Consider the following 72,089-nt stretch of genomic DNA (forward strand, 5'->3'; position numbering starts at 1 on the left):
GTGGTTGGGGCTGTTGGCCTATAGTAGCTGCCTGAGTTTGAAGAGTTTCTTCTTGAGCTGCATCAGCAGTAGCCCTTTAGCTAGTAGTTGTAATCCTCTTGTTGTACTTTTTTTTCGGAGCCAATTCTGAAATACGTAATTCCCACGAGTTAGGAGAATTCCTAAAAGTATTGCTCTAACTGCACTATGTAGAGTATGAAAGAAATGAGACAATCTTGAATGTCTTGGTGGTCAACTATTTATATATGTGGGGCCCTCACACATATAAAAGTGTCCTCACTGGACACGTTTCATAGACTCCCTAAGACACTTAAACTTAGGCTCTGATACCAAGCTTTGTCACGCCCCGAACCATGGCCTAGGCGTAACATGACACTCGGTGCCTGACTGTATGTGACCGAGCGAACACATGGCTTGTTGAATCAACATGGGGCATAAACATGAGCGGAATATAACATGAAACATGATGAGCCTTAACAAAACATGACAAGCCATAATAAATTTAATAAAATACTTGTATAAAAAGTGAATGCAGAAATATCATGAACTAAACCAAAGATGGCTACACAACTCTGAGTATTGACCTAACTGACTGACTAGTCTATGAAACCTCTATCATGAATCTGAACTGTAAAATATACTTGCTGGGACAAGGCCCCCAACATACCTTAACTTGCTAAACATGACATGAAAATAAATAAGGATAACACCTCGAATAAGATGGGGCTCACCAACAAGTTGATAAGATGTGGCGTCCTGTAAATCCGTACCTGCATCGTGAAACGCAGACCCCTGAGCAATAAAAAGTGACGTCACAAGACATTGAATGTACTGGTATACAAAGCAACTGAATGAAATAAGCATGGTACATGAAATAACATGATAAGAGCTGAAACTGAAACATAAACCTGGTCATGAGTATGAACATGAATACATATGTGAATAACATGAGTAAAAATATCTGTGGGAGAGCATTAGTATAACCGACAAGTAACCACTATGTAAACACATGACGTCTGATCTCTGCCCGATTAGCTAAGCCATCTTGTACCTTATTGGGGCACAAGACATGAACATGACATGAATGGATCTATATCCGTCAATTGGGAATATAGGAAGGAATTGTCCTACTGGGCGGAGAAATCCTTATCCTACGTTGGCATACGTATTTTCAGGTATAAAACCTTCTCGGTAATCTGTGCAACGACCAAAAACATGAACATGATATAGTTGGCTGAGAAGTCCATGAATTTCGTAAAAAACATGACTTGTAGTATAACATGTATATCTTGTTTCATAATCATGGATAAAGATTATATAATTTATTTGCATGAAAACGTGTAGACATCTAGGATTTTCATGAAAGTAAGCATAATATTTAATGTCTTGCATGTAGGAACCCATGGAATACAATATATGGATTTTCATGGATTACGGACGGATTCCCAATAGCCATGGAAGATTAGGAATACAACAACGGATATATATATTTCAAACATGGTAAATCATAGTGCATGGACTTAGGTTATCATGAACTTGGCTAAAAACCCTAGTTTAGTGAACTCTTGCATAATCATGGAACAATGTGGCGAGGGGAAGAACAAAGATGTTCCCACACGTAGATAGAAACCTTACATATCTGGTAATGCTCCAAAACTTGTATCAATAATCTGAACTTGAAAAAGAATCCCTTAAGCTTTAGAGGTCGTTTGGCTTAGCTTATAAGTTGCTGAAAACAGCTTATAAGTTGTTTTCAGCTTTTTTGAGTGTTTGACTGGCCAGCTTATAAGCCATTTTGTGCTTAAAATAAGCCCAAAAAAATAAGTTGACCCGTTTGGCTTAGATTTAAAAAAGCAGCTTATAAGCCAAAAACAATAAGTTGGGCTACCCAAACTTTTTTTTTTTTGGCTTATAAGCTACTTTTTTAAGCCCATCCAAACAGGCTCTTAGTGTTTAATCCTTTAAATGAGTTTTCTTGAAAACCCTAGGTTAGGAATGATGAAACCTCATTAGATCACATGAATACATGTTAGAATTGACTTGGAATGATTGGAATAGGCTTACCTTGGTATTTTGGATTGATTGGAGAAGAAAACCTTTGTTTTGGATTGATTGGAGAAGAAAACCTTTGTTCTAGGGCTTGGAGAATGTGAAAAGTGGGAAAAGAACTGAACATGATGTATTTGTACTTAACTGAGTCGGGAAATTATACGGTCAACTTATACGGTCAGTATAAAGTTATACGATCTGAATAAAATGATCTTATTTAACAATGATTTAAAATTCTAGAAACTGAAACTTCCTAAATGGGTTTCACGGACTGAAAATATGGTCCGTATAACATTATATGGTCCATATATCATTATACGGTCCGTATCGAAGCATTTCAAAAACTTGGCAGAAACTGGGATTTTTGTACTCGCCTTATACGAACTAAAAGTACGGGCTGTTTATTATTATACAGTCCGTATATCTGGTCGTGGAAATGGGATTTTTCTGAACCGCAGCAAATTAAATTCCAACACTTCCCGTCTGATATTCTAAGTCTCAAATCATGAATCATAGCCTAGTTTAAAGGTATGAGGTGTTACAGATTTCCTCTTTAGACTCTACCTCTATCCCCGAAATAGGGAAGGAGGCTTTAAGTCATCCAGGTTGGTATGATGCAGTGCTTAAGGAGATATGTGTTTTAGATGAAAACTACCCTTGGTATTTGGTGAATTTACCCGAAGAAAAGAAAGTACTGGATCGCAAGTGGGTTATTGCATTCAAATTTAATCTAGATGGCTCTGTGGAAAAATTTAAGAACAAACTTGTTACTAAAGCATATGCTCTGACTTATGCGGTGGATTATTCATAATATTTTTCCATGGTGGCCAAACTCGTTTATGTCCGCTTGTTTGTTTCCTTAGTTGCTTGAACATTGGCCTTTACATCAGTTGGATTGGTATATTCTTTGTGGTGGTTTTTAGGAGGAAGTGTATATGAAGCAATCGCCTTATTTTCTTGCTCAGGCGCGGGGGGGGGGGGGGGGGGGGGTGGGGTTTAGAGGAGTTGGGAATGTTTATCATTTGATGAATAAGACCTTATGAGACTTGAAGAAGGAAGAGTCCCACACATTTGTTTGACAATTATTTAGTGAGGTAATTCTTAAATATGTGTTGAAAAAGAAAAACTGTGACCAGTCAGTTTCTACTAGAAATCAGTCGGTGGCACTATCATCTTTGTTGCATATATCGATGATAAATGTCATTATAAGAAGTAATTATGAATGATATCTTCTCTAAAATCTTTTTTTTGCATACTAGGTTTGACAAGAAAGACGAGGTGCGGCTAAAATATTTCTTGGGAGTAGAAATTTCTAGAAGCAAGAAAGTAATTTTTGTTAGAAAAAATATATTGTTGGCCTATTGGCCAAAACTGGAAAGTTGGTTTCCTAGTTGGTATTTCAATGGTTCCTAATATGCACCTTACGAAGGATGCCTAGCGATGCAAAAAAAGAAAGAAAAAAAAAGCCCGTTTTAGTTAAATATGTGGCAATTTTCTGGATTTAGGATTAGATATAAAGAGTCTAATTTCTTTATCATAGAAATCAGAAGCGATGGTGTTGCAGTGTGTATAGTTCATATCGGCTCCTTATTTAGCAAAGTGTGAGTTTTCTCACAACTTTCTTTTGTAAAATGTTAGAGTTGTAATTTTGAATATTCTAGAATTACTAGATGTATGTTTGGTGTTAGCCATCACTTTCAGTTACTAATGATGATAACATGATGCTCACAGATGTTCCTAGGGCTTCTTCTATCAGAAATCTTGGGAGATCATTGGACCAGATATTGTGATGATGGTCAAGGCGGTTTTAAATGGCCAACATCTTCCTAATTTTTTTTTACTAATAGTTGTTTAGTTCTTATTCCAAAAATTGATAACCCTCAAATTTTTATGATTCCAGGCCTATCAGTTTGAGCAATGTATCTCAGAAGATTATCTCTAAAGAGCTGAATGAAAGGATCCCTAAAATCATATCACAAAATCAAAGTGCTTCTGTTAGAAATAGATACATAGGAGAGAATGTCTTGCTGGCTCCAAAAATGATCCATAACATCAGAAGACCAAAAAAGAGGGGAATGACATTATAAATTTAGACATGAACAAAGCATATGATAGATTATCACGGAACTTTATGCATTGTTACGAGAAGAATGGGCTTCTCTGAGAAATGAATTACTATGATATGAAACCTCCTGTCCAATATGTGGTATTCAGTGGTCATAAATGGAAGAAGTCATGGTTTCTTCAAGTCCCGTAGGGGTGTAAAACAGGGGGATCTAATCTCTCCCTCTCTCTCTCTCTTTCTCTCTCTCTCTTTATAATAGCCGCTGAAGTTTTAACTAGAGTGCTTAATAACCTATACGAAGATCCAAGGTTCGTTGGCTTTAACATGCCACCAAATGGACCTAGGATTAATCATTTATCTTATGCTAATGACATCATTATTTTATGTGCATGCAAAACATACACTAATTAGTTGGTCATGGACAAAAGATATGAAGCAAACTCTGGACAACTTATCAACTAGAACAAAAGTTATTTCTTGATGGTTGAAGATATTCCAGAGAAGAGGAGAAATATTTTGTCTAAGCTACTAAAATTTTAGAGAAAAGAATTTTCAATCACATATCTCGGATGCCCTTTATTCTCGGGAAGGAATAGAATTCACTTTTTCACTGATATGGTTACAAGAATTGTGCAAAGGATTGGTGCTTGGAAAAAATAGGCTGCTTTCTTCTGGAGAAAGAATGATTCTAATCAGACATGTATTATGTGCTATGCCAATGCATCTTCTTTCCATCTGCCAGCCCCGTAAGATAAATTTTCAACAGATTGAAAGAGCATTTGCTAATTTCTTCTGGGGATCTGTAGAGGGAAAGGACAAATATCATTGGTATTCTTGGGAAAAACTTTGTTTCCCTACTATTGAAGGAGGAATTGGAGTGAGATCTATGAAAGATATATCTGACACTTTTGCAGAAAAATTATGGTGGTACTTTAGAACTAAATCATCCTTGTGGACAGAGTTTATAAAGGGTACCAAAGAGTCCATCCAATTGCTAGAAAATGGAGTTACTCTCAATCTCACGTTTGGAGAAGGATGATGAAGATTAGAAGCAGAGTGGATCGCCTGATTTTGGAAAATTCATTCTGGCTCTTCTAGTTTTAGTGGGACAATTGGGTAGGTTGCGGTAAATTAGCTAACTTTGGTATTGTCTCAACGTCTTCAAGATTCAGGTTTCTAGCTATTTGGAATATGGACCACTTCAAAGCTTGAACAAGTACTTCCTCCTGATAAAGTACAAACCCTTGGAGTTAAATTGACTCTTCTCATCCAGAAGACTTTCCTGTGTGAACTACTTCAACGAATGAAAAATTCAATTGTAACTCTGCCTGGAGCAATTTATGAACAAGCCACAACATCTGCTTGGTTAATAGAATGACTTGACACAAGAATTGTCCTTTCAAATTTCTTTCTTTCTCTGGAAACTCTTGAAGCACAATGTGGTCGTGGTGTTAACCTCAAGAGATTTGGCTGTAATACTACTTCAAAGTGTGATTGTTGTTATAAGTGGCCAGCTTGTGAGAAGAGGAACATCACTTCTGTCCGGTTATTATCAGTAAGAAAGTATGAACTTACTTCAGTCAGCTCATGGGGATCAAAATAGGCTAAGAAAATCTGAGACAAGTAATTCTCAATGGTGGCTGTTGAAGCCTTCTAATCATGTCCAACAATTGGTTCTGCAAATTATACCTGACATAATTATTTGACAAATATGGAAAGCCATGTCTAAAAGAACATATAAGAATTCTAACATATCCCCATATATCATTATTTTGAAGATTAACTAGCAGCACATTCTGATTTTCCATAAAAAGTGTCCTCCAATTCCTCCTTTCATGACTAGTTTGCATTTATATAATATTATTGGAAAGGCCCAACCTGCAGTTACTACTTTCACAGTGAAGTGTTCTCTCCTTCAACAAATTGGGTGGAATTGAATTCGGATGAAAGCTCATAGGGTAACCCTGAACTCAGTGGTGGAGGAGACATTATTAGAAATGCACAAGGAGATTGCTCATTGCCTGTGCTTATAAGTTGGGGCATATGTCTAACATTTTAGCTGAGACAATGGCTCTACAAACTGGATTACAGTGATACAAATACAATGGAATCAAAAACTTGAAAATTGAAAGTGATTCTCTTATGTTGGTTAACTGGATCAACAATCCTAACAAGGTCCAACGGAACCTCAGTTCAGTGGTGGGTGATATTAGAAGATTAATGGAGTCCTTTGAAGAGGTTAACCTTCATCATTATTTGGGGAAGCCAACAAGCTTGCTGATGCTCTTGCTAATTATGGTCTGGAATGCATTGGTACAAAATTGTGTTCTACATTCTCTCAACTGCCTAAGTGTGCTAAAGATGTCTAAAAAGTGAATAAGCTCGGCTTTCCCTCCTTTCGAGCAAAGATTTCTCAAAAATCTTTTAGTCTTGATAGAAAACTACAAAGAATCTAACTTTTTGATGTTCCGTAATGTGTATTTTTGAGTTGACGGGGACTACATGTATAGGCTAACATCTCCCCCTTTTTAGAACATATTTTTGTAATCTTACATCTTTGTAGCCTACTTCCATAGCATGGTTGGAGCCAATTCCACCTGCTGTAGGGTAAGGAATACTGGGAAACTTGGACTCCTCCTTTTGTACCATTGATTCGATAAATATATTCAGGTCCATGCTCATTGAGTAGAGATGGACAAGCTTTTAAGAAAAAATCTAAGTTCATTATCTTTTGTATTAGCTAGATCTATTATTAAGTTTTTAAGAAGGTCAAGTTCATATATAGTGAGAGTGTGAAAAACATTTAGTAGTATGAGTCTATAATTATCTATTGGGACCTATATAAAACCCCTTTTTTGATTCTGTAATATAAAAGTGGAGTTTTCGATATAATATAAAGTGAGTTTAATGTCTATATCCTTCTTCTATCATCTTTGTGCCCTATGACATAGTCCACCTAACTTTCCAACATAATTCTCCGATGAGTTCCATGGTGGTTTTTTAAACGAAGAAAATCCAATTCTTCTGCATGATAAATCCTGTCCCTTAGGTTATTCGATTGGAGTTTATCGATCTGAATGATGCTTGCTTCAAACGTATGGATTTGTAGTCTGCAAAGAGGTAATTAAGGTAAGGGTGTCAAGTGGCGGGGGCAAAGTGCCATTTAAACGTGTGCGCGGGCGGCCGAGCCGTAAGTTGGGGCCGGCTTGGAGAGGGAAAGGGTGTCGCCCGACCTACCGGATAGGGGCTACACCTCAGGCTAACTTGGCCGGGCCGGGTTATAGTTAGTAGGCCGGGCTTTTTTTTTTTTTTTTTTTACACAAATAGACATTTACATTTACTAATAATAATAAAATTAAACATTTACATCTAATGATAAAATTGCTAAATTAAAAAAAAGTTTAGTCGTCGTCAAATTCAAAAAGCTAGCCGTTGTAAAATTAAAAAACTAGTCGTTGCTAATTTTATTTGAACTCCTAAATTTATGAATAACTTCACTTTGGTCATATTTTCAAACTATAAATACCCCTCCATTCTTCTTCATTTTCACACAATTCTCTCTTTATCTAAATTTGTTATTCAACTAGTATACATTACTTCAGCTCCACCTTCTCCTCGAGTTCGAAAGATCAACTTCAAGTGCGGTGTGGATGCGTTTGAGCGAGTAAATGAGGAACATGTTAAATGTCAATATTGTGATGACATATATCTCCACAAGTCGGAGCGTCGGTATTAGCCTATTAGGGGGGTGGGGGTGGAGGGGAATACGTGTGTTGCATAGACACTTGTGAAAAGGTGAAAATCAATGATTTATTAAAGGTATATTTGTTGAGATAAGTACTATCACAATCTAATATATATATATACCGAAAATGTATCAAAGGTATATTTGTTAGAAAACAAGATTGTCTAGCTTTAAAATACAATTTTAAAGAAAACTAAAATCAAAGTTAAAAGATTCCAATTTATTGGGATCTGATGTTTTTAAAATCTTTATTATTAGTAATAAATGTAGTATTTATCTTTTTTTTTTTATTTGAGAGTGGTAGGCACAGCCGATAATGTGCGTGGGCAATCGCAAGAATCGGTGGCGGGGGTATGGGTGGCCATCGCTCCACTGTCCTTACCCCCCTAATAAAACCCACCTTTTCTTAATTCCTTAGTGCTGGTTGGGCCGGGGTCGGGCTGGCCCGGCCCGCTTGACACCCTTAAATTAAGGTCCTGCCCCCTCTCTTTTGTGGTAGTTATAAAATACACCCAGTTCCTATTGGTGAGATTAAGTTACAAAAAAAAAAAAAGAATTTCGTCCAACATCTTGTTAATAACACTAGATAATGGCATAGGAACATTGTCTAGATTTTTCCTGTTGGTTAACCGGTCTATATAATCTTACCCTTCTTTATAGCAAAATCAAAATCCTTAACATTTTCATATAAATATTATTTTTCGAATAATTTGTATCTTACCTACTAAAGTAATAAAGTAATTATACGTTAAACATGCACTATTATCCGGATTCGTTCGTTTATGAAAAAACAAAAAAAACAACAGAAGCTTCAAATGTAAATTAACTGCAAATAATAGCAAGGGGTGTAGGAGTAGAAAGGGTAAATCCACTTTCTATTCCAGAATGCTCTTTCTTTTATGGAAAAGGATGTAAATAAAACGACCTTTCGACTTTTTATTTTATTTTTTATTTTCATATTGAAAAAGAGACAAAAATTAGAGCTGTAACCTATAATGAAGGGCATGATCTTGCTTAGGAAAGTAATGAGACTATTTGCTAGGCTCACAATCCGCTGTTTTCAGATCCAGCTCCCCTCCAATAGGGGATCCGTCCGGTTGCTGCAGTGCTACCCTAAATAAGTTACACGTGTCCTTTTAATTGTTCAATGGACCAGATTCATTTCGCTAACCCAGATATTAACTATGGTTACATATATCTCTAACTTCCATCTTTCCTTCTCACCGCAAGTAAAACCTTTTCCTTAGCTATGCAATCTCTTTGAAAAGTAAAATAACAAGACGATGCAGACTGGTCACACAGTATCACTCCTTTTCTTAATCACTATTTTCACGGAAAAAGACAATACAGTTCATCCCAAATCTCTCTATAAGAGGAGAACAAATCTAAAAGATGCACTTGGGTTTAAAACATTTTTAAAATCTTAGTAAGGAGCAGTGTTTTAAAAGGCGGGCGTAAGACGGGCGTTTTACGTACGCGCTCAGGTGAAAGGCGTATAAGCACGGGCGTAAGCGTGGGGTTTAATTTTTAGTATTTTATAAAATGATATAATTATAATAAATACTTTTAAATAGGTGAAATAGCGTAAAAAAAAAAAATTGAAAAACTATAAATAAGTGATATATATATATATATATATATATATATATATATATATATATATATATATATATATATATATATATATATATATATATATATATATATATACACGCTACAAATAGACAAATAATCGCTGGCTAGATTCTTTTTTTTGAGATAGTAGAAATAGAAGATAAATAATTGGAAAAGAACATATATTGTGCATTCTAGTAGTAAAAAAAGGTCTTGACTTTTAAATTTAATGTTTCAATTCCTTTTTAAAACATTTTGAGTAATTACGTATGTTGACTTTTGAGAATTTGGGCATTATACTAAGGACTTATTTAATAAATTTCGTTTTGGTTTAAAGAAGTTTTACGAGAACTTCACGCCCAACAAAAAAAACTCGCCCAAACGCCCGGCGTACGCCCCGAATTGTTGGGCGTACGTCTTTTGACCCCCACCCTTCCTTTGGCCGCTTGCTTTCAAGGGTATTTTTGACGCCCCGCCGCTGTGGCTCGCCCCGAAAACGTTTTTTAAAACACTGGTAAGGAGAGTGTATTCAACTACTCTAAAGCTTAGTTTTGGCAGAAATGGAGATCCGACAGAGCTTTGTTGTCTTCTTCGGTACAAAAAATTCAACTTGGAGTTTCTTAGAACTATAAAAGCCAAATAGTGGACCCAGAGAAGGCATGAAAATTGAAAAGAAGAAAAAAATGGTTGATGCACTTAGATGCAGAATTTGGGGTTCTCATGAAATACGTAATTTTTTTCTTGGGTTTTCTTTTTCTCTTATTGTATTCATAATTATATTCTTCAATTGAGACTACTCACTCCGATTCAACATTTTTCCTCTAAGATTCTCCCTATTTGTTCCAATTATTTGATTTACACAAGTAAATATTGCATCTACCTGCTCTGTTTTCTGGATAAATATGGGAGCTTGGGATGTGTATCTTGGTAGCAGCTCAAGGTAAACGAAGAGAGGAGAGAGAATTATTGGTAACTATAGCTAATACTCTGTATTAGTTATTGAGTTAGCAAAATGAATCTGGTCCATTAAACAATTATAAGGACACGGGTAACTTATTTAGGGTAGCACTGCAGCAACTGGACGGATCCCCTACTGGAGGGGAACCGGATCCTCTGTTTTCGATTAAATTATAAATCACTTAACGAAAGTCTATTAGTTTTCCAATCCTTTCCAAAATTCCATAATCTCTTCTGAAACTAAACATGAATCTTTCGATTCATTTGGCGGGTCCATCACAAGCAAAATGAAAACAACTTTTTCTTTATCGGCCAGTAACAAATACAAACTAAGAGCAAATAAAATAGGTAAACCTAGATCCAAACGTCGGAGGAATCGGGAACGAAAACGGAAGCCATTCTCTAGCGGCCTCTTGGCTAAGAAAAAGTGCCCAAATATATTTCAAACACACTCACATACACAGTTACACAGAGACATCTAAAGTGACCATATTGATAATGTCACCACTGCTGCTATAATAACCATGTAATAGCAGCATTATTTAATTATGTATTACATAAGACAGATAGTGCCATGTGAAATGGCGATATATGGATTCTCATCCATTCTTTTCAACAATGGTAGTAGCAGTAGCAGTCTCCATGGGAGCAACTGCCATAATCAGCATCCTCTTTTTTCATGCACCAATGGTTACATTTCTTGTGGAAACACTTGCCATTCCAGCTCTTGCTATGCTTCCCACAGTGCTTTGCTTCTGTTATTTGCATCTCTACATGAAAAATTCTCAGGCAATCAAAATAAAGCATGCTATTAGGTAAGTTTTTCTAAGAAATTTTGGCCGTCAATATACATTTCCGAATTACGCCAGGGTATAAATGATTGAAAGGATTTAAATTATACATGCTGGCAGTGTAAAGAATTTTTATACTATCACTATATTTTTAAAATGCTATAGCAAGTCGTTATTGCTCTTTTTTCATACAATGTCGGCGCACAACTTAGGGTTTGCTTGGCATGAAGGAAAATGTTTTCCACGGAAAATATTTTTATGAAAAATAGTGATTTCTTCTTATTTTCTTGTATTTGATAAGGAATTAGAAAAATATTATCCCAAAAGCATTTGTATGTAATATACGCAAACAATATGGGGATGAGGTGGGGTGGGGTGGGGTGTAGGTGGTGTGGGTGTGATGGGCATGAGGGCCATGGAGGGTGGGGTGGGATGGGTTGGAGGTTGGGGAGGAGTCAATCAAGGTGGATTGTCATTTAGGAAACTTGTTTTGGAAGTTATTTTTTTCATTTCTAAGGAACTTGTTTTCCTAGAAAATATATTTTCCATAGATTGTAACAAATTCCATACCAAACACACCTAATTAAAATCATTAAAAAATCCAAGCTTAGAGATCATGTGAACGTAAAAATGCAACTTAATCTAACATATATATAGGTTTTGAATTTACGATACTTTACCCTATTGAACAACTCAACAACCCTTAATAACGAGAAAACAAAACAAATATTTAAGAATTTCTCACCAGAAGCAAACATGAGAAGAAAGCAAAAGAGTACAGCAGAGATAGCTATTATGTTAACTTTAGGTTGAGCCATTTCTTTAGATCTTTTTGAGATGCTTTGTGAAATCAAGTTTAAGATCTTTTTGAGATGCTTTGTGAAATCAAGTTTATCAGAGGGTCTATTTATAGTGATACAAAACAATTTTTTTTTACAGACACTTGTGTTTAAACTAACATTAAGCACACAAAGTAAAGAAAATGTCAGATAAACGTTTTGAACTGATCAAAGGTCCTTCTTCCACCACCACGAAAATAACAAGAACTTATAACTACTGAATAAAGAAAGTAACAAAATGTCCCTGGCACAACTTGTATTAATGTATTGTAACATGTTGAAAGACTTACAGGAAGAGTGATGATAGTCTTTTGTTTTCGCTTTTTCCCCTTCTCTCTCTAATTGAAATATTATACCCCCATCCCAATTTAAGTATCTTAGTTTGATTAGGCACAGAATTTAAGAAATAAAGATAGACTTTTGAATCTTGTGGTCCTAAATTAATGATGTGTATAATGTATTAAAATGTTCTTTGAATCTTGTGGTTCTATATTAAAGATGTGTATAATGTGCTAAAATTTATTTTGAATCTTGTGGTTATAAACTTGTCATATAGATGTTTGCATTTTCGACTTACTAAATATAGAAAGAGATACTCACTTTGAGATATGTTAAAGAGGAAAGTAAGACACTTAAATTGAGACGGATGGAGTAGCAGTTATTCTGCTTTTTTTTTTTTTTTTTTTTTTTTTTGCGGGAATGTAAGTTACTCCTACTGTTCAATGTTATGTGTGGCACTATCTTCTTTAAAATATGTTCAAAATAGAATTGCACATTGATTTCTACATTTAAAAATACTTTTTGGCCCTTACGTTTGAAAACACTTTAACTTTAAACTTTCATTTTACCTTTAATAACATGTTTTATAATCACATAAATGTAATGTATAAAAGTTTGTCTTTATCTCTTAAAACCTACTTACAGAGTTAACACTCTCATATAAAATGAAATGGACGGAGTATGTTTGCCAAAGAAGAGCATGTCAAGTTGAAATAAATTATTTAGGTTTTGTTACACTCAAGGGTGTATTGGTATGAAAGGAAAATATTTTTCATCAAAAATGATTTCTCCAAAAAATAAGTAGCTCTTACTTATTTTCTTGTATTTGGTAATTAGTAAGCTGATCTAAAAACATTATACCAAGAGCAATTATATACTATAGTTTAGGCAAATACTATGGGGTGCAATGTTTAGGATGGGGGTAGGGGTGTTGGCGGTGAAGGGGTGGGCATAGGGGTGAGGGTGTTGGCGGTGAAGGGGTGGACACGGGGGTAGGGTGGGGGAGTGGGTGGGCATGGGTCGAGGGTCGAGGCAGGGTGAATGGGTACTGGTGGGTGTGAGGGTGGGTATTGCGAGGTGAGGATGAGACAATCAGCATGGAATGTCATTTATGAAAATTATTTTCCCTCCTCTAGCTACCAAGAAAAATCATTTTTCTGAGTTAAAGAAAACATTTCCTAGAGAAAATATGACCAATCAAACATTAAAAAATTAAATCCATACCAAACACACCCTACGAGTAATGGTAATTGACCATTCGTGGCAATATATTGCTAGTTTATACTTTGTCAAAGAAAATCATGTCAAGTTGAGACGACTTATTTAGGTTTTGTTACGTCCTACACCTAATGGTAATTGATTATTTGTGGAAACCTACAACAAGTTTTTACACCTAGTCATCAATGACAACCATGCCATTTAACTAATCTTTTACACTATCCAATGTCTAGCAGTTGAATGCTATATCAACTCAACATGTAAAGCTGTAAGAGTGCATCACCTTCTTATTAGATAAAATTAAAAAGAAAAAAAAATGAAGCATAAATAGTAATGTGACATAAGACTACCAGTCGACATAACTGGTTGAAAAAGGAACTTGTATTGGAAAAATAAGAAAGCTCAAGTTGCTTCAAGACTGAATTTTTCAAAACTACAGTTAGGTGTTGGATGCAATCGAGGTTGGATACACTGGTGGAGGGAGGGGGAAAATTGTTATCAATACTTGAGAAAATGGATAAAAAAGGATGGTGAAAATGACATTCTCATGTTAAATTACTTAATATCTACTCTAAAGAAGCATGTAGCAATAGGAGTTCTATTAGAGTCGTATTTTTCTTAATTCTGACCAAGTTAAATCAGATCGATCATTTTTGTTTGAGACCTATTTCGAACCTTTTAATTAAGCTCGTTTAATTTTTTGGTTAAACAACGTTGCTTACAAGTTTGGAGTATCATGCATAAAAAGGTAAACAGATGTCACACGAAGAAACCAAAGAAAGAGAACCATTTGAAATTGTTTTTTCCAATTTTAGGGACTAAAATTAAGAGATATATCTTATTTTTTGGGAGAATCAATTTTTCAATTTTGGGGGCTAAAAGTAAGGGATAGTCTTTTTCTTTTAAATGGTTATAAATTGTAAAATACTAATATATGTTTGGTATTTAGTTAAAAATATCTATTAGTGGTATTTTTATGTATGTGAATGTAAATTTTCTTGTTTTTTAATGGGATACTTAACCATATATCTTTGCCCAAGCAAACAGTTTACAATAAGCATAGCCCAATAAATTTTTACATCTAGAATAGCCAACATATGTTTAAAAATCTATATACACTATTATTGCACATTCGTATACACTATATTACATTACATACACATTATATATACATGCTATAAACAATGTATATATTATGTATAACCATGTATAAATAACGTATCTGTCACATCCCGACGAGGAGCATGACGGGCCCCGACCTATAGGCCGGATACCACATGGAGTAACAGTTATCACGATTATCATATAACTGTTATTCGATATAATATGACTCTACCATGACTGAAAGGACAGCTACACGCAAAAAGGGCCCAAATATAGAAATATGCAGTGATCCAGCATTTATATGTGTGTGTGTGTGTGTGTGTATATATATATATATATACACACACACACATAAGCGAGCTCACAAGGCCGCAACAATATTATAAGTGTCATAAAGCCGTCAAGGCTATCAGGAGAATATCAAAACCAAATCAAGGACGACAAGTCCAGACATAATATCTACATACCCGACTATGTCTATGAGCCTCTAAGAGTGTGCATGCAAACACGTAAAGGTCGGGACAGGGCCCCAACGTACCCATAGCATATAAACATATATCATAATAACATAAGTATACCAAAAAATAGCAAGCCCGGAGTAATGGTACTTGCTGACGCCGCTGAAACTGGAAGTCTTACTATGGTGGAGCTCCTCCGCTACGCCTGTCAGGACCTACAGCACGAAATGTAGCTAGTGTCCCGTGCAATGGGACATCAGTACGGATAAAAGTACTGAGTATGTAAGGCAGGAATCAATAACGTAAGTTAGACTGAAATATAAAGAGGGTAGAAGTAACCTGCACCATCTGAGAACGTACAATATGCAATGCATGAGTTTAAAAATCTTATGCAAGTATATACATCTAGTAGTATCATCATCGTGGCATCATCATATCATCATCATCCTGCGTCCGGGGTATCATCATAACATGCCCAATCCGGTGGTGTGCACATCTACGTGCCTTCCCGACGGACTATAGCGCGGGCGCGGTATAGTAAAATAGTGCAATACATATATATATAATGCATGAGGAGTAAATGAACAGTCATCGGTCCTTTCGGAGTGACGTAAGGTCGGTAAGCTCTGAATGAATTATGGGGTTCGTATCAAATCCAAAGAAGTAACTTAAGGATGATAAACATGATATTATTTCAGGAATCATTGAAGAAGTACATCAAACTAATTGGGAAACAAGTAAGTAATCCAATAAAGAACATCTATAAGAAGTGATATATGATTGGAATGAATTGTTATGGAATGCTCTTGTTCATGTTCTAGTTGGATTCGTGCCAAAGAAAAAGGGAAACGAACACCTTACATACCTTAAATCACCGATCCGCTACTTGAAGGAATTCCTTATTCCATCACCCTTACTAATGGCAATATATGACCTTAGTTAAGCCTTAATTGATCATGTATACCAACGCATATATATAATGTATCTTTGAGACTACTTGGGCTTAAAGGAATTCAGGCAGTATTTTCTTTACATCTTCCACTTCCACAAATCTTCCAAACAACTCCCAACCGCCAATAATAATGTCAACAATAACATAATCAAGAGATTACATTCAAACTAGACTCAATTCTACCCAAACTTCCTTTCGAATTCCATCCATAGCCAACAACTATCACACCATACTTTATGATCTTTCTTTCATAACTATTTTCACATTTGGGACTTGCTAAGCCTCTTTATCAACTCAACAAAAGAAATAAAGTGAAAACCATACCCTATATCTTGAAGAACTTCACTTCACACAATTCACTCTAAAACTTATCCACCACAACTTCAACTAGAAGTAAGAACAAGCCCCTTCCATAGACTTGTTAAAGATTTCTAAGCTTGATCTTTACTTGAAATAGTTTAAGATGTTTATTGGGAATTTTGGAGGGTTGAGAGAACTTGAAAGGTCTAGAAAAATCTGATTTTGGAGGAAAAATATGACTCAAGTCGTGGCCCATTCTATTTATAATAATTAAATAATTTTGCACCACCTCACATCTACAGGAAGCTCGACGGTACTGTCATTGTTTGACGGTCCGTAGACTTGCAACCGTCGAGTGACGGCAGCCTCTGATTCTCAGAAGGCAGCTCGATGGTGAAGAACAACGGTATGTCGATTAATCCACTGTTCGTCGACCATCTTGTCTAGTTGCATTGCCCAGTGCCTTCTTCTGTCGTCGATTCACTTAGCCTCTAGTCCTTTTAATACTTTTCATATGTTACCCAAGAACTTAGACCTTTGTATACATGAAATAACATCTCTAACAATAGTTTTAATCCCTTGACAAGAGTTCGTCATGGGTTGTACCTCCCGTAAACTGAAAAAAAAAAACACCGTTATTTTACGAGTATATAATACAAAGTACGAGACATGCTAGCTTTTCGGAAGGTGAGATGCAACATTCCCCCCCTAAGAACATTCGTCCTCGAATGTTTTTAGAGAACGTGAGTTATCCTTGTTTATGCACATTTTTATGGAAATTTCGGCATAGTTTCCTCTATAAATTGGGTACCACCAACACTTGCATACATTAAACCCAATCTACATGCAATACAGGATACAGTACTTGACAACACAGAATTATACAATAACATAATAACATTTCCCATCACATTGCCTCTCGGAAGGTTCAAATATGACTTTGACCTTGCACACTATTTGTTGATAAGGCGGAACCCTGTAAGGTTCCTTCTGGAACAGCATTATCTACAATATAGAGTAAGAGTTACATTTAGATCTTAGCCTACTTGTTTCAGGTAACGTCATTGAGGGAGATGAAAGAATGTTTAATTATGAGTACCTTTAACCGGGAATAAGTGACGATATTTCGATTTCATTTCCGCCTCAGCTTCCCATGTCATCTCTTCCTTATTTCCACAGAACCTTTACCGAAGCCATATATTTGGCTCTAAGTCTGCGGACCTATCTGTCGAGGATGGCAATTAGTTCTTCTTCGTAGGATAGATTCTCCGTGACTTGTATATTATTAACAGGTACGATTCTAGAGGGGTCTCCGATACATTTCCTCAACATGGATACATGGAAGACTGGATGGACTATTTGTAGTTCTAATGGCAGCTCCAGTTCATAAGCTACCTAGCCTACTCGTTAGAAGATCTTATAAGATCCGATGTATCAGGGACTGAGTTTCCCTTTCTTACCAAACCTCATTACGCCCTTCAGAGGTGATATTTTCAGAAACACCCAATCACCTGCCTGAAATTCCACTTCTCATCATCGTACATCTGCATAAGATTTCTGGCGACTTTGAGTTGTGTGTAACCGTTCCTGAATAAGCTTTACCTTTTCAATAGCCTGTTGAACAAGATCTATCCCAAACAAACTTGCTTCTTCGACTTCAAACCAACCGGCGCAGAGATCTGCACTTCTTACCATACAGAGCCTCATACGGAGCCATTTTATGCTGGTGTGATACCTATTATTATAGGCTAACTCTATAAGAGGCAAATGATCATCCCAACTTCCTTTGAAATCCAGTACACAGGCCCGTAACATATCTTCCAAAGTTTGAATAGTCGGCTCAGCTGGTTCGTCTGTCTGCAGATGAAAGGCTGTGCTAAGATTTACTTGAGTACCAAGACTTTTCTGAAAAGATTTCTAGAAATTTACCGTAAACTGAGCGCTTCTGTCGGAAATAATAGACATAGGGACACCATGAAGGCGCACAATCTCTTTAATGTACGACTAGGCATAATCTTCAGCAGTATAAGTAGTTTTTACTGCTAAGAAATGGGCTGATTTGATTAGCTTATCAACGATCACCCAAATAGAATCAAGCTTACGATAAGAACGGGGAAATCCCATAATGAAATCCATATTGATCACTTCCCATTTCCAAGCCGGAATCTTCATTTCCTGTAATAGACCGCTAGATTTCTGGTGTTCAATCTTCACCTGTTGGCAAGTAGGACATTGAGCTATAAAGCTCGCAATATCTTTCTTCATATCGTTCCACCAATAGAAACCCTTAAGGTCGTGATACATCTTTGTATACCTAGGATGAATGGAATACTAGGAATAATGGAATTCTGACATAATTTTGTCCCCAAGTCTAGTTACATTTGGAACACACAAACGACCTCGATGTTTAAGAACCCCATCTGAATCGAGTTCAAAGGTTGAAACCCGGTTCTATTGAACTTCCTCTTTGATATTGACTAGGACTGGATCCTTGTATTGCCAAGCCTTTACTTTTGAGAAAAGTGTCGATTGAGATATATTCTATAGGGCAACACCAGTATCTTCTGAATGTAATAAACAAACTCATAGATTTGCTAAGCGATAAAGTTCTCTAGTCATTTCCAGCTTTTCAGCTGGCACATACAATAGACTACCCATAGACTTGCTACTTAGTGCATCAGCGACAACATTGACTTTACCAGGATGATATAAGATATCGGTATCATAATCTTTCAATAATTCTAGCTATCTTCGTTGCCTCAAGTTCAATTCTTTCTGCTTGAATATATATTGAAGACTTTTATGATCTGTATAAATATCAACATGAACTCCAGATAAGTAATGCCGCTATATCTTCAGAGCGTAAATTACTGCCACCAACTCATGATCATGGGTTGGATAGTTTTACTCATGTTTCTGCAACTGCCTGGAGGCATAAGCGATCGCTTTGCCATTTTGCATTAATACATATCCAAACCTTGTGCGTGAGGTGTCATAATAAACAATGTAACCCTCAGTGCCTTCTGGAAGGGTAAGAACAAGAGCGGATGTCAACTTGTCTTTCAGTTCCTGAAAACTCTGCTCACAAGCTTCTGACCATTGAAACTTGGTTGCTTTCTGAGTTAATTTTGTCAGTGGAGCTACTATAGAAGAGAATCCTTCTACAAATCTCCGATAATATCCCGCAAGGCCCAAGAAACTTCAAACTTCAGAGCCTATTGTTGGCTTGGGCCAATTCTTAAATTTCTTCGATCTTATGATTATCAACCTTAATACCCTCGTCAGACACAATATGGCCTAGAAAAGCTACTGCAGTTAGCCAAAATTCACATTTGGAGAACTTTGCGTACAACCTTCGATCTCGTAATGTTTACAACACTTTTCGAAGGTGATCGGCATGTTCTGCTTTAGAACGAGAATATACTAGGATATCGTCAATGAATACAATAACAAAGACATCTAAGAAGGGCCGAAATATAGTATTCGTTAGCGCCATGAATGCCGCTGGAGCATTTGTCAATTCGAAGGACATAACTAACAATTCAAAATGCCCATATCTCGTTCGGAAAACTGTCCTGGGAATATCTTCCCTTTTTACATGTAGCTAGTGATACCCTAACCTCAAGTCAATCTTCGAGAAACATTTGGCACCCTGCAGCTGATCAAGCAAATCATCATTTCTAGGCAATGGATATTTATTCTTGACAGTCACCTTATTTAGTTGTCGGTAGTCAATACACATTCTTAGTGAGCCATCCTTCTTGAGCACAAATAATACCGGCGCTCCTCACGGAGAAGTGTTGGGCCTATTAAAACCCTTGTCTAGCAAGTCCTATAATTTTTACCTTTAATTCCCCCAATTCAGCAGGGGACATACGATACAGAGGAATAGAGAAGGTCTGAGTGCCCAGATACATATCAATCTCAAATTCGATTTCCCTTTCAGGAGGAAGACCTAGTAATTCATCGGGGAATACATCCTGAAATTCATTAACTACTGAAACGGATTGTAAAGCTGGTGGTTTGGCTTTAGTACTCCTAACTCGAACCAAATAATAAATATAGCCTTTAGAAATCATCTTCCACGTGGCCTTAAGATAGGAATAAACCTACCCTTTGGTGCCGGAGTATTACCCTTGCATTTAAAAACTGGTTTGCTTAGAAACTGAAATTTCATAGTTTTGGACCAACATTCAACATCGGCATAGCAAGAAGCTAGCCAATCCATACTCATAATAGCATCGAAGTCCACCATTTCTAATTTTACTAAATCAACAAGAGTTTTGCGGCCACATATGGTAACCACACACTTACGATAAACTCATCTTGCAATAACAGGCTCCATGGACGGGGGTAGAATCTAAGAAAGGCTTAGATAATGATTCTGGCTTAATACCAAACTTATCAACAACATATGGAGTAATATAAGATAGCGTGGAGCCCGGATCAATCAATGAATAAAAATCGTAAGAACATATGGATAAAATACCTGTCACAACATCTGGGGACGACTCAAGAATCTGTCCCCGCGAGTGTGTATAAATACGGTTCGACCGTTGCACCGAACTAGATATCGACCTCTCGCCCTACCTCTACCTACCGGGGCGAAGAAGAACCGTGTCCGGGAGGGCGAGCCAGAAGATGAAGAGCATGCGACCGAACACGTCAACCGAGCCACCACTTTATCGTGAGCCGGACAGTCCTGTATAACATGACTAGGCTTCCCACAAGAGTAGCACACCACCATACCCTGACAGTACTGGCCAGAGTGGCCTGTACCGCACTGGTCACAACGGGGCAATGGAGGCCTTGCCTGACTGGACTCTCTCATATAGGAAGGATCTGGCGCCCTTGATCTCTGGCCTAGCCCAGGATAAATTGATCGGTCATAACACCGCCTATGAAAATGAGAAGGTGCACTAACTACTAAAGGAGCTGGTCGTCTAGAAGAATGAGGCCTATAACCTCCCTGATAATCACCTGAATAACCTGCGGACCTTGCCTGCTTATGAGGACCCCTATCTGGGTCTTACTCGGCCCGTTGTTGACGTTCAAGATCCTTCAGACTCTAAGTGTATGCCTGAATACGAGCAATATCCATGTCGTCCTGAAGTGAGGTCGTCATACAATCCTTAATCAGGTGGGGCCCAAGCCCAGTCACAAAATGATGTACTCTATCTTCCATTTCAGCCACAATTGCCGGAGCATATCTGGCCAAAGAGTTAAACTTCAAACTATATTCCCGAACACTCATATTATTCTGGCGAAGCGATAGAAACTCATCAACCCTGGCCCTACGAATCTCGGCGGGCAAATAATGAGCTAAAAAGGCCTTGGTGAACTCGGACCATACTGCTGGAGGTGCATTCTGCCCTCTCGACTGTCGCCAGGATTCATACCATACTGTTGCCACATCCCACAACCTATAAGAAGCTAACTCTACTGATTCTGTATCAGAGGCATGCATTACCCTCAAAGCGCGGCCCATTCGATCTACAAAGTCCTGGGGATCGTCCTTCGGGTTTGACCCCATGAAGACCGGGGGATCCAGATTTAGAAAATCACGAATGTGGGAACTGACAGCCCTGTCCGGAAGGCCAGCCTGCCGTTGAGTCTAAGCGGCTACCAATTTGGTCAATAATTGGACTGCATCTCGCAAGTGCGATCTAGAACGATGACGGAGAGGAAGTATACTGAGGAGGCGGGAGGGACGGAGCCTATCATGCTGCTCTCCTGCAACTGGGGAAATAGAGGTAGCATGCGAGGGAGTGGCGTTCTGAGCCTCGCTATGTCCTAACTCAGCCGAGGGATACTCAGCTTGGGCCTTCCCCGGCCAGCAGCCCTCAGTGTTTTTCTTCTTTCTCAGGGGCATCGCTGAAAATTAAACTGGGTAAAAATTAGATAATTGCATTCTTAACTTGGCTCTACGCACGATTTAGATCATGAAGAAAAGTGTTTTCTTAAATGCCTTGTAGCCTCCTGGCTATAGATATGGTGCACGACATATCGATAACGAGGACTCTACTGGACACGGCTCATAGACTTCCCCAGGACTGGCCTGCTCTGATACCAAGTTTGTCATACCCCGACGAGGAGTATGACGGGCACCAACCAATAGGCCGGATACCACCTGGCGTAACAGTTGCCACGATTATCATATAACCATTATTCGATATAATATGACTCTAACATGACTGAAAAGACACCTGCATGCAGAAAGGGACCAAATATAGAAATATGCATTGATCCAACATTTATATATATATATATATATATATATACACACACACACACACACACATAAGCGAGCCGACAAGGCCGCAACAATATCATAAGTGTCATAAAGCCGGCAAGGCTATCAGGAGAATATCAAAACCCAAATAAAGGCCGACAAGGCCAGACATAATATCTAAATACCCCACTATGTCTATGAGCCTCTAAGAGTGTGCATGTAAAAGCGTAAAGGTCGGGACAGGGCCCCGACGTACTCATAGCATATAAACATATATCATAATAACATAAGTATACCAAAAGATAGCAAGCTCGGAGTAATGGTACTTGCTGACGCCGCTGAAACTGGAAGTCCTACTGTGGTGGAGGTCCTCCGCTACGCCTGTCAGGACCTGCAGCACTAAATTCAGCGTCTCGTGCAATGAGAATTCAATACAGATAAAAGTACTGAGTATGTAAGGCAGGAATCAATAACATAAGTAAGACTGAAATACAAAGAGGATAGAAGTAACCTGAGCCATCTGAGAACGTACAATATACAATACATGAGTTTAAAAATCTTATGCAAGTATATACATATAGTAGTATCATCATCGTGTCATCATCATCCCGCATCCGGGGTATCATCATAACATGTCCCCGCGTGGGCGTGCACATCTACGTCCCGCTTCGGTGTGTACTATAATGCGGCGACTATAAGCGCGGCGCGGTATAGTAAAATGGTGCAATACGTATATATATATATATATATATATATATATATATATATATATATAATGCATGAGGAGTCAATGAATTGGCCTTTCGGAGTGACGTAAGGTCAACAACCTCCGAATGAATTATGAAATTCGTATCGAACTTAAAGAAATAACTCAATGATGATAAACATGGTAATATTTCAAGAGTCATTGAAGAAGTACATCATACTAATGGGGAAACAAGTAAGTAATCCAATAAGGAACATCTATAAGAAGTGATATATGATTGGAGTGAATTGTTATAGAACGCTCGTGTTCATGTTCTAGTTGGATTCGTGCCAAAGAAAGAGGAAAACGAACACCTTACATACCTTAAATCACCGATCCGCTACTTAAAGGAATTCCTTATTCCGAATCCCGCTCGTCCCTTGCCCCTACATGGCGATATATGACCTTAGTTAGGCCTTAATTGATCATGTATACCAACGCATATATATAATGTATCTTTGAGACTACTTGGGGTTAAAGGAATTCGGGCAGTATTTCCTTTACATCTTCTACTTCCACCAATCCCAAACAACTCCCAAGTGCCAATAATAATGTCAACAATAACATAATCAAGAGATTACATTCAAACTAGACTCAATTCTACCCAAACTTCTTTTCGAATTCCATCCATAGCCAACAACAATCACACCATACTTTATGATCTTTCTTTCACAACTATTTACACATTTGGGACTTGCTAAGCCTTTTTATCAACTCAACATAAGAAATAAAGTGAGAACCATACCTTATATCTTGAAGAACTTCACTTCACACAATTCACTCTAAAACTTATCCACCACAACTTCAACTAGAAGTAAGAACAAGCTCCCTCCATAGACTCGTTAAAGATTTCTAAGCTTGATCTTTACTTGAAATAGTTTAAGATGTTTATGGAGAATTTTGGAGGGTTGAGAGAACTTGAAAGGTCTAGAAAAATCTAATTTTGGAGGAAGAATATGACTCCAAGTCGTGGCCCATTCTATTTATAATAATTAAATAATTTTCCACCGCCTCACAACGATGGGAAGCTCGACGGTACCATCGTTGTTCGACGATCTAGTCCTTTTTAATACTTGTTACCCATGAACTTAGACCAACCGTCGCACCCCTTAACGTGTGACGATTTGCATTCAAAACGATTCTCGAAGCATGAGGGCAAAATCGTGAAGAAACGACGGAAACCACCCTTTTTTTTATTCGTCGATCAATGCCAGCAAGGAAAATTCAAGCCAAGGATGTTCGACCATCATGCAACTGATATTGTCCTCGAGTTGCACAAGTAAAAGCCAATCAAAAAACATTGCCTTCTTCCATCGACGATTCACTTAGCCTCTAGTCCTTTTTAATACTTTTCATATGTTACCCATGAACTTAGACCTTTGTATACTTGAAATAACATCTCTAACAATAGTTTTCCTAAATTTATAAAGAGTGTTTTTAATACGCCAAAAAAATAGGATAGAGTATCTTGATCAATGGACTCTGAAATAACATCTCTAACAATAGTTTTAATATCTTGACAAGAGTTCGTCGTGGCTTGTAACTCACGGAAACTAAAAAAAAAAAAAAAAAAAAAAAAACAGCGTTATTTTACTGAGTATATAATACAAGGTACGAGACATGCTAGCTTTTCGGAAGGCGAGATGTAACAGTATCTATGTTGTATAGCAGTGTATTGTCGTTATAAACACTGTTATGCAGTGTAGATACACTTGTTGTACAAATTTACATTACACAACCGCCATCCATCTACTATTACATAAAAAAAATCAAATGAACATGAAACGAGAGAAAAAATGAAATTAGAAATGAAGAGAAAAGGACAACATTCTGAAGGTTTTATTCGAACTTTATTTTCTTATTAATTTAGACACCCTTTTTTCCAGTTCTCCTTAGGATCTACAATTTACAATATGCATTATCACATAAAATGTGAGTCACTTGGGCCATTACAATAATTGTTGATTTGCTTTCAAGAAAAATAAATCACGGTAGAAAGAGTAGGGGTAGAGGAAAAAAGATATTAGATAATCATAGATGTGCTTCAAAATCATATACGATAAATTTAGTCGAGTTTTTTCTTGCTGAATGAAATACAAAACACCATTGGAGACCTTGAAAAAAAAATTAAAGAAATTCAAATGGGTCTCTTTGATTTCGATGACATTAGCACAAAATAATATTTGAGGTTTGATCCTAATATTATTTGAAGCTTGTGGTTGAAAATTTAACACTTTTGAAGGAGATTTGGTAGAGAAGAAATGAGAGAACGAAGAAGAATAGGAGGAAAGAGGCGAGGTATGTGAGAGAGAATAGAGATGGCTAGAACGAGAAAAATAGGTCTAGATCAGGGTTTGTCAAAATACAAATTGAGCCAAATCTGGTAAAAATAAAGGAGTTGGGCCAATTTTTACAAACTAGATGGCGGAACGTCCCATTACCATAATTATCTCTTTCAATCCAATGGCCAGTAGTTTGATCTGTATCTTCTTAAAAGTCATTTGCACAAATGACCCTATTTTGGGGTGGTCTTTATTTTGTCCCTTTCAAATTTGTGGTTTTTAATTTTTGTCTTTTAGCATTTTTTTCATGGTATAAGTTTAGATCTCGCTTGGCATAAGTATAGATTTTATTCGATATATATATCACAATATCCTACAAGCCCGACACAACAAAAATTTCAACACTCAATAAAATCTAAAAAATACTACACAACTCATTCCGTATGACTTAATTCCTACATAACTTATGTTAAGCGAGACAAAAGTTCAGTTTCTAAAGCTAAAATTGCTATAGAACTTATATCGAGCTTTTCATTAAATGAGCAGAAGAGACAAAACTTAAAGACCACAAATATGAGAGGCCAAAAATTAAAGACTTCAAGTAAACCCAGTTGCCATAGTAAATTTGAAAGCCCAAATATCGACCCAAATTATGTACTTCTTGATCTGCTTCTCACATTAATCCTTCCACAAACAATGTTTCTTAGAGCCAAACTCCAACAACATAAATTTTCCCGCTTTTTCACAACAAACCAAACTGTCAATAATCAACAACAATGTTTTCCCATTACTCAACAAGTATTATTCCTCTTAAAAAAATGCATTACAATCAAACAAGTCCAACAAATCCATACCCAAATGTTAATTCACTCTATAGACAAAGTCAATTATTTACTCTCAAAAATAATAGACTTAAAAAATTTAGACTATGCTACTATTCTTTTTTCACATATTAATAACCCTAATGAGTATGCATTTAATATAATGATAAGAGGGTTAACTACAACATGGCAAAAATTTGATCTTTCTTTAGAACTTTATTACAAAATGAAGTCATTAAGTTTAAAAACTGATAATTTTACATACCCTTTTGTGTTTATGTGTTGTGGCAATCTTTTAGCTATGAAACTTGGTAGATTAGCTCATTGTGAGGTGTTGAAAAACGGTTTGTTTGTGGATTTTCATATAGGTCATTCTTTGATTACTATGTATTCGCGTTTCGGGAAGATGGGGTTCGCGAAGAAAGTGTTTGATGAAATGTCACAAAGAGATTTGGTTTCGTGGAACTCAATGATTTCAGGGTATGCTCAAAGTGGTTGCTCGAGAGAGGCGGTGGCGTTGTTTATGGAAATGAGGGATGAGGGGTTTGAACCTGATGAGAGGACACTTGTGAGTGTTCTTGGAGCATGTGGGGATTCGGGAGATGTGAATTTGGGAAAGTGTGTGGAGGAGGAGTATGTTGTGGGGAAGAGAATGGAGTTGAATTCTTTTATGGGTTCAGCTTTGATTAACATGTATGGAAAATGTGGAGATTTGGTTTCTGCTAGAAGGATCTTTGATGGCATGAGGAAGAAAGACGCGATCACTTGGAATGCGATGATTTCAGGGTAAACACTTATTTTCAACTTTTTAATATACTTGGCTATTTACATTGAATATATATATTTTTTTTGGGGTTAAGTTCTTGACAATTTGCGTTACATGGTCATGTTTTTGTTTAATTGAGATCATCATTTTACTATTTGGTTCACAACGGAAAAAGAAGCTCTATATAGGCGATACCAATAAAGTTGAAAATATGTTTTGTCATGTTAGTACATTTACGTTAGGTCTTAAGATTTCTAGGAGTTTTAACTCTATCTGAGATTTTTATGTCCATAGAAATATAGAGAACGTCCAGTTCGTTTTTTAATTTATATTTCGTATAATTTTGTCTTGAGATGAATTTAAGTGGAGAAATGTAATAAGTGAGGATCTATTGTGAACCATGAAGCCTCAAGTTCAAATCTCAACGGAGGCAAAAACTCAAGGTTATTTCTTCCCATCTACCCAAGACTTGGTGGACAAAGTGATCGGTATGTGTGATGTACCGGAGGGAGATAGCAGGAACCCCGTGGAATACTTAAAAAAAAAATAGGTACCCTATGGAATCAATCGAGGTGCGCGGAAGCTGGCCCGAACGCCACTATTATGAAAAAAAAAAATGCGGCTTCATATAACCAACTGCAACTTATTTGAGACTGAGGCATAGTTGTCCCTGTTGTTTGTATCATTTTTCTATTTGAACAAGGGGTACCCCAAATCTAAATGTGGCTTGCAATACTCCTTTCAACAAAATCTATGCTAGTTTCTTGCGGTTACCAATTCTATTGGTTGATCATTATAGTTTTTTCAAATAAATGTGCATTTAGACAACCAAAAGAATCGCTTTGTTTTGTATGGTTTATGTCCTATCTTGTTAAGGTTTTTCTGTTTTACTAGTACAGCTATTTATTAGTCTCTTCCATGGTCTAAATAATATTTATACAGGTATGCACAAAATGGGTTGTCCGATGAAACAATCTCTTTGTTCAATGCCATGAAGGAGGCAGGAGTTAACCCAAATAATATCACGCTGGTAAGTGTTCTCTCTGCATGTGCTTCAATTGGAGCCCTGGATGTTGGAAAATGCATCGATGACTATGCATCAAGAAGAGGTATAAAGTATGATATATATGTAGCTACGGCCTTAATTGATATGTATGCAAAATCCGGCAATCTGGATGATGCATATCAAATTTTTGAAAGCATGCCTAGAAAAAATGAAGTCTCCTGGAATGCAATGATTTCTGCTCTTGCCTTTCATGGAAGAGCACAAGAAGCATTATCCCTATTTGAGCGTATGTCACTCGAGAGTAGTGATGCCCACCCAGATGATGTCACTTTTGTTGGAGTACTCTCAGCATGTGTACATGCAGGGTTGGTTGATGAAGGCAAGCGCAACTTTGATATAATGAGTTCATCATTTGGTTTGGTTCCGAAAGTTGAGCATTACTCTTGCATGGTTGACCTTTTGTCTCGAGCTGGTCGTGTATACGAGGCATGGGAGTTTATTGAGAAGATGCCTCAAAAACCAGATGAAATTTTACTTGGTGCATTGCTTGGTGCATGTCAAAAGCTCAAAAATATTGATGTTGGGGAACGAGTGATGCAACTACTCCTTGAGATGGAACCGTCGAATTCGGGTAATTATATAATATCATCAAAGATATACGCAAATCTACGAAGGTGGGATGATTCTGCAAGGATGAGACAATTAATGAGACAGAAAGGTGTGACTAAAATTCCAGGCTGTAGCTGGATTGAGATGGATTCTCAACTTGTTGAATTTCGTGCTGGCGATTCGTCACATCCAATTGCGGATGGGATTCAACAGGCACTAGACTTGTTGTACGAGGAGATGGCGGTAGAAGGTTATGTTCCAAATGCAAATATTGTGTAGAAAGGTAAGGATGAAGATATTTATATCTTACTATGCTTATCAGGTGGAACTGAACTTATTTATAAAGAGGGAAAAATACGAGAAAAGGTAGCATTTGAACCGAGGAAAATCTTCCTCTTAAAAGTTTAGTTTGAGATTTCGACAACACGTTTAATGAGAAAGAAGGCGAAGTTGAGAATCTCGCTATCCGTTCTTATTAGTAGTCGCATTATTGCAATATAATTTTTTGTGCTCCGATTTCTGTTATTATCCGTTATTTCCTATGCTTTGATTATCCCGTGTTCTCCGCTCCGATTTCTCTTTATTATCTCGTTATTTCCCGTGTTGTGATTATCCTGTGTTATCTGTGCTGCTTGCATTATTTCTTCCATATCGCTTTGAATCTCTTTTCCGAATCTCTTAACCTTATCTTACTTCTTTTTATGCTTTTATTGAGCCGAGGGTCTTTCGGAAACAGCCGTCCTACCTTGGTAGGAGTAAGGTCTGCGTACACTCTCTCCTCCCTGCAGGCCACGATGTGGGATTTCACTGGGTTGTTGTTGTTGTTGTTGTTGTTGTTGTTGTTGTTTAATGAGAAAGACGCTCGGCGTTTAGATTTTACCTCTTAAATGTGTTGCTCTGGCTGCTACTTTTCACATGAAAATGAAGTCGGTCTGTATAGCAATTGTTAGTTGGGTTTCGTTCAGTAACAATAAAACTAGTCATTTTTCTCCACTTTCTGGGATGGCTAGGTGTATAGTAATGAACTTTGAACATTTTGCAAACTGTTATTGAAATCCTGTAATTTATGGTAAGTTATTGAAATCTTAATTTAAATGTTGCTGCAACAGATAAACTGGCTTGATGAAAAAGAGTTCCTTTTCTATTTTTGTAGCAATTCTGCCTTAAAATAAATTTGGTTTGCTTGTTTTCAATTTCGATTCTCAAGGCTTGGGTCACTTGTGTTAGATCTCTTGACATGGCGAAAAAGCTTATATATTCTTTCAAGTGATATGAAATCTTAATTTCACTAATTTAAGATATTTTACAATTTGCCTACAGTATGTAATTTTGCAGCATGGATTGTTGGATAGGCCACTCGATACCTTTATGATCATCCCGAACTGAATGCATGGTCAGTTTGTTGGATTCAGTATGACTTGCCAGGTTCATGTATTGGTCTAATACATATATGTTGATTACCTCAAGTACATGTTACCAAGTTGTCAGTGACTCTTAACACACTAATATTTCTCATTGACCTGTGGGTGTAGGATCCTTTTGTGCACCAAATGAGAAGCTATATATAGAAGAACCAGAAATGGTAACTGGACAAAGCAATTTCATTAAATGATGAAGCTTGAAGCAATTCAATCTCAGCCATGCCGAGTGCATATTAAGATTCCTTTCTCAAATCCTGCAACCAAAGTGAACATCATCCAGAAAGTGGGCTCTATTTTGCTGGACAACGTAGAAATTTGCTGCTCCTTGACTGGTTGCTTGATGTTCTTTTGTTGTAACTTCCTCTTTTTGTTGATGTTCTTTTGTTGTACCTAAAGAGTGAAAGTTTAGCATTTGATGAAAATATGTATACTATTATAGAAACACTGAAAGATCCTTTCTGAAAAGAACATGGCCAACGGCAGTCGAGGGTATTGTATTTCTGGGACATTTCCATTTTGATTTAATACTGATTATTATCTTTTGGTACATATACAAATAAGAAGAAAATTGAGTAGCCAGAGACGGTCTGTTTGGCCAAGGCATTGTTTGAGGCATCTGCAGTAGAACATTTCACAGTTGTTAATTTCCATCTGAAGCTCTGTAAGAATATGATGCTTGAAATTTTTCTGATTTTGAAGGAGAATGGTTTTCTGCTTTTGTCTTTGAAGTTGTTATATTACTTCCAAAACATGATGCTGAGATTTATTGCTTGTTGCTATGGTTTCTCTCATTCAAACTCTGAAGCAACTCCTGCAGAGAAAACCATGTCTTATAAGGGGTAAACTAAGAGAGTTGATGGAATCTCTTCTTGATTTTGGTAACTAATTTCAAAACATTCTTGAGGATTCTTGCAATAAAAGTAATGGCCATGGGGAAATCAAAGATTTAGAGAGAGATTTGAGCTGAATTCAGTGAAGCAGAACATACATTTGAACTAAAGATGTACGAACTTTTTACTGAGATGAAAGGTTGTAGGCTACTGAAAAGTTTGATCAAAGCATACTGAATAAAACAGACTGCTTTTGACCTATAAACTCTTCAAGACTGCAGAACATAGAACACAGAAGCATCTATATGCACTCATATTGAGGAGGATAACAGTATATGAAATACACAACCATAACAAGCCATCCACTCATTTATTTTTAGCTCGCAAGAAAATTACAAAGATAAATTACAATAATTAGCATCATGTCATGTCCCTCATAGAACAAGTTAAAAACAATCTCCCCTTCTAAGCTTCCCACTGCTTGAGAGTCATCAGACGACACGTCAACACCATTTTCTCTTAACTAGCATGATTAGATTTCTTGAACTTCAACCCCTACAAGGAAAGGAACTCATCATAATTTTTGAAGCAGATCAATGATGTCCAAAGTAATACAGGACATCATAATATATTCGGTGGGTTGGGAGAACTTCTTTGACTATTTTCTGTATATTTTAAATGATCATCAGAACTTAAATGGTAAATATGTCACGAGTAAATGTAAAAGAAGAAGCGGAGACATAAAATAAAGTCAGAGAAAATGTTTAAACTGATTAGTTAGCAATGATCTGAGACAGTATGAGCCTTACCGACAATTATGGATGTGGACACTAAGGATCTCGTTTCCCATTCACTCTTGATCATCTTGAATTTCTTTCACAGATTTTGCAGCGGAAAGGCTGCAATCGTGCAATTCTAGTGACTCCAAGGTACAAATTTCCCCGATATCTTTAGGAATTTCCTCCAGGTATAAGCATTTTTTGAGAACTAGGCATTGCAGATTTGGGAAGTTGACACTGCTAAGGTCCAAGTGCTCCAGATTTTCCGATTGATTAGGAGGAACTTAAGTTGATTGAAGTTCTCCTCATCATTTAATCTCCAAACTCCGCCACAGAATCCATATTTTTTAATTTCAAGCACTTTGAGGTTTGGCAACATCGTAATGTTTGCCATGTGTTCCCATGGTAAGAAAGTCCTTTTCAAAGTCAACCTCCTCAGAGATGTAGGCAAAACATACTTGCAGGGGACTGGGGGTTGGTTTATTCCGTGGCAGAGGACGTTCAATATTTCAAGTTTATCTAAACAGTAAATATTTTTAGGCAATGGGAAATCTCCTCTCTCTCGTATTCTCTCCAATTTCCATGAATTTTCAGCCTCTTGAGATTTGGAATTGCAGAAAAGAGTTCACTTGTAGAGCCGGACAAGCATCGACAGGAAATTTCCTCCAAATGTTGTAGCTTGAAACCAGACTGTACCTTACTTGAATCAGGAAAGAAAAAAAGTTACTGACGTGAAGATGCTTTAAATGTTTCATCTCCCAGATAGCTGCAGTTATAGTTGGAGATTTATCACCTCGGTAACCAAAAATCACGGTCTGCAGATTATAAAGTTCCAACACTAACCAGTGAAGATCATCGTAACAGTTGAATTCAAGGTATCTGAGATGTACTAATTTTGTTATGTCAAGTGGAAAATCTTGAAACGTAAAATCAAGGATTGCCAACACTCTTAGCAGTTTGAAGCTAGTCCACAGAAGAAGCGCTAATCCACCAAAGAAGTGCACAGTTTGGGTGAGATGATCACCGGATGATGACTACCAGAAATCAGCCTTATACATGCTTGTATGGAAACTATAGTGATGAACACGGGGCTTCTTTGCCGAAGGATTAGTGGCTTCATGAATTCTAGCAACCAGCAGGAACTTTTCTTTCTCAGCTTCTCTTAAAATTAGGTCACGAACCAGATCATGGACACCACATGTTCTTGCCTAGTTATTAAATCTCCTCTTCTTAACCATTATCAGATTCCTACTAACAAGATCCTCTAAACAATCTCTTCTCACTAATTCTTCCGATAGAAAACCCTCAGAAACCCATAAGTTGATCAATCTCTTTATGTTGACATCACTATCTTCTGGAAAAACTCCCATAAAGAGGAAACATGGTTTAATATGATTAGGTAAGTAATTGTAGCTCATAGCAAGCACTCTGAGACATTTGTCTGATTCATTAGTAACAACTTTGCTTACACTTTTGGCAACTTCTTTCCAATTATCTCGTGTCCTTTCAATTTTAGAAAGAGGCCCCGCAACCACTAGAAGAGCTAATGGTAGTCCTTGGCATTTTTGTGCTACTTGCTTCCTGATATCCTCTAGTTTAGGAGGACAAACATGTTTTTCCCCAAACACATTCTCAGTAAGTAACTTCCAACTTTCATCTTCATTCAAGAGACTCATGTTAAGAGGAGGGCACTCAGGATCAGCATGTATAGCCACATCTTTGAGCCGACTAGTCAAAATAATTCGACTCCCATTGTTATCATCTGGAAAAGTTCTTGACATGAGATCCCACACGTCGTTACACCAAATATCATCCAATCACAATAAGATACCTCTGACACTTCAACTTCTTGTATATCATATCCATCAACTCATCATTAGTCTCTTCTTTGATTTCATTTGAAATACAAGAAAGAACACCCAACAATAAATCTCTAATCCAATATTCTTGAGATACTGTTACCCAAACACGAGCATCAAAGCGATTCATGATTTCAGGATCGACGTTTGCTAGTTTAGCTAGAGTCGTTTTCCCTATCCCCCCCATTCCCAATATGGGAATAATTTCTCGAGTAGACGGTGGCCCTGTTAGCCTTCTCACGATTTTCATCAAGTCGTCTTCAAGACCCACAACAACTGTTTCTAGATTTAGATTTGCAACACTACTAGATGATGAGTGCCCAGCTAGTTGCAGATTCTCACTCTCTGGATCAACATAACTATAGACTTTATTTGAAATCCCATCACCTCTCTCTTGAGGGCATCAATCTTTTCTACAAGTGGAGGCAAGGTTTCGCATAATGCCTTGCTTGCCATCGTTTGATCCAGTTGATTAATAATTTTGTATATCTTTAGTTCAATCACATCCTCTGCTTCATTGACTATAGTGGTGATCTCTCTCTCTCCAACTCTTCAACCTTTCCACAATATTGTTGCCTTTTCAGCTTGCTAGTGTTCTCAAGAAAGTTTTGGAAATATTGAAGACTATCAAGGAGAAAGTCCACCATTTTTCTTGTTTCATCAATTATCCAATGTGGCCTTCGCTGCCCGAGTTGCTTCAAAGTTCGTACAACAGAAATCACAGCAACATAAGCCATTTTCTCTCACCAGCTGCAGGACTTAAAACTGCTTTGCAAAACTTGATTTAATTTTACTCTTCTCTTTTACTGGTTCGCTAGAGAAAACAAAAAAATTGTAGGATTAGATCAATTTAAAGCCAGAGTTAAAAAGTTTTAAGCCTCAAACTCTTACCTATATTTAGCCGGAAGGAAACATGAGTTGGACGGTTCTGCACATTAACTCAACAAAGTCGCGTGCAAAAATCATAATCAGCGCTGCAGTTTGTTGTTAAAAAGAGAATGGGAGAAATTATTAGATCAAAGCTCCCAAATAAAGGAACTGAAATGTAAAATGTGATTAAATGTAGCTAAACCTGAAAAAGAAGCCACATGACCTGTAGTATTAAACAAGTTCAAGTAGTGGTCTTGATCAGAGCGGCACTTTTTTACATTCATTTATTCATTCTATATCATATAAGTTAAATATCCTTTTTTAAAAACAAAATTATCTCACTGTCATTTTGTTCCTTTATCAAGATTCTCATACAATTATAAAACTGCATAATCAGATTGTACTACAATCTTATAAAATGTTAAGTATGAGATTGCACATCCCCTTCGCGACCAAAACTTTGAAACTATATACATCTTTTTTGGCTTTTTCGGTTTTGGTTAGATGGCAATGCCCATTCCAAAACCATTTAGTTTTTCCTCGTACAAATTCATATTTATGTTTATTTAAACCTTAGAAATGCCAAAATCTGTTTATTCACATTGACAGCTCTAACTGGTTGGCCGGTGCCTGGACATGTGATATAATAATCATCTCTCTTCATCTCAAATTATATTTTCAACCTTTCAAATTCAAATCCTTGAATTTTTCACTTTCAGTGCTGCACCCGTGTCGACACGTGGGTGTGGGTGTGGAATCCTAATAACTAGCTGTTGTTGTAAAATCAACAATATATCAAACGAAGAAAGCAAGAACAATAAAGTGACAAAGAACAGGAGAGAATTTCTTATTTCTTCCAAGTATCAAGTGTGTTTCATATCACATTCCATGCCTCTATTTATACAATTACATAAAGGTAGGGTTACAAAAGGAATGTCTTAAAAGACATTAATCACTGACATAATGGGAAGGATCATGGATGAAGTTGTGGAGGCGTGGGAGGTTATGGCATTAAAAATTTGAGAACATGGAGGTGGAACATAATGGTGAAGAGTAGTCGAGGGACTACATGGACATCCACATTAATATATTTCATAACACTCCAAATAAATGACTACTTGAATTGGGGTTTTGATCATAAAGATTCAACTGACCTGTAAAAAGTGGGCCTAACCCTTGGGGATGCGGTAATACATCTAAGAAATTATTCCATCGAACGGACTCCCCTCCCCTTGATGTCAATAGATGATGTGCCTTGTTAAAACCTTACTATGAAAAGCCAGTGGGAAAAAAATCTCATTGAAGGAAAAAGAGTACACATATCTTGTAATACGCATTGCTTGTTGCCTCGTTAAAAACCTTGCAAGGAAAACCCAGTGGGACAAAACATCGGCTAAGGAAAAAAGAGTAGAGCGTGTATTAAACTCCCCCTGATTAAAATATCACTTCATTCTTGGAGACGACGCATCCAAATCTTGTATACCAGCTTCTCAAAGGTCGAGGTTGGTAATGCTTTAGTGAACATATCCGTCAAATCATCAATCGAGTGTATTTTGTTGAACATCTATTTCACCGTTCTGTTGAAGATCATCTCTGGAAAAGAACTTTGATGAAATATATTGTATCTGTCTCCTTTGTTATGTCCTTCTTTAACTTGAGCTATGTTAGCTTCGTACAATATTGTTGAAATCTTCATTTTCAAATAAAAGTCACACAACTGCATGTGTTGAGTTGTTGATCCCACCCAGATACATACCTGTCTTGCTTTATAAGTTACTATTATCTTGGCAGAACTTGAATAGGTATCAATATACATAACCAACAAAACCTTGATAATATTTGTTAGGATAAACAAATTTATATCCATAAGTTCTTTTGCAGTATGCAATCCAATATACTCATCATTTCTTGAGGTCAAAATGATTTTTATTTATATCTAGCGACATCACAATCATTGAGGTACTCAATGGAATCACTTTAAAACCTTTTAAATCCTTCAAGGATTTTCATATAAACTTCACTGTCTAGCTAGACATGACAACAATTTATTATACATATTCAAGTTTTTCATGTATTGGCAGACTTGAAGAAACCTCATTGCATCCACCACAGGAGAACATACCTCCATACAATAATGCCAGGATTTTTGCAAAAGACTTCTATGCCACAAGGCACAAGTTGTACTTTATATCTTACGACTGTATTTTTCATTTTACTTTTTGCACAATAATCCAATCCATTTGTACCCCACTAGCATTATACCTTGAGGTCCTTGGACTATAGGTCCAAAACATCACTTTTCCAAGTGAAACAAATATACTTGAACTGCATATTTTATTTGGCCAATCATTATATCTATCCATATTCTTTGACAGATTTGAATTCAAGATCCTCATCACCATTTATAATGTTTAGCACTACATTATTTCAAAGATACCGTCAACAGGCAGTTGATATCAGTTCCAATACGACATAACTTATCGAGATCTCTTTATTTTTCATCATTTTTAGGTACCTGAACCTAACCAAGGGTTTTATGAAGTGCTATGTTTTGGTGCTCTTTTAAAGCACTTGCCTCATTATTATGACCATCTTGATCATTTGCTTCTCTCCTTCTTTGTGACACCTCGAAAAAATTTCCGTTGATGCACAGTGAATAGACTAACGAAGAGCACGAAGTATACGATGTTTCGACAATTGAAAAATAGCATTTGATGATTCTAATTGAGATTTCAAAAACATTCGAGGTAAGGGAAAAAAGTTGCCAAGAAAAGACAAGGTATACGTTATGTATCAGAAAGGATCTACGAGTACCAAGTTAATGATGATTTATGATGCTTTGGAGAAGAGTTATAACGTCCCTTAGATAGTTAACGAAGTGTTAAACAAGTGTTAAGAAGGTTCCATAAGGATTGGAGATCGGACGAAACGACGGAATCCAATTCAGGGAAATGGAGTTATACGACCACTTATACGGTCCGTATAACTTTATACGGTCCGTATAAGGGGTCCGTATAACTCCCAGCAGGGATATGAATTTCTAGTTGGCGAACCACGGCCACTAATACGGGCCGTACAATATTGTACGGACCGTATAAGTGTTCGTATAGTACCCGACGGGCTGATTTTTAGTTTTTGTATAAATAGATGCCTTGGGTTCATTTACTTCATTTTTCATCTTTGGAAAGTATTGAGAGCTCAAAGCCCTTCTCTAAGCACATTCCACTCAAGTCCAAAAGAACACAAAGATCAAAAGGCTAGAATCAAGTGTTTATGTGTTAGAAAGCTTCCAAGGGTTAGAAGACTACAAGAAATCCAAGTAAAGGTGAAACTAGGGTTTTGCTCAAGTGAGGTGTTTCCACCCAAGGTTCATTCCTATACCATCTAAGGTAAGTTTTATGGTATTTCCATGTTATTTAAGGCATTGAAAAGTTGAAACACTTGGATTATATAAGGAAATAGAAAATGGGTCATGAATGTAGGAATAGTGTCACTTTTGAGTAAATGTTTGGATTGAGTCATGATTTTTGATACGTTATGATTATAATCATGTTATATATGATATTGAGAACATGGGATAGACGTTGTATATAAATGGATGTAATCATGTGTTATGACCATGAATATGGATGGTTGGAAGTGAATTGAGAAGTAAGGATAATGTAGGTGAATAAAGGCTATTGTTATGATGTTGTGAATGTTATTATTGATATTTGGGAGTTGATATATGATATGGAGGAAGTAGTATAAATAAAGGAGATCTTTGTCTAATTTTTTCTAGCTTTAGTCAAGTATACTAAGCTATCGATTTTCTAATGTTAGTATAACTCTAATGAAGGTAGAAACGTGAGCATTGAAGGAGAACGTGCAAGTGATAGAATAATTGAACGGAAAGGTATTTAAGGCTAACCCTTCTTTCATAAGGCATAGTTCTTTGGCCAAACATCTATTCTTCTATGAGTCTATGATATCCTCCAAATGATTCTATCTTTAAAAACTACTAAGCTCATGATTCTCGATATGTTGCAATTGTACTAAGGTCCTTATATGATGAGTAATCCTCTAGGGATAGACGTAATGAACGATGATATACATATATATGTATGTATATATACATATATATATATATATATATATATATATATATATATATATATATATATATATATATATATATATATATATATATATATATGTATACATACATATACGTACATATATGTACATATATATATATATATATACATATATATATATATGGAATGTAAATGAGTACGGATACGAGTACGGATATGGACATGGATATATGTACATAATCACGCGTTAGGAATGGAAAGTCCCTATGAAAAGCAAGTAAGTACCATGACGATGATACTGTTATCTCCCATGCTATGCTATTTCATATGTTATCTATTATGCTTTCATATTGATGTTGATCATGCTTTACATACTCGGTACATTCTTCGTGCGACGTCCTTTTGTTTGTGGACGCCCCGCGTCATGCCCGTGGGTGGCCGGGGAGACACTTGATCCATAGCTTCATTTCACAGGGACTACATAGCGGAGCTCCATTTCATTCGGAGCTACAGCTTTTGGTACTTATTCTTTTGTGTACATATTTATGGGCACGGCGGGGTCCTGTCCCGCCTATAGGATATGACATACTCTTCTTAGAGGCTCGTAGACATGTGTATATGGGTAGATGTGTTTGGCCTTGTCGGCCTATATTTTGGATATTATTTTGTTAGCCTCGTAGGCTTATGTACGTTGATATGGGCATAGCTGCTAATAATGATGTAAATGTATTGTTGCCCAATGGGATTAGTATGATTGATGAATGAAAAGTATGATTTAGCTATGTGGCTCACCTAGTTGTAAATGAGAAAGTATGATAAGAGGTGCTCGGGTGGGTTAGCACCGGGTGCCCATCGCGGCCTTCCGGTTGGGTCGTGACAAAAGTGGTATCAGAGCATTTCTGTCCTAGGGTGTGTCTACGAGCCGTGTCCAGTAGAGTCTTGGTTATGGGTGTGTTGCGCGCCACACTTATACATAGAGTACATAAGAGGGCATTTTAGGAATGAATGACCTTCTTTCTTCATAAGAATCATGCGATAGAGCTATGATATAAGAACTTCTTGTTCCTTAACCGTGTGTTATGTATTACAGAGATGCCTGTAACGATCAAGGCTACGGCAGCCCAAAAGGACAAGACAGTGGCAGAAAAGCGGGCTGAAAGAGCACCGCCACCAGTAATAGAGGAAAGTAAGTCCCAGAATGCGGCTCAATCTCAGTCCTCCCATTCAGTGCCTATTCCAGAGGAGCGTGAGGGAGCCTCAGCCCCAGCTTCAGCACCTCCTGCCCCTCCACCGGATGCTGCAGGCCAAGATGTAAAAGAGGCCATTCACTTGCTTACTCAATTGGTTCGCCGGACTCGGCGGCAAAGTATGGGGGCGGGTGATAGGGGCTGTTAGTGCAAGGGCCCGTGATTTTATTAGCTTGAACCCTCCGAAATTCTTTGGATCAAAGCGGATGAGGACCCTCGAACTTTATTAATGGTATGTTGAGGACACTTCGGTTGATACATGCTTCGGACACCGAATCAGTGGAGTTAGCATCCTATAGATTGAGGGATGTTGCGGTCCATTAGTACACGGTTTGGATAGCTTCACGGGGAGCCAATTCGCCTTCCCCGGTATGGCAAGAATTTGTAGATGCTTTCCTCCGACATTATTTTCCTCTAGAAGTTCGGCGAGCTAGAGCCAATAAGTTCTTAAATTTGAGGTAAGGAAGCATGAGTGCTCTAGAGTATAGTCTTTGCTTCAATTCCTTGGCTAAGTATGCTTCGGCCATGGTAGCGGATATGGGTGACTGGGTGCACCGATTTGTGAAGGGCCTAGGGCCACATTTGATGGATAGGTGCTTGATTGCATCCCTTCAGGACAATATGGACATTTCACATATCAAGCCCATGCTCAAAATTTAGAAGAAAGCCTACAACAACAAAGAAGTGAACGTGAGCATGATAGAGGGTATAACAAGAGGGCTAGATCTTCGGGTCCGATGAGTGAGCATAGAGGCAGGCACAGACAACAGTTTTTGAGGCATTCAGGCCATTCTATGACTAGTGCGCCTCCACGGTTTTCAGGCCAGAGATTTGATAGATCTACTCTCATCCGGGCCGAGTCGAGCTTTACGGGATCTCGGTTCGGGGTGATTCGGGTCAGGCAAGGCCACCCGTACCACGATGTTCCCAGTGTGGGAAGCTACATTGGGGTCAGTACCGATTGGGTTTGGAGGTTTGCTATTCATGTGGTCGGCCAGGCCATATTATGCGAGATTTCCCTTCAGTTGGTGGCAGAGGTAGGACCCAGCCTTCAGGGTCGGTAGCCGGATCTTCATCATCTATACGCCCTATGGGGCCAGGTTCACATGCAGCAGTCGGCCATGGTAGAGACAGAGGGAGAGTCTCCAGTTCTAGCGGTCCTCAGCACCGTATTTATGCTTTGGCTGGACACCAAGATCTTGAGTCTTCTCCCGATGTTGTGGTATATTATCGGTATTTTCTCATCATGTATATGCTTTGATAGATCCGGGCTCCCATTGTCATATGTTACTCCGTATATTGCGGGTCGATTTAGAGTCAACCGAGTCGATCAAACCTTTTGAGGTGTCTACACCGTTGGTGAATCGGTAATAGCTAGCGAGTATATAAACCTGCATAGTTGTGATTTGTGACCATCATACTATGGTTGACTTACATGAGTTAAAAATGGTGGATTTTGATGTTATTATGAGCATGGATTGGTTGGCTTCTTGCTACGCCAATGTTGATTGTAGAATGAAAATGGTTCGTTTCCAATTTTCGGGAGAACCAGTTTTAGAATGGAAAGAAAATACTGCGTCACCAAAAGGTAGGTTTATTTCCTATCTCAAGGCAAGGAAAATGATCACAAAAGGTTGCATTTATCATCTAGTGCGAGTTCAAGATGTAGAAGCTAAACCACCGACTCTTTAGTCAGTTCACGTAGTGAATGAATTTCCGGATGTGTTCCTGGAAGAGCTTCCAGGCCTCCTCCGGAAGTGGGAGATTGATTTTGCTATTGATGTGTTGCTAGACACCAAGCCTATATCTATTCCTCCTTATAGAATGGCTCCTGCAGAATTGAAAGAGTTGAAGGAGCAATTGAAAGACTTGCTTGAGAAAGGCTTTATTAGGCCCAGTTCATCCCCGTGGAGAGCACCCGTATTATTTGTCCGAAAGAAAGATGGCTCCTTGAGAATGTGCATTGATTATCGGCAAGCCCAATAAGTTGACGATTAAGAATAAATATCCTCTTCCAAGGATTGATGACTTATTTGACCAATTACATGGCGCCAAATAGTTTTCAAAGATAGATTTGAGATCCGGGTATCATTAGGTGAGAGTTAGGGAGAAAGATATCCCTAAGACAGCTTTCGAAACAAGATATGGCCATTTTGAGTTCCGGGTGATGTCATTTGGGCTAACTAATGCACCGACAGTGTTTATGGATTTGACGAATGATGTGTTCAGGCCATTCCTAGATTTATTCGTGATTGTATTCATCGATGACATCTTGGTGTATTCTAGATCCGAGGCAGAACATGCGGATCATTTGCGTACTGTCCTTAGAGTTCTTCAAACTCGAGAGTTGTTTGCAAAATTTTCTAAGTACGAGTTTTGGTTGAACTCAGTGATATTTCTGGGGCACATTGTTTCAGCCGATGGTATTCGGGTAGATAGTCAAAAGATTGAGGCCGTGAAGACTTGGCCAAGGCCTATGGAGCCCACGGAGGTTCGTAGCTTTCTGGGCTTAGCAGGTTATTACAGGAGATTTGTTGAAGGTTTTTCTTCTATTTCTGCACCATTTACAAAGCTGACCCAGAAGTCAGCAAAGTTTCAATGGACAGATGCTTGTGAACGTAGTTTCCAAGAGCTAAAAGATAGATTGACTTCTGCCCCAGTCCTGACACTTCCAAAGGGATTGGAAGGTTATGTTGTTTATTGCGATGCTTCAGGCGTTGGGCTAGGCTGTGTATTGATGCAACATGGTAAGGTGATTGCGTATGCTTCAAGGCAATTACGAAAACATGAAAAGAATTATCCAACCCATGACCTTGAATTGGCTGCAGTGATTCATGCATTAAAGATGTGGAGACATTACTTGTATGGTGTTCATGTGGATATTTACACGAATCATAAGAGCCTTGATATATCTTGCGAGAAAGAGTTGAATTTGCGACAACGACAATGGTTGGAGTTGCTAAAAGATTTTGATGTCGATATGCGTATCATCCGGAAAAGGCAAATATTGTGGCCGATATCTTAGCCGTAGATCCATGGGAAGTTTGTGTGATGTACGACCGGAAAAGAGAAATGGCTCGTGAGCTCAGGCAGTTAGCTAGCCTAGGAGTTCGAGTAGTGGACTTAGGTAGAAGGGGGACTACCATTCAGAATTCAGCAGTCTCGTCGCTAATAGTGAAAGTGAAAGAGCGACAATACGAAGATCCCATGCTAAGGCATTACAGAGATGCACTCCCTTAGAAGGAGAATTCATCATTTGAGATCTCAGGAGATGGAGTTCTCCGATCTTAGGGAAATAGAGATTATGTGTTCACGATGTGGCGGGGTTACGCCACCGAGATATTGGGGAAGCCCATTGTTCCCTTTATTCTGTCCACCCCGGAGCAACAAAAATGTATCATGATCTTAAGTCTATGTATTGGTGGAATGGGATGAAGAAAGATGTAGCGGAATTCGTAGCTCAATGTCCTAATTGTCAACAAGTGAAAATCGAGCACCAAAAGCCGGGCAGATTGTTGCAAGCTATAGAAATCCCAACTTGGAAGTGGGAAGTAATTAACATGGACTTCATTACAGGCTTACCCCGTTCTCGATGTAAGTATGATTCTATATGGGTGATTGTGGATAGACTCACGAAGTCAGCTCATTTCTTGCCAGTCAGAACGACATATGTGGCAGAAGATTATGCAAAGCTTTATGTTAAAGAGATAGTGCGACTCCATGGTGTTCCAGTATCTATTATCTCAGATAGAGGAACTCAGTTTACAGCTAATTTTTGGAAGTCCTTCCAAGAGAGTTTAGGGACTCATGTGAGCCTTAGCACGACATTTCATCCACAGACTGATAGACAAGCTGAACGTACTATTCAAACTCTTAAGGATATGTTACGGGCGTGTATGTTAGATTTTGGAGGAAATTGGGATGATCACTTACCCCTTATTGAGTTTGCTTATAATAATAGTTATCATTCTAGCATTCAAATGGCACCGTACGAGGCTTTATATGGGCGAAAGTGTAGATCCCCAATTGGGTGGTTTGAAGCAGGAGAGACTAAATTGATGGGGCCAGACTTGGTCCAGCAAGCCATAGAGAAAGTTAAGCTCATACAAGATCGGTTATTAGTAGCCCAAAGTCGTCAAAAGTCATATGCAGATAATCGTCGAAGGGACATAGAGTTCCAAGTGGAAGATTAGGTATTCTTAAAAGTGTCACCAATGAAGGGTGTAATGAGATTTGGCAAAAAGGGGAAGTTAAGCCCCCGATACATTGGGCCTTATGAGATTATGCGCAAAGTAGGCAAAGTGGCTTATGAATTAGATCTACCTCCTGATTTGGAGCCAGTTCACGATTTTCCATGTTTCGATGCTTCATAAATGTGTTGGAGATCCTACTCGGATTGTGCCAGTAAATGATGTTCAAGTGATAGAAGAGTTGACTTATGAAGAAGTACCCATTGCCATATTAGATAGGTCAGTACGGAGGCTTAGAAACAAAGAAGTGTCCTCAGTTAAGGTTTTGTGGAGAAATAATAACCGAGAATAAATGACATGGGAAGCGGAAGAAATTATGAAATCCAAGTACCCGCACTTATTTCAGCCCCCGGAAGAGATCCAAGATGAGACATCAAGATCATAAGTTATGTATGTTTTCTTTTTATGCATTTGGGTCGTGTGTGGCCAAATTCTATTGCTATTATGTTGTGGTCCTGTGAGGCATTGTTATTATGAGATGTTGTGACAGGATGGTAGTGCCATATTACAAGGGAAACTCTAGCGAAATTTTCATAGAATTCCCGAGACCTTAACATTCGAGGACAGATGTTCTTAAGGGAGGAAAAATGTGACACCTCAAAAAATTTTCCGTTGATGTACAATGAATAGATGAACGAAGAGCACAAAGTATACGATGTTTCGATAAGTGAAAAATAGCATTTGATGATCCTAATTGAGATTTCAAAAACATTCGAGGTAAGGGAAGAAAGTTGCCAAGAAAAGGCAAGGTATACGTTATGTATCGAAAAGGATCTACGAGTACCAAGTTAATGATGATTTAATGATGCTTTGGAGAAGAGTTATAACGTCCCTTATATAGTTAATGAAGTGTTAAACAAGTGTTAAGAAGGTTCCATAAGGATTGGAGATCGGACGAAACAACGGAATCCATTTCAGGGAAATGGAGTTATACGACCACTTATACGGTCCGTATAACTTTATACGGTCCGTATAACTCCCAGCAGGGAGATGAATTTCTGGTTGGTGAACCACGGCCACTTATACGGGCCGTACAATATTGTACGGACCGTATAAGTGTCCGTATAGTACCCGACGGGCTGATTTTTAGTTTTTGTATAAATAGATGCCTTGGGTTCTTTTACTTCATTTTTCATCTTTTGCAAGTATTGAGAGCTCAAAACCCTTCTCTAAGCACATTCCACTCAAGTCCAAAGGAACATAAAGATCAAAAGGCTAGAATCAAATGTTATGTGTTAGAAAGCTTCCAAGGGTTAGAAGACTACAAGAAATCCAAGTGAAGGTGAAACTAGGGTTTTGCTCAAGTGAGGTGTTTCCACCCAAGGTTCATTCCTAAACCATCTAAGGTAAGTTTTATGGTATTTCCATGTTATTTAAGGCATTGAAAAGTTGAAACACTTGGATTATATAAGGAAATAGAAAATAGGTCATGAATGTGGGAATAGTGTCACTTTTGAGTAAATGTTTGGATTGAGTCATGATTCTTGATACGTTATGATTATAATCATGTTATATATGATATTGAGAACATGGGATAGACGTTGTATATGAATGGATGTAATCGTGTGTTATGACCATGAATATGGATGGTTGGAAGTGAATTGAGAAGTAAGGATAATGTAGGTGAATAAAGGCTATTGTTATGATGTTGTGAATGTTATTATTGATATTTGGGAGTTGATATATGATATGGAGGAAGTAGTATAAATAAAGGAGATGCTGTCCAATTTTTTCTAGCTTTAGTCAAGTGTACTAACTATCGATTTTCTGATGTTAGTATAACTCTAATGAAGGTAGAAACGTGAGCATTGAAGGAGAACGTGCAAGTGATAGAATAGTTGAACGGAAAGGTATGTAAGGCTAATCCTTCTTTCATAAGGCATGGTTCTTCGGCCAAACATCTATTCTTCTATGAGTCTATGATATCCTCCAAATGATTCTATCTTTTAAAGCTACTATGCTCATGATTCTCGATATGTTACGATTGTACTAAGCTCCTTATATGATGAGTAATCCTCTAGGGATAGACGTATTGAAGGACAATAGTAATGATGCTAAAGATGCCCATGAGCTTTTATGTATATGTGCCTATGTATGGCTACTATGAAACCCCGAGCCATATGGCCGGGTAGAATAGATATGTATGTATGTGTATATATATATATATATATATATATATATATATATATATATATATATATATATACGCACACACATGTATTGTTGCCCAATGGGATTAGTTGGGTACGGATAACCCTGAGCCTTGGTAGGGCTAGGTATGTATGACCCTGAGCCTTGATAGGGCCAGGTATGTGAAACACCGAACCTTCAGGGTCGGGTATGCTATGTATATGATATGAATACGACTATGCTATGAACATAGAAATGCTATGAATATGAATATGTGAATGAATACGAGTACGAATAGAAATATGACTACGAATACGAATATGGTTATGGAATGTAAATGAGTACGGATACGAGTACGGATATGGACATGGATATATGTACAGAATCACGTGTTAGAAATGGAAAGTCCCTATGAAAAGCAAGTAAGTGCCATGACGATGATACTGTTATCTCCCATCCTATGCTATTTCATATGTTGTCTATTATGCTTTTATATTGATGTTGATCATGCTTTAAATACTCGACATAAGGTCGGTTCCGATTGTATTATGGAATGCGATGTCCTTTTGTTTGTGGACGTCATGAGGAAACATAAAATGGGCATAAGACATCAATTCATATGCTTTTGGAATCCGTCATCATTCATGTGAAATCGAAAGAAATAGCTCAACATTCTCATGTCGCATTGAAATTATAAACTTGATCCTTTATAGCTTTATTTCACGGGGACTACATAGCGGAGCTCCATTTCATTCGAAGCTACGAGCTTTTGGTACTTATTAGAGACTTTTGTGTACATATTTATGGGCACGGCGGGGTCTGTCCCATGGAAACATTTATATAGGATATGACATACTCTTCTTATGCCTTGGCTCGTAGACATGTGTATATGGGTAGATGTGTTTGGCCTTGTCGGCCTATATTTTGAATATTATTTTGTTAGCTACTCGTCACTTCCAAATTTATGTACGTTGATATGGGCATAAATTGCTAATAATTATGTAAATGTATTGTTGCCTTAAATTTACAATAGGATTAGTATGATTGATGAATGAAAAGTATGATTTAGCTATGTGGCTCACCTAGTTGTAAATGAGAAAGTATGATAAGAGGTGCCCGGGTGGGTTAGCATCGGGTGCCCGTCGCGGCCCTCCGGTTGGGTCGTGACATTCTTCAAGGAGTTTTATCTTTGGAACCGATCGGTCTATCGCCATACACTCCTGTCCTTTAAGGACTTTAATTCTAATTGGAATTAGAACATTTGCATCTGGAATATAATATTCACTTGTGGGTCAATAAATGCGTCAGGCTGTACTGTCACGACCTAAGTTACCGATCGTGCGGGCACCTACTTTATTATCACTAGTAGGCGAAACCCTCACCCGTTAACCCTCTAATCAATAGCCAATTTTAACTTCTTAAATCATTTATACTTAAACAATCAATGAACACGTGAATGAAGAAATAGTCTACCAAATCATAAATAATAAATAGTACAAGTGCACAAGTCTTAACTATTACATCCCCAGAATCTAAAAGTCATCGTACAAGGACTCTAACTAACAATGTCTAAATAATGAAGTATATTTCAAATATAATAACAAATAATGTCTAGAATGAAATTAGACATCTGGAAAGAGAGATCTTCAGGTGGCATGTCATGGGTAGAAGCTCACTCTCGGATTTGATCGAGCGAACTAGCTTCAAGCTAGAGATGTAGTCTAGATGAAATCTCTGGAACACAATTTGCACTCAAAAAGGATGCAACAAGGTAGTATCGGTACAAACACTATGTACCGGTAAGCATCATAGGCCGTCTAAGATTAGTTCACGCATATAAGTATAAAATCAACAAGATAAACAGATAGACACTTAATACTTAAATCCAAGTCACATAATATCCCATAACAGAGTCACATCCTAAGATGAAGCTTCTAAACCACAAGTCTATCAAGTTTCAATAATCTCACCTGATAATCACAAGTCTAAGTTTCGACCCTAGGTAGAGTCACTAACCCACAATTTAACTCAGTCAATGATCATATTTATATCACAATAAGCATTCAACATCCATACCAAAATTAGAACCAACCGAGCATATCATAATGTAGAATAAAATGTGATGATGTACAATGCAAAATATAATGATATGCGATGCAATGCAATGTAATGGCCAATCACTCAAATTGTACACACATACTAATTGATGTCATTGCTCAGTAGTCATGAACTGCAGGGGACCCATGGTGTCCATGTACCACTCGTTCCGGAATCCTCCTCAGACCCGAGCCATAAATCCTCCTCTCCAAAACGAACCTCGGACGCGGGCCATATCAATGTATCCCTCATTTCCGAAATGAACCTTGGACCACGAGCTCATATCTAGGTCATATCCTCACCCCCGGTCAAATGTGCCTTTTTATATATATAGTAACACTGTCACATCACTCTCAATGGTCAATTCATTAAGTACCATGTATCAAATAGTATCATAAGTTCAACAAGAAGATTATATTAACTTCTTCACTAATTTCACATCACAATGTATGTCTCAACATATTCCAGTTCATTAGTATTTATGGACTATGAACAATTAGCAATATCAATGTCAAACACAAGGCATCATGCCACAAGTCTTTCATGAATCGTTTCTGAACCATTTCCATCATGTATGAGTGTATGAATGCATAAATGAGTGTAAACATGGTAATTCAATACAATCCAATAAAGCAACAATGAAGGTACAAGTCACAAAGCCACAAGTCATATCAAGACTTGGATGAACTCAACCATGAAATGAATCATACAAACCGTCTCAACCAACATACGAGTCTATGTCCCTCTTTTTACTTCCTCATATAGCAAGTACGCCTCACAACTAGGTCTTGTATCGCCAAGAAGCTCTACTTTTCTATATATTATCATTGACAGTAAATCATATACCAAGTTTTCATCAATGTACCGTCATAAGTTTATATCAACATTCAAGTCTAAACTCATTATCCTTCCTTTCTTCGATGATACATGTCACAATAAGAGAGAACTGAGTACAACACGATAATTTAGGTAATAAGTCTAATCACAACAATAGGGCAACAATCCACCATCAACAACAATCAACATAATAGAAATCCATCCCGAATCGCCACAGTATGAATACAACTACCCCTCATATTTCAGTAAATAAAGTAATGGCGACGAGCCCACAAAATCAGAAGTCATACCAACCTAGATAATATCCAGCCAAACACCATGTTCGAAGATCTAATCATGCTTTCTCCCATCAATTCTACACAATACATATGTTTCGCTAATCAAAGTCTAACTAAAGTAAGCCATAACCTACCTCAAATGCAGAATAGGAGCCACGAACTACTCCACACGAGTCTTCTATTTCTGAAGCTCCTCATAACGGTCAAAGTCTAATAATATGATGCTAAGTAAGCAACAAACCATGTATTTAAACAAGAATAACAATTTGGGGAAGAAGACCCACTTACTTCTACCCGCTTTTAATGGATGAAACCATCCTTTAATGGTGAATTTATCATAACTTCTATCTCTATAATCATTAGCCTTCAATTCATGGATTTCTAATCAATTTTACCCTTTCTAATAGATTTTAGAACAAAGCTTCCATTTTTATTAGAACCCTAGTATCAACATGCAATTTCAACCATAAGAAATCAAATTCCTTTCCTATAAAGTGATAATCTATACTCCTAGATGATTAATCAACAACAAAATCAACAACCCACCAATTATTTAAGAGTTTACTAATTCTAGGGTTCTAGAATTTTCACCCACCATTGATGGACCTTAAACTAATCATGGAACTTGAAGAAGAAAGGAAAAGGAACAAATAAAGGTGGAGACTTACCCTCCAAGATGCTTTCACCAATGAATGGATTGAATTTTCCCTCTTTTTCTCTTGAAAACTGACTTTGGAATAATGGGTAGGAGTTGGGGGATTAAAATAGGGCATTCTGCCCCCCGTCGGCCACTGTAACTGCCAGTTGGTCGCTGTAGCGGTACCTCTATAGCGGTCCCTTGGTCGCTGCCAGTGGCCAGCTGGAACAGTCCGCACTAAAATGGTCATATCTCCCTCATACGGAGGCAGAAAGCGACGATTCTTTTTGCTATGGCTTCGTAATTTCGATACGAATCTAATTATTCAAACCTTACTCAAAACAAAGGTCGGATGATCAATATGAAGCCATTTCTATCCACAGACCTCCGGCAAAAACACCGAATACGAGCACGACAAAACCCAAACCCATTTGAAGCTCTTCGGAACCTCACCAAAACTTGTGGATAAGTTCAAAATCATCATAATAACATTTTGGAACTTCCAAAATATTGACACGGGGTCATCCTAACCCGACGTTGACCGTGGTCAACTCTAATTTGCTAACTTAAATAGCTTCTCAATCAATGACTCAATTTACACTCAAACCTTGCGGAAACCAACCCAATGACTTCATTAAGTCATAGATCATACTAACGGGACTTGGGGAAGGGTCAATAAGGGTCCAAGCACTATAACGACTAAACGGGTCGTTACAATTACTTAACTTGAATTATCCTTTCAACGAGGATCATACCAGTGGTAATTCATTACATACACCTTATTTTCCAGCCGCTTATCATCCCTCCTCCTAATGTTAGGAAATATAACATTTACCTCCCAACATTATTTGGGGGGCCCATCTTTATGCGTTGTGATAGAGCAATTAAATCATATACAGCACATTTAAATTTTTGGATGGGAATTATTTGGTTCCTGACCCTGAACCAATTGTGATAGGGAACTTTTTATAACTTATTGGCTTGATGCGTACAAGTGCTACTACATATTACATAACACATCTCATACCAAATTTCCTTTTTTGGGAGGTTTGTTCTCATAACCAATTGTTTAGCTATAATTAGAGGCGTACAATTTCTGTGAAACCAACTTGGATATAAACCAGCATTATAATTTTATAGTTTGGAATGGTGCTCTAAATTTAACAATTTGAGCAAACAACCTTGCAAAAAATAAATTACAAGTCGATATCTAAGCACATGTGACCATGTCATAGATGAATCTATTAAAATCATATAATAGTAAACCGGTTCACCTGGCAAGCGAATGGGCTCATGTATATACCACCTTTCATACGTTCCCAAATCAAGGGATACAATCCTAACTTTAGCTAGTATAACAATCAATTTGTCATCATGAGAACAAGCAGCACAAGATAATTTGTGAAGAATCTTTAATTCCTTCATGTTGTAAATAATTACTATTGGTTGTCCATTTAATTTGCTTGGAGACCAAGATTACTTGCTTGGCCACCAAGAATGCTTGCTCCCAAGCCGTTACCTTTGGTGCTTGGCCAACACATATTGTCCTCCCATAAATAGGAGGTTCATTTACTTATTTGTAGATCAGTTCAAAGTTGAATAATATATCAGTCTCTCTCTATATCTTGTTTTGGTGTATTTACTTTATAGTCTTTATTATATAACACTTTATCAGCACGAGACTCTGCCATCTCGAGCAAATACTTTGAAAGCCTCAAAGGTATTGACTTTCTTTTTCTTAATTAATGGCAAATATTTCTAAGCGTAAATTTATTTCCTTGGATATATTTGGTAAAAGCTACCTGTCTTGATGCCGAAATTCATATTGATGTGATGGGTCTGACAAACACCATCAAAGATAAAAATCAGGCATCGAATCAAAGCTGTGCCAAGGCAATGATATTTCTCCACCATCACCTTGATGAGAGCTTGAAAATGGAGTATCTCACTGTTAAAGATTCTCTTATCTTTGTGGAATAAGTTGAAAGATAGCTATGACCACCTGAAGATAGTTGTGCTTCCATAAGCACGTTTTGATTGGATCCATTTATGGCTACAAGATTTTAAATCTATTTGTGCGTATAATTCTGCCATGTTTAAAATTATTTCTCAGTTGAAAGTATGTGGTGAAATATCACTGATCATGATATGCTGGAGAAAACATTCTCCACTTTTCCTGCCTCAAGTATGCACAAATAGAAATATTGAGAGATGAGGTTCAAGAAATATTATGAACTAATCTCACATCTTCTAGTGGCTTAACAACATAATGAATTATTAATGAAAAATCATAAAAACCGACCTATTGGTACTATCCCAGTCCCTGAAGTGAATGACACAAATTTTCACCATTCTAGGCGTGAAAGAGGTCGTGGCCCCAGTCGTGGTCATGGTCATGGTCGAGGAAGAAATTTTAATCATGATTCTCGTCTTGCACCAAATAATACCCTTCACCACCAGCAGTGTAAAAAGAAGGATGAAAAGCATGAAGCTGTACAAAAGAAAGATTTAGAAAATAAATGCTACCGATGTGGAGGAAAGGGGCACTGGTCACATACTTGTCGTACACCAAAGCATCTAGTTGAGGTTTATCAAGCCTCCCTCATAAAGGCAGAAAAGAATACCGAAACAAATTTTATTTCTGAAGATAATATTGAGCCCATGCATCTAGATGTGGCAGATTTCTTTGGACACCCTGAAGGAAAAATAGATCATCTGATCGATGATGGATCTGTAATAATTTAGATATTTTCATCCATGTTGTTACTATTAGCTATAATAGTTATGTTTCCATAGTTATGTAAATAAAGTTTGTGTAATGCTTTGTTTAATAATAATATGTACTTTAATGTTCACTTTGTCTATTCTTTCATTTTGAATAATATATGGAAATTCCTCAAATTTTGGTTGGATCAATGACCAATCATGAAGATATTTATGTGATTGATAGTGGAAGAACGCATACCATATTCAAAGATGAGAAATACTTTTCTCACTTGCTTAGGAAAAAGGGAAATGTTAATATAATTTCTGGCAATTCGAAATTGATTGAAGGCTCTAGAAGAGCTACTATATTTCTGCCTAAGGGGACGAAACTTGTTATAGAAGATGCATTATTCTCTTCTAAATCCCCAAGAAACTTGTTAAGTTTCAAAGATATCCGCCATAATGGGTATCACATTGAGACATTAAATGAAATAAATAATGAATATCTTGGCATTACAAAGAATGTCTCTGGCCAGAAATATATTTTGGAGAAATTATCAAATTTGTCTTTTGTCCTGTATTATGCAGAAATTTGTACAATTGAAGCACACTCGATCGTAAACCAGAATGTTAATGAATCAAGTACTTTTGTGCTTTGGCATGACCGAATAGGTCATCCTGGATCAATAATGATGAGACGAATTATTGAAAATTCAAATGGGCATCCACTTAAGAACTTGAAGATTCTTGAAAGTGGTGAATTTTCATGTGCCGCTTGTTATCAGGGTAAATTGATAGCTAAGTCATCACCAGTGAAAGTTGACATTGAATCCCCTACCTTTCTATAGCGTATACACGGGGATATATGTGGACCTATTCATCCACCTTGTGGGCCATTCAGATATTTTATGGTCCTAATAGATGCATCTTTAAGATGGTCTCATGTGTGCCTCCTATCTTCTCGCAACCTGGCATTTGCGAAATTATTGGCACAATTAATACGCTTAAGGGCATAGTTTCTGAATTATCCCATTAAGGCTATACACCTCGATAATGCCGGAGAATTTACGTCTCAATGTTTTGATGATTATTGTTTGTCAGTTAGGATAAAAGTTGAACATCCTATAGCTCATGTTCATACCCAAAATGGCCTTGCTGATTCATTTATTAAACAATTACCATTGATAGCAAGACCACTACTTATGAAAACACAGTTGCCAACTACCATTTGGGGTTATGCTATCTTACATGCAGCATCTCTTATTCGTCTCAGACAGACTCATTATACTAAATACTCCCCGTCACAATTAGTATATGGTCATGAACCAAATATTGCTCATCTCTGAATCTTTGGTTGTGCTATATATGTGCCGGTAGCACCACCACAGCGCAATAAGATGGGCCCCCAAAGAAGGTTAGGAATATATGTTGGGTTTGAAACACCCTCTATTATTCACTATCTTGATCCATTAACGGGAGATTTATTCACTGCTAGATTTGTAGATTGTCAATTTGATGAAACAAATTTCCCACAATTAGGGGGAAACAGAAAAGAAATTAAAAGAGAAATTGCGTGGAAGGTTTCATCACTATCTCATTTTGATCCACGTGCCCCTATATGTGAACAGAAGATCCAGAAGATTATTCACTTGCAAAAAATAGCAAATCAAATGCCAGACACATTTACTGATTTGAAAAGAATAACTAAGTCATATATCCCTGCAGAGAATGTGCCTATCCGAATTGATGTCCCAAAGGGACAATCTACTAGTGTCATAGACTCTGAATCTCATACACGCCTAAAGCCTGGTAGGCCATTGGGTTCCAAGGATAAAAATTCTAGAAAAAGAAACACGAAAAATGATCATAATGACACTATGAAAGAATATCATGAAGATATTTAAGATCTGATTAATCCTGATACTCCTGAAGATATCACGGAACCCAAGACACAAGTAAGTAAAGAACTATCATTAAGTTCTTCTGGTGATGGGATAGATTTGAATCGATCGAAGATTATGGTGGATAATGTTTTTGCATATAATGTTGCACTGAATATTATGAAAGACATTGAGGATCAGGAACCTCAATGTTACACCTCGTGTTTTCGTGCGTTATCGTATCATAAGATGGCTAACATGATAATAAGGTAATGTTATGAGGTAGTTAAATAGTATGACAGTCATATGTTAAGTTGGAAATCAAACGAGTTGTGATACGAAAGTCAACAAAGGTCGTTGCAAGTTATATTTGTAAATTTCACTGAAGGTTGGGTTCGATATCGAAGAGCTTTTCTCTCAATCTACTTGGATTTATAGGGTGTTCCACCTATCAAATCTAAGGTCTACGAGTCTAGTTTCCAGTGCATTTAACCGTTTGTCGATCCAATGTCAGAGTAGAGAGATATTCGCATTTCCGTCCAGGGACGCAAACTGCCGCAGGAACAGTATGCTAGGTCGGTGGCTTTATTTTGCCCAAGTATAAATAGATACCTTGGGATGAATTTTTCTCAATTTCTTCACATTGAAATACCATAGAAACCCTAGTAAAACCTCTATAATCTTCTTCCATCAATTATAAACACACCTAAGGGCAAACCAAACAACCTCAACGTGGAGAAGAACATGGCAACTTCGAAATTGTGATTTCTTCACTATTTCAACTTGGGGTTTGAAGTGATTTTCATGATCTAAGGTATATTTTAATCTCCTTTTGATTTCTTTGAACTTCTACAAGTAATTAATCCCAAGAATTGGTTGAAAATTTCATAAGATAGGTTCTTGCCATTCCTTAAGAAGCTCTTGTGAACATAGTTTGATTGTTGAGCTATTTTGTATAGTTTTGGTGTGTTGTTTGAATCTATGGTAATATGGATAGGATTGTATTGATGAGGAGGAGTAGGAAAGTAGAATTTGGTAGCGTTTTGTAGGGAAATTGAGCTACAAAAGAGCCTACGAACTTAGGATTCATCACTCAAGAGAACTAGGATTCTTTTGTTCGTTCTTTCTCCGACGTTCATATTTATCATGGCTACTGCTAGCTTGAACATGATGTATACTTCAAATAAATCCCTAAAACGTAACTTTCATGTTTCTTGTGCTGGTTGTCTCATAATTGGAAACCAAAGAACATATCTACAATAACGATAGTCGGAGGATAACAATAATAGGCCACTCAGACTCTTTTTATAATATCTCTTTTGTGGTCAGTCATGCATTGCACTTATATAAGTATTTATTTTCATTAGCGAACTGCACTATAGTCGGCCTTGTAAGCACTTATATGTGCACCTAGATATGTTTCTTTCTTTACCGAGCCGTCGTGCGAGCGGTAGGTACGTACGCATGTTGTGCATTGCACCGATCGGTTAGGCGAGAGAGGATGTTATGATGATGAGCTCACTGTTACACCTTGAAAATTTTTGCGTCGATTACGTCGTAAGCAAACTAATGTAAGTCCAGAGAGGCTATGATACCCCTATCAGGTTAAAGAAAGACTTTTGTTAATTAATAAGCATGTGCCCAAAAGGTTTCGAGGCTAAGATAATCGAAGAAATTACTTTTTGTGAAAGTTTGTTGACTGGGCAGAGATAAGGCCCAACATACGGACCGTAAAAGTGACTTACGGACCGTCTGTCATGTCTGGGAGGCGTAAGCCAACAGCAGAGAGTTATGCAGAATTTCGGCCACCATACGGTCAGACATACGGACCGTAAGTCAGACATACGGACCGTATGTCCACCGTAAGTTGCTGTCAGTGGAAAAAGTTCCAAGTTAGATATATTTGGCCCACTTCGTTTTTCCCATTTTTCTTCACCAACAGACCCCAAACACTTCCAAAAACCCTCTCCACACTTCTAGAACCTTCTTCACACTAGATCAACATAAATCCAAGTTATATCAAAGATCAAACACCAATAACCAAAGGAAATCAAGTATATGGGTGCCCATTAAGGTTGTTACAAGCCAAGAATCTCTTTAGAATTGCAGTTGGGTTTTATCCAAGTGAAGTATCTTCATCCAAAGATAGTTCCTATATAATATAAGGTGAGTTTTACGATCATTACATGTTATAAAGAATATTGAATGGTTGAAAGGCTTGGATTGAGGAAAAAAGTGGAATATAGAGTTCAAATGTGGAAACAATGGTATGTTTGAATAGTAGTTGATATAAATCATGATTCTTGATAAGTTGTGATTATAATTATGTTATAGATGATATGAAAAACATGGGAGAAACATTAGATAAGGATTCATGTAAGGTTCTATTATGACCATGGTTATGGATGAATTGAAATGGAATTGGGAGACTTGAATAATGCATGGTTGATGAAGATTGTTGAGTATGATATTGTGAATGTTGTTATAGACGCTTGGGAGTTGATGCATAATATGGGAAAGTTGTATAAACAAAGGAAATGCTGCCCAATTTTCTCTAGCTTTAGTCAAGTATACTTAAGTTATCGATTATGTAATGTTAATACGAACTCTTTTAAAGGTAGAAACGAGAACATTGAAGGAGAACGTTCAAGTGATAGAGTAGCTAAACGAAAAGGTATGTAAGGCTAGTCCCTTCTTTTCTAAGGCATGAATCCTATGACGTGGTTTTCTTTACCTTCCATGATCTTCCTATATTCCGAAAACTATGTGCCTATGTTATAAAGAGCTTCTCTTGAGATAAAGTTAAGAGACATGTGATGAAAATGATAATGATGATGATGAGTTCGAGTCTAGAGATCCTAAGGCTCATGATATGAAATTGTTACGAACCTAATGATCCTTATTTGATTCTTTGACGTTATTCATTCTTTGCTAGGCCCACCTGATGATGCTAGTCCCTTTTCTTCCTAAGGCATGATTCCCGTATTGTATCTCCTATGTATTCCATGATTATTTATAGTTTTCCTATGAGCCAGAGATAAGATATGCTCAATGATGATGAGGATGATTCTATAGTGGTCAAACTATATACGACACTCATAACGCTCCCAAACCCAGCAACACTAGGTACCCACAACTTCCATGAATCTTGTGGTATAACTAATAGAGCTATTTATAATGGTAATTCCTAGGTTGTGACCCCACGCTTGTTTTTTCATATTGTCCTTACTCCTAAAATGTTAGGCTTCCATGATTCTTAAGGCCACCATGACAATGTTGAGGAATGTTCTTAATGACAACGACTAGGATGGTAATTCCCCTCCCAGTGATACCCAAGGACTAAATTTCCACATGTCCTCATGGGATGATTGAGCTTACCGTGTGAGTCTCTGTCACATTCGTGATAGTTGGCCTTGTCTTATGTTATCGTTTCCTTGAAAAGTGAGACATGACAGTAATGACGACCATGATAGCGAAAATGATTGTGTTTTCTAGGGAACATAGAAGCATAATTCCCTTATTACGAATTCAGTTAAAATGTCTGAAATGTCCTACTCCTAAGAAAAGCTAGAATTTGTGATTTCTAAGACTCTTAAGATGATATTGATAGAGATTTTTTGTAGTGATGGCAATGATGATAATGAGATATCCGAGCCTTGTTATGTTTGGGTACGGATGACATATATGTGAATTTTCGAGCCACGATGTTGGCCGAATACGGATCTTGTCGGCGACTATGTGGCCGAATACGGATCTTGTCGAGCCGTATGTGACGAATACGGATAATGTTTAATGTGTATGAGCGAGATATGGTCCCTATGATATGTACATGTATGTGCATTCCATGATTCTTGAGAAAAGGTAAAGTAAGCATGATGAACATCTCAAAAGGTATTTGGTCTTGTATTCATGTTGCCCTTCACGTTTTACTTATGTTACTACTCATGCCTTACGTACTCAGTACATATTTCGTGCGCGTCCTTTTCTTTTGGACGCTGTGTTCATGCCCACAGGTAGACAGGGAGGTGACCCAAATTCCTAGGAGCTACCCAGCAGGCTTACAAAAGCACTCCATTACTTCGGAGGTGTTATGTTGAATTATTATTTTGTGTATTTATTTGGGCACGACGGGGTCCTGTCTCGTCTCTATGTTAGTACTCCAGTAGAGGCTCGTAGATACGTATGTGTGGGTAGTATGGTCTCACGGTTTCCCATTGTACAAATATGTATTATTTTGATAGCCGAAGGGCTTATGTACACAAAGGTAATTATGTTTCAAATGGAAATGGTTTTCCTATGATTATAAGCATGAGAATAATGAATGAATTCAGGATGAGTATGATAAGTAGTAGTATGAGCGGTGCTCGGTGGTCAGCCTCGGTACCCGTCATGGCCCTAGTCGGGTCGTGACAAAAGTGGTATCAAAGCAGTTCAGTCCTAGGAAGTGTCTACGAGCTGTGTCTAGTAGAGTCTTGTCTATGGTGTGTTGCGCGCCATATTTATAAACAGGAGGCTGCAGGGAATTTAGGAAAAAAATGACCATTCTTCATCTTATGAGATCGTTCGATAGAGCCGTGTTATAAGATTTAATCCTCCCTAATAGTGTGTTATGATTTCAGAGATGCCGCCAAAGAGAAAAGCTACAGCTGCCCCGAAGGGCAAGAATACGATAGAAAGACGGATAGAAAGGGAGCCGCCAATGAATGTAGAAGAGGGTGAATCACATAACGAGGCTCCATCTAATACTTTTCCCACTCTGCCTAATCTAGAAGAACAAGAGGGGGCTTCGGTTTTAGCTCCTATGCCTACAGTTCCTCCACCGGCTGCTTTGGGTCAATAAATGACCGAAGCTATCTATTTGTTAATACAAATAGTTACCGGCCAGGCACAGCGACAGAGTTCGGGTCCAAGTGATCGGGCAGTTAGTGCTAGAGCCCGTGACTTCATGAGTTTGAATCGTCCGAAGTTTTTCGGGTCAAAGCCGGATGAAGACCCACAAGGTTTTATTGACGAAATGTTGAGAACATTGAAGATTATACATGCCTCTGAAACTGAATCCGTGGAGTTAGCATCCTATAGACTCCGGGATGTGGTGGTCTTATGGTATAATAATTGGATGTCCTCAAGAAAGGAGAATGCGCCTCTTCCAGTTTGGCAAGAATTTGTAGATGCTTTCATCACCCACTATTTTCCACCCGAGATCCGTCGAGCTAGTGCGGATAGATTCTTAAATCTGAAATAAGGAAATATGAGTGCCCGGGAGTATAGCCTTCAACTTAATTCATTGGCTAGATATGCTCCGACTATGGTGGCCGACATGGGAGATAGAGTGCACAGATTTGTGAGTGTCCTAGGGCGACAATTATTCAAAGATTATTTAACGGCTTCTTTGCAAGAAGGGATGGATATTTCCTGCATTCATGCCCATGCCCAGAATATAGAAGAGCAATAACATCCGCAAAAGGGCGAGCGTGATATTAATAGAGGGCAAAGTAAGAGGGCTAGATCCATGGGTGCCGGTAGCAACTGTAGAGGAGGATCGAGGCAGTCATATTCTAGATGCTCAGGCCAGTCGGTGACTAGTGCACCTCCACGATTTGCAGGACATAGGTCCGATTGCTTTATTCATTCCGGACCGGATCAGAGTTTCAGAGAGTCGGGCTCTCGGTATAGGAGTGGTTCGGGGCCGGATGAGACCGTATACCACAATGTACCCGTGCGGTAAGCTACATTGGGGACCGTCGATTGGGTTTGGATGTTTGCTATGTTTGCGACCAGTCAGGCCATATTATGAGAGAGTGCCCATTTTGAGGTGGTAGGCGTGCGGTTCAGCCCACAGGATCCGCAGCTGGTTCTTCGTCGTCTATGCGCCCTCCGGGGCAAGGCTCCCAGAAACTAGCAAATCGATATAGAGCGAGGGGAAAGCGCCCGAGTGGTCCCTCGGCACATCGTTCTTCGTCATCTATGCGCCCTTAGGCTCCCGGACAAGCAAGTCGGGATCGAGAGGAAAGCGCCTCGGTGATCCTCGATCGTACGTATGTATTAGCTACGGGTATATCTTTTGTCAAAGGTACCTTTGATAACGTGTTAAAAGAAGAACACATTTATTATCAAGCAAGTATAGACTGAGAGGTTTTATGCTATGAAGTGACGATAATTAGAAAAGCATGATATGTTGTAGTAATAATGTTTATACCTCCTCGAGGATAGTATTGATCCATCACCTGCAATTTTCATGATATACCTTTTAAAGTACTACCGATGAGACTTAGAAAAAAAAAAGATTGTAAGGATGATGGTACTCAAGTTTTAGAGAAGCAAGGTATGGAGAGTAGAACTTCCAAGATAGTAGCTGTTTGAACGTTAGAAAAGAGACGAGGTCAGTTAGAAAAAGTAAGAGAATGATATACGCTACTGAGTAAGTTTGTTATTAACGAAAGCTTCCTTATCGTGTAGACTATATTGTCAATATGTTTTACAAAGATATGAGCGTAAAGAAAAGAAAAATATAGGAGACATGAGATATAACACTTTAGAAGTTTACAGTTACAGGATTATTGAGCTAGTAGTACAGGGCTGCATAATCAACGAAGGAAATGAGAGATATTCTTGAGGAATTAACTGTACGGTGGAAAGGGAATGGGAAAGGTATAGGTGGATATAAAACGCATCCTCAATCGACGAGATGAATTTGTAGTCTAAGAGAGACCTGTCTAAAGAAAGAGTGTTCGGGTAATGAAGAAGGGAGAGAATATTAATAATCAGGCAAATTATTTTGGAAAATAGAGTTGGGTACTAAATACTACTACGGTGATGAAATGGGAATACGAATGATAGGAGGAAGGCGTAGCAGGAAGGTTAACGATGAAGTAGTAAAGAAGGATTGAATAAGAAGGTACTCGAAGAAAATAATGGACTAAGACGGGAAGTTAAGTGGAATAGCCGCCACGAGTTAATTGAAATGAGGATAAAATGTTCGAAAGCATACGAGAATTTGACGATAGTGATCCTCGTTATCGCATTGTTGAGGTGCGAAAATTTCTCTTTGAAAGAATTATGAAAATTATTAAGAGATTTCCCGAGAATAGACGCAGGATGATTTAGAGAGCTTAATTAACTTTTCTCCAGAACTGGAATTGGTAAATTCGGACTTTCATATGTCTATGCTTTGCAAGTGCATTGATAATTTCCCATAGTTGTGCCGAGTAATGATATTTGGATTATGGAACCTTTATTATACGAGAAGTTCCTATTGCCCTCCCGAATAGCTCCAGGTTGTGAATTAAGAGCCAGAAATGTAAGCTTGATGAAGGTATTATGAAATGATGCGAAGATGAAAGAGATCACCTAGAAAACAAAAGAAGATATGCAGCTAGGTATCAAAATGTTTTCTGCTCTCAAGGAGGGTACAGATAGAGACACCATTGTCCCCAGGTATATGATACTTCTCTAAATAATTTATTGGTCGTGTGTGGCTAATATCATTATTGTTGTTGTAGCCCTGTGAGGCGAAATATTTTGGATCTTGTGACGAGAATGGTAATGCCATACTACGAGAAACTCTGGCAAAATTTACGTAAGAATCCTCGAGAGTTTAACATTGGGGACGAATGTTCTTAAGAGAGAGGAATGTTACACCTTGAAAATTTTAGCATCGATTACGTCGTAAGCAAACTAATGTAAGTCCAGAGAGGCAATGATACTCCTATCAGGTTAAAGAAAGACTTTTGACAATCATTAGCATGTACCCAAAAGGTTTCGAGGCTAAGATAATCGAAGAAATTACTTTTTGTGAAAGTTTGTTAACTGGGCAGAGATACGGCCCAACATACGGACCGTAAAAGTGACTTACGGACCGTCTGTCATGTCTGGGAGGCGTAAGCCAACATCAGAGAGTTATGCAGAATTTTGGCCAACATACGATCAGACATACGGACCGTAAGTCAGACATACGGACCTTAAAAATGACATACGGACCGTATGTCCACCGTAAGTTGCTGTCAGCGGAAAAATTTCCAAGTTACATATATTTGGCCCACTTCGTTTTTTTCCCATTTTTCTTCACCAACAGACCCCAAACACTCCCAAAAACCCTCTCCACACTTCTAGAACCTTCTTCACACTATATCAACATAAATCCAAGGCATATCAAAGATCAAACACCAATAACCAAAGGAAATCAAGTATATCGGTGCCCATTAAGGTTGTTACAAGCCAAGAATCTCTTTAGAATTGAAGTTGGGTTTTATCCAAGTGAAGTATATTCATCCAAAGATTTTTCCTATATAATCTAAGGTGAGTTTTACGATCATTACATGTTATTAAGAATATTGAATGATTGAAAGGCTTGGATTGACGAAGAAAGTGGAATATAGAGTTCAAATGTGGAAACAATAGTATGTTTGAATAGTAGTTGATATAAATCATGATTCTTGATAAGTTGTGATTATAATTATGTTGTAAATGTTATGAAAAACATGGGAGAAACATTAGATAAGGATTAATGTAAGGTTGTATTATGACCACGGTTATGGATGAATTGAAATGGAATTGGGAGACTTAAATAATGCATGGTTGATGAAGATTGTTGAGTATGATATTGTGAATGTTGTTATAGATGCTTGGGAGTTGATGTATAATATGGGAAAAGTTGTATAAACAAAGGAAATACTGCCCAATTTTCTCTAGCTTTAGTCAAGTATACTTAAGTTATCGATTATCTAATGTTAATACGAACTCTCTTGAAGGTAGAAATGAGAACATTGAAGGAGAACGTTCAAGTGATAGAGTAGCTAAATGAAAAGGTATGTAAGGCTAGTCCCTTCTTTTCTAAGGCATGAATCCTATGACGTGGTTTTCTTTACCTCCGTGATCTTCCTATATTAAAGAAAAAACTATGTGCCTATATTATAAAAGCTTCTCTTGAGATAAAGTTAAGAGACATGTGATGAAAATGATAATGATGATGATGAGTTCGAGTCTAGAGATCCTAAGGCTCATGATATGAAATTGTTACAAAGCTAATGATCCTTATATGATTCTTTGATGTTATTCATTGCTGCTAGGCCCACCTGATGATGCTAGTCCCTTTTCTTCCTAAGGCATGACCCCCGTATTGTATCTCCTATGTATTCCATGATTATTTATAGTTTTCCTATGAGCCAGAGATGAGATATGCTCAATGATGATGATGATGATTCCATAGTGGTCAGACTACATACGACACTCACAACGCTCCCAAACCCAGCAACACTAGGTACCCACAACTTCTATGAATCTTGCGGTATAAATAATAGTGCTCTTTATAATGGTAATTCCTAGGTTGTGACCTCACGCTTGTTTTTCCATATTGTCCTTACTCCTAAAATGTTAGGCTTCCATGATTCTTAAGGACACCATGACAATGTTGAGGAATGTTCTTCATGACAACGACTAGGATGGTAATTCCCCTCCCAGTGATACCCAAGGACTAAAGTTCCACATGTCCTCATGGGATGATTGAGCTTACTGTGTAAGTCTCCGTCACATTCATGATAGTTGGCCTTGTCTTATGCTATCGTTTCCTTCAAAAGTGAGACATGACAGTAATGACGACCATGATGGCGAAAATAATTATGTTTTCCAGGGAACATAGAAGCATAATTCCCTTATTATGAATTCAGTTAAAATGTCTGAAATGTCCTACTCCTAAGAAAAGCTAGAATTTACGATTTCTAAGACTCTTAAGATGATATTTATAAGAGATTTTTATAGTAATGGCAATGATGATAATGAGATATACCGAACCTTGTTATGGCTGGGTACAAATGATATGTATGTGAATTTGTCGAGCCACTATGTGGCCGAATACGGATACTGTCGCGCCACTATGTGACCGAATACGGATACTGTTGAGCCACTATGTGGCCGAATACGGATAATGTTTAATGTGTAAAGCAGATACGGTTCTATGATATGTATATGTATGTGCATTCCACGATTCTTGAGAAAAGGTAAAGTAAGCATGATGAACATCTCAAAAAGTATTTGGTCTTGTATTTCATGCTGCCCTTCACGTTTTACTTATGTTACTACTCATGCCTTACATACTCAGTACATATTTTGTACTGACGTCCTTTTCTTTTGGACGCTGTGTTCATGCCCATAGGTAGACAGGGAGGTGACCCAGATTCCTAGGAGCTACTCAGCAAGCTTACAGAAGCACTCCATTACTTCGGAGGTGCTATGTTGAATTATTATTTTGTGTATATATTTGGGCATGACGGGGTCCTGTCCCGTCTCTATGTTAGTTCTCCAGTAGAGGCTCGTAGATACGTATGTGTGGGTAGTATGGTCTCACGGTTTCCTATTGTACAAATTTGTATTATTTTGATAGCAAAGAGAACTTATGTACCTGGTAATTATGTTTCAAATGGAAATGGTTTTCCTATGATTATAAGCATGAGAATAATGAATGAATTCGGGATGAGTATGATAAGTAGTAGTATGGCGGTGCTCGGTGGTCGACCTAATTGCCGTCATGGCCTAATGGGTGTGACACTCGCCCCCATAGAGGGATTTATTATTGTTATATGATATGATATATGCCTCCACAGTGAGGAATGCTTTTACGAGCATGTATTTACATTTATGTTATGGTATGGTTGCCCTCAGTGACCTTGAACAGAGTTTCGGGTTATTTTTAACTCCCTTCTCATATTATTTACATTATTTGTGCTTGCGCTTATCGCCCTACATATTCAGTACATATTTCGTACTAATGCCCTTTTGTATTTGTGTTCATGCCCACGGTCTTTGATAAACGACCGCGCGCCTCTACGATGAGACACAAACATCGGTGATTGAGTGTCGCACTCCACTTCTTCGAAGTTGCTGGTTCTGAGTCCATAGGTACAGATGCATATTTATATGTACAGTTTTGGGATATGTCGGGGCCTGTCCCGACCTGTTGATATTATGTTACTCTTTTATAGGCTTGCAGACTAGTTGTCAATGTATATATGTTTTGCTTGGCCTTGTCGGCCCCCTGTACAGTTGGCAGGAATGTGATATAGCCTGGTTGGCCTATATACATATATATATATATATATATATATATATATATATATATATAGAGAGAGAGAGAGGTTGTTATTGGGTTCTTTGCATGCAGGTTGATACATTTGGTTCTTGTTAGTGTCATATAGCGACCTTGTCAGCCCATTATTCATATTACATATCACAGATGCCATGGTTCGTTCGCTCAGGCCTTCGGGTATGAAAGTGCGGCCACGTCCCCAGGTTAGGGTGTGACAAACTTGGTATCGAGCGAGTACATCTAGAAGTACGCAAGCCGTATCTAGTAAAGTCTTGGTTATGGGTGTGTTGTGCACCACTTATAAATTGGAGGCTATGCGAAAAATTCCCTTCTTCTTAATCTAGATCGTGCGATAGAGCTGATCCATAAGTGTTCACTTCTAACCTTCATTTTGTTTATATTCTCAGTAATGCCTAACATTACTAGACGACAGACGGCTATGCAATTTATACAGAGGTTAGATGACGAGGGGGGAGGATGCATCAGTCAGGCGCCGCCCGCTAATTTGGATTAGCATGAGCCTTAGAACGAGGCTGACTCTCAAGCTTTTGGAGCAACACACTCCTTTCGCTTTTTGGGGGGGGGGGGGAAGGAAACGATATACCTCCGGTTCCTCATCCATTTGCACCTGATCAGGATTTGGATATACGGAGTGCAGTGCAATTATTGAATAGACTTGTGGCCTCTCAAGCCCAATGTCAGGCTCCGGATGCGGTGACGAGCGGTCGAGTGTAAAGGCACGAGAGACTTCGTTAACAGCACCTCCAAAATTTACGAGGACGGACCTGAATGCTGACCAATAGGATTTCCTAGATCGTATGCAGCGGACTCTGAGGCTTATGCATGCTACTGATACTGAGTCGGTAGAGCTTACTTCTTATAGGCTGCGGGATGTTGCTATAGATTGGTACGAGACACAGGCGGTCCGGGGGACCCGTGCTCCGCGACGACATGGAGAGAATTTTTTTTTGAGCATTTGTACGACGGTATCTACCTATTGAGATTCGTCGTGCCTGACAGGATTGGTTTCTGCGTTTGGAGTAAGGTAATATGAGTGTTAGGGAGTATAACATATAGTTTAACTCTATGTCCAGATACGCTCCTACTATTATAGATGATATGACCGATCGAGTGTACCGATTCGTGGGTGGTTTAGGATCGCATTTGATTAATGATTGTACCACGGTGCCTGCGAATACGGGAATGGATATTGCTCGCATACAAGCCTATGCACGAACAGAGAGGATCGTAGAGCGACGGCGGGTTGATCGAGTGGGATGGTGGTCGGACTAGAGGAGCCCGATACGCTGGGCCGGTTCGTGGGATTTTAAAGGTGGAGTCGAGCCACGACTTTCTGAACGTTCGTCTTGTCCAGCGACGATGCGCACCGCCAGTTTCAAGGTTAGCGATGTGATTGGACCACTTATTCTACTCAGGGTCAGAGTTCGCGGACATCAGGCCCGCAGTTTAGAGGCGAGTTCAGCCAGATCAGGCCTTCGGTGCCCCGTTGTGATCGATGTGGTAGGGCTCATTTGGGTACGTGTCGTCGGTCTTGCTGATGTTATGCTTGTGGACGGTCGGGGTCATATTATGAGATATTGTCGAGAAAGAGGCGGAGGTTGTGTGAAAGCTCGGCCGACGTCTACGCGGGATTTTCTTCTTCGGTGTGCCCATACGGCGATGTCTGAACGACATCGACTAGCGGGGGTAGAGGGAGAGGAGGAGTGTCGGTTCGGCGATCGGCGAGCGTATATATGCATTATCGGGCCGTCAGGACTTAGAGTCATCTCCGGATGTGGTTACAGGTATATTATCGAAGTCTTTTCCCAACGATATGTATGCCTTGATAGATCCCGGTTCTACATTATCGTATATTTCTCTTTTCGTTCTTTGTGGCAAGTGTAATAAAAGGCCTGAATTATTGCGTAAGACATTTGAGGTATCTACCTCCGTGGGTGAGCCTGTGATAGTTAGACGGGTATATCGAGATTATGATGTGATGATTCATGACCGCCATACGTTAGTTGATTTGCGTAGGCCCCGGAGATGGTTGATTTTGATATTATTATGGGTATGGATTGGTTGGCTTCTTGTCATGCTAATATAGATTCTTTGGATGAAGATTGTTCATTTAAATTTTCCAGGCGACCCTGTGATTGAGTGGAAGGGCAATGCCGCAGTGCCAAAAGGGAAGTTTATTTCTTACCTTAAGGCTCGAAAGATGATTGCGAAAGGATATATTTACCATCTTGTGCGAGTGCAGGATGTGGAGGCAGAACCTCCAACTCTTCAGGCGGTTCCTGTTGTTAATGAATTCCCCGATGTATTTCCTGATGAACTTCCTAGCCTTCCTCCCGAAAGGGAAATTTGTTACACCTCCCATTTTATTTCAAGTAGATTTTGGCTTATTGGCGGTGTATACCCTCGGTTCGGTAGTCCGCACCAGAGTTTTACTCACGAGATATTTTACGTTGTATGTGTACAGGAATATAAGTAGGCATCCTTGACATTACAAGGGAATTAGAAGTGAAACGAATCGAATTAGAGCAAAACGAGCGGTTTGGGAAGCTGTCGAAACCAGTCAGCATCGACGGCCACGTCGACGAGCCGTCGACACGTCGACGAGCCGTCAACTGGCACTGTCGATAGGGTTCTGAACTCAGACATCTCAGGTGGCGGTTCAACGGCCACGTCGACGGACCGTCGACCCGGCTCGTCGACCCGCAGACCTGGAAGTTTCCAACCCTATCTATAAATATAAGAACCCACGTTTTATTTCATTATTTTCCATAAAAATTAGATTCTATATCTCTCTAGAACCCTCCAAAAACCCTCCCTCTATTTTCACAACAATCTATACAAAAAAGCCAAGATCAAAGCCAAGAATTAAGAGATTCATATACTAGGAAGCCTACTAGGGTTTGTGGAGCGTGAGGATTCCTTTGGCATGCAAGTGGAGGATTCCATTCTAATGGAGTAGAGTGACTCAAGGCTTGTTCCCAAGTTCTTAAGGTGAGTTCTATGTTTATTTCCTATTATTGAGAGCATTGAGGGGTTGAAAGACTTGGATTATGGAAGAAAATAGAATATAGAGCTCAAAGGTGAAAGTAATAGTAATCTTAAATAGTAGTTGACATGAATCATGGCTCTTGATGTATTATGAATAGAATCTTGCTATAAATGATATTAAGAACATGGGAGAAACATAATAGGAGGACGAATGCAATATTGTATTATGACCATGGCTATGGATGCCCTTGAAATGGGAGTAGGAGAATTGAATGATGTATGGTTGATGAAGATTGTGGATTATGAGATTATGAATGTTCTTACAAATGTTTGGGAGTTGTTATATGGTATGGGAAAGTTGTAGAAACTAAGGAGATGCTGCCCAATTTTCATTAGCTTTAGTTCAAATATACTTATGTTATCGATTATCTAATTTTTGTGCGAATCCCCTTGAAGGTAGAATCGGAAGTTAGAGAGGCACGCGAGTGAACGATAGAGAGTTGAAGAGATACAAGATATGTAAGGCTCGTCCTTTCTTTTCTAAGGCATGATCCCGATGGCATGAATCCCCCTATCTCTCCATGACCTTCTTACATCCCATGAACTATGAGTCTATGTTATATAGAGCCTCTTATGAGATAAAAAGAATAAGAGATATATTATGAATACGATAAAGGTAATGATGAACCAAAGTCTAGAGATTCTAAAGCTTATGATACAATACTCTCACGATGTTCATGCTATGAATACGATATGACATTTTACGAGGCTAATGACCATCATACGATTCCTTGATGTTCATTGTTGCTAAACCCACCTTATGATATTAATTCCTTCAAGGTGAGGTATGATGATCATGGATACTCCATACGAAAATCGGAGGTTCTCGATCGTACGTCACCACGATATAGTTTTAGATTATCTTCGAGTTCGAATGTATGTTTTATGAGATGTGTACGATGATGAGGTTACACCGTGCCTAGATGGCCGGACATGTCACCGCTAACGCACGCTGCTTACGATCCGACCGTGCCTAGATGTTCGGATATGACCGCTAATGCGGGCTGCTTACGACACCACCGCGCCTGGAAGGCCGGACATGACCACCACTAGTGGGCGGCGTATGATGGTTACCCGGACGCGGGTTAACGACGATGGTATATGTGATATGATGATAAATGTGATATGACTAAAACGCGCACACACTCTTAAAAGTTAAGCAGGTTATATATTCATCTCATGTCTTATGATTTTTCTATTATGCTCATTTTATTCATGCCTTACATACTCAGTACAATGCTCGTACTGACGTCCCCTTTCTTTGGACGCTGTGTTCATGCCCACAGGTAGACAGGGAGGTGATCCGAGTGTAGGAGCTATCGGGACTTTGAGAGCACTCCATTGTTCCGAAAGTGCCACTGATTACTATTTTGTATATATATATTTATATTTATATATACGGGGTCTGTCCGTCTTATGTCTAGTACTCTAGTAGAGGCTCGTAGATATGTACGTGTGGGTTGATGGTGCCCATGGCGATGTCAGTGTACATTTTTGTATATCATTTTTATATATATGTATATCTATATATATATTTATATATGTATGTGTTCAGATTGAGTATGATGACTAGAAATATGAACGGTGCTCGGTAGTTAGCTCCGGGTACCCGTCACGGCCCCTAGTCGGGTCGTGACAAAAGTGGTATCAGAGCAGTTCAGTCCTAGGAAGTGTCTACGAGCCGTGTAGAGAGTCTTATTTATGATGTGTAGCGCCACACTTATAAACGAGGTGGGCATTTAGGAAAAATGACTATTCTTCTTCTTATGAGATCGTGCGATAGAGCCATGTTATAAGATTTTCCTCCTCCCTAATTGTGTGTTATGATTTCAGCTATGCTGGTAAAGAGAAAAGCCACCGCCGCCCAGAAGGGCACGGCTATGATGGAAAGGCGGATAGAAAGGAAGCCGCCAACTAATGTAGAGGAAGGAAAATCACATAATGAGGCTCCATCAAACACCTCTCATACTCCGCCTATTGTAGAAGAACAAGAGGGGGCTTCAGCCTTAGCCCCTATGCCTCCAGTTCCTCCACCGGCTTCCGGTCAACAAATGACCGAGGCTATTCATCTATTGACATATTAGTTGCCGCTCGGGCACGGCGCAGTACAAGTCCAAGTGACGGAAGCGGTTAGTACTAAGAGCCGTGATTTCATGAGTTTAAATCCTCCGGAGTTTTTCGGGTCAAAGCCGGATGAAGACCCGCAAGGTTTTATTGATGAAATGTTGAGGACATTAAAAATTATTCATGCCTCCGAGACTGAATCGGTGGAGTTAGCATCTTATAGACTCCGGGATGTGGCGGTCTTATGGTATAATAATTGGATATCCTCAAGAAAAGAGAATGCGCCTCCTCCAGTTTGGCAAGAATTTGTAGATGCCTTCATCCGCCACTATTTGCCACCCGAGGTTCGTCGGGCTAGAGCGGATAAATTCTTGAATTTGAAGCAAGGAAACATGAGTGCCCGGGAGTATAGCCTTCACTTTAACTCATTGGCTAGATATGCTCCGACTATGGTGGCCGACATGGGAGATAGAGTGCATAGGTTTGTGAGAGGCCTAGGGCCACATTTGTTTAAAGATTGCTTGACAGCTTCATTACAGGAGGGGATGGATATTTCCCGCATTCAGGCCCATGCCCAGAATCTAGAAGAGCAGCAACATCCGCAAAGGGGTGAGCGGGATATTGATAGAGGGCAAAGTAAGAGGGCCAGATCTATGGGTCCAGGTAGCGACTATAGAGGGGGATCGAGGCAGTCATATTCCAGATATTCAGGCCAGTCAGCGACTAGTGCACCTCCTCGGTTTGCAGGCAGGAGATTGGACCACCCCGCTCATTCAGGACAAGGTCAGAGTTCGAGAGCCTCAGGTTCTCAGTTTGGGGGTGATTATAGCCAGAGGAGACCACCGGTCCCACGATGTAGCCAGTGCATAAAGTTACATTCGGGTCCGTGTCGTCAAGGTACAGATGCTTGTTATGTTTGTGGACATACTAGGCACGTGATGCGTGATTGTCCCTCGAGGTATGGTAGAGGTGGGGTTCAGCCCACGGGGTCGCGGCCGGTTCTTCTTCTTCTTCCGCGCGCGCCGACAGGGCAGACTCCCCAGATTCCAGCAGGACGAGGTAGAGGCAGAGGGGGAGCGTCCAGTTCAGGTGGTACTCAGCCCCGTATTTATGCTTTGGCTGGACGACAGGATCTTGAGTCCTCTCCGGA

General features: G+C 38.4%; 2 protein-coding genes and 1 long non-coding RNA gene across 7 annotated transcripts; all 3 read left to right on the forward strand.

Annotated features, from left to right (window-relative positions):
• The first annotated feature begins 9,056 nt into the window (after nt 1-9,056).
• On the forward strand, nt 9,057-10,486 carry LOC132040145 (uncharacterized). Its single transcript, XR_009410575.1, has 2 exons — nt 9,057-9,295; nt 9,998-10,486. It is a non-coding gene; the product is annotated as an uncharacterized LOC132040145 (long non-coding RNA).
• Nucleotides 10,487-26,188: 15,702 nt separating this feature from the next.
• Nucleotides 26,189-30,832, forward strand: LOC132039946 (pentatricopeptide repeat-containing protein At2g34400). Of its 5 annotated transcripts, none has more exons than XR_009410533.1 (4): nt 26,189-27,237; nt 28,160-29,115; nt 30,153-30,263; nt 30,365-30,832. XR_009410533.1 is itself a non-coding variant. In XM_059430507.1 (3 exons), exons 1-2 carry the CDS (start codon nt 26,204-26,206, stop codon nt 29,109-29,111), a joined length of 1,986 nt encoding a protein of 661 aa, XP_059286490.1. In that variant the 5' UTR covers nt 26,189-26,203; the 3' UTR covers nt 29,112-29,115; nt 30,153-30,832. The 5 variants fall into 5 exon arrangements, 2 of the variants coding, with proteins under 2 accessions (XP_059286490.1, XP_059286491.1); XR_009410532.1 differs by having other exon boundaries at nt 30,153-30,257; XR_009410534.1 differs by having other exon boundaries at nt 30,153-30,225.
• A 21,591-nt stretch (nt 30,833-52,423) lies between these two features.
• LOC132039117 (uncharacterized) lies at nt 52,424-52,888 on the forward strand. The gene has a single exon (XM_059429658.1). The coding sequence runs from the start codon at nt 52,424-52,426 to the stop codon at nt 52,886-52,888; it is 465 nt and encodes a 154-aa protein (XP_059285641.1).
• The last annotated feature ends 19,201 nt before the right edge of the window (nt 52,889-72,089 follow it).

This window comes from Lycium ferocissimum, chromosome 12, assembly GCF_029784015.1.
Source record: "Lycium ferocissimum isolate CSIRO_LF1 chromosome 12, AGI_CSIRO_Lferr_CH_V1, whole genome shotgun sequence".
Taxonomy (NCBI): domain Eukaryota; kingdom Viridiplantae; phylum Streptophyta; class Magnoliopsida; order Solanales; family Solanaceae; genus Lycium; species Lycium ferocissimum.

What these genes read in the sequence shown, in the direction of transcription:
- LOC132039946 (XM_059430507.1), top strand. Translation starts at nt 26,204, where the DNA reads ATGAGAGGCCAAAAATTAAAGACTTCAAGTAAACCCAGTTGCCATAGT. An exon ending in TGGAATGCGATGATTTCAGG is followed by an intron (nt 27,238 to 28,159) that starts GTAAACACTTAT and finishes ATATTTATACAG; the next exon opens with GTATGCACAAAATGGGTTGT.
- LOC132039117 (XM_059429658.1), top strand. Translation starts at nt 52,424, where the DNA reads ATGAAAAATCATAAAAACCGACCTATTGGTACTATCCCAGTCCCTGAA.